The 72,089-nt window shown below is 37.0% G+C and overlaps 1 protein-coding gene and 1 pseudogene across 1 annotated transcript; both read right to left on the bottom strand.

Annotated features, from left to right (window-relative positions):
• LOC122040985 overlaps positions 1-12,712 on the bottom strand; it is a 19,972-nt pseudogene extending 7,260 nt beyond the window's left edge.
• A 4,443-nt stretch (positions 12,713-17,155) lies between these two features.
• LOC122040984 (solute carrier family 35 member F1-like) lies at positions 17,156-26,525 on the bottom strand. Its single transcript, XM_042600498.1, has 12 exons — positions 26,232-26,525; positions 26,011-26,105; positions 25,622-25,679; positions 21,922-22,119; positions 21,124-21,200; positions 19,460-19,542; positions 18,772-18,823; positions 18,090-18,158; positions 17,793-17,879; positions 17,654-17,715; positions 17,420-17,580; positions 17,156-17,318 (listed from the first exon to the last, which is right to left on the bottom strand). Exons 1-11 carry the CDS (start codon positions 26,389-26,391, stop codon positions 17,421-17,423), a joined length of 1,101 nt encoding a protein of 366 aa, XP_042456432.1. The 5' UTR covers positions 26,392-26,525; the 3' UTR covers positions 17,156-17,318; position 17,420.
• Positions 26,526-72,089: the final 45,564 nt, after the last annotated feature.

Raw genomic sequence — 72,089 nt, 5'->3', positions numbered from 1 at the left:
GATAGTATTAGGATTATGTGAACTTAATCTGATTCAAATTGCGACAAGGTTAGGGTATTGAAGGATAATCAATGTGATAACACTAGATATTCCTCTATCTTACTATGGTCTTTTTTTCTAAGCCAATTTTGTAGTAAATATTTCTCCATAAACTTCCATTGACCAAAACCTCTTCAGGTATAGTCCCCATAAAATTTTAAGGACATGTCTACATGAGCGGAATGAACCCCAAGCAGAGGGAAAGAGGGGAAAGGAGGAAGGAGGGAACAATTATGCTTTCCTTTCCTTAATTTTGGTTCCAATTAGAAGGGAAAAGACTACTTCAACCCTGCGGCTCTCAAGAACAACAAAATCAAAGTCTGCTTTTACTTTGCCTTTCATATTCCCTTCTTTTCTCTATTTTCAAGAACAGCACAAGAAAAAGAACTCTCCTTTCCTCCCCTCCCTTCTTTAGTCCTCCTTTCTTTCCTCTTCCTCTCCTCAAGTAAACATGCTCAAAAGGATGGAGCACACAACTTGAAATTTTTTTAATCGATAAAGGATCCACCTAAAAATAATTAAAGAGGATTTGGTAGTTCTTGTGGATCCGAAAAAAAAAAAAAATAGGTCCATCATATAGCAAGAGGTAGTGAAAGGAAGCTGCAGCATGAGGAAAGATATACGGCGACTGATTTTTGCTAGTTCAAGATATGGAAGCCCAAAGAATGGAGATCCTACAAGATCCGGCTACAATTGCTAGTGAGGCGCTAGCACTTGCAAACACACCTAACCTGGAGAAAGGTTGAACATCGAAAGGCATGTTTGCAGGCATGGTAGTCAAGATCACAATAAAAACATTAGGATCTTGTGATCGTATGACCCAAATTAACCTCAATGATCAAGATCCTAGGATGGGTGAGTCAAACTAGGATTTTACAAATCTACGAGTCAATCCTATACTTTATCATTGTTCCTATATAGGATCACAATTCTAACAAATCACTTTCTTAGACATTCTAGAGTTCGATGTTTATTGAGAGTAGATAATCAATTTTGTCATGTGGTTTGAGAAAATTTTTAATTATATAAAATTCTTCTTACTCCTAATTAGAAGTTGTTTGTAATTTCTACCATTGTCTATTATGGACTGTAGGTAAGCCCATATAATAAAAGAGAATTTGGAGTCCATCAAATACGAGAGATACACGCATGATAGATTTAGAAAGAAGGGTGCATTTCAAGAGAATTGTAATTGATTTTTATTTAAGTCGAGTACCTTTTATTTTCAATATTTTAAGTAAGAATAAAACTTTTCTTCTTCACTGTTTGTTTCCTTTCTTTGTCTGGGAGGAATGCCAGTAATTGTATTTAAATGGCTGGAATAATGCAATAAAGATTATGAATGAGTTTACAAAAAGAAATCAAAGCCCCTGGATCAAGAGGTTCTATAATCCCAACCAACCTCAAATTATCTCTACCACCATAGGTTGTCAAGGTTGGAAACTGATCAGTCGGTAAATCATCCCATTATGCAATCCATATCCAAGGGTCATAATAAATTGGTATCACAGCTTGTTGGGGGACTCACAAGCACTTCAACAATGCTTTGATGCTTTTGTCAAAATTTACCACGAGACAAAGCTTGCCAATGAAAAAGCAACTCATCCATGCTCAACTAGAGGAATTGTTCAAAGGCTTCTCTAAGCAGGCAAAAAGAGAAGCAACCATCATAACCCACAAAGCACCGCTTGAAAGGGTACCGCGACCATGAGGGATCCTCATATATACCACGGTATTTGAAACTGGATTTCGAAGGGGAGCCTTGGCGCAACGGTAAAGTTGTTGCTTTGTGACCAAAAAGGTCACGAGTTCGAATCTTGAAAACAGCCTCTTACAAAAAGCAGGGTAAGGCTGCATACAATGGATCCTTCCCCGGAACCCCGCATAGCAGGAGCTTCGTGCATCGGGCTGCCCTTTACAAAAGGAGCCTTGGCGCAACGGTAAAGTTGTTGCTTTGTGACCAAAATGTCATGGATTCAAATCCTGGAAACAACCTCTTGCAAAAAGTAGGATAAGGCTACGTACAATGGATCCTTCCCCGGGACTCCGCATCGCGGGAGCTTCGTGCACCGGGCTGCCTTTTTTTTATTTAAAACGGGATTTCCCACGTTATGATGGTCAGTCGGATCCTTTGGGATGGCTCAATCGATGTGACCAATTTTTTCTCCATCCACACACTCCTGAGGAAGAAAAGGTTGGCCTGGCCTCATTCCATCTGAAGGGAGATGGTCAATTATGGTTTATCAAATTAGAACGTGATCGACCTCATATTCAATCTCAGGAACTTAAAGATCAGTGTAATCTGAGGTTTGGGCCACCTATTAACAACAACAAATTGGGTGAGCTTGCCAAACTTCAACAATCAAGATCCATGAAAGACAACCCGTGAAAGTTCAAACAATTGGCAACACAAGCGAGTTAGGATATTTTTTACACAAAAAAAAGAGATAAAAAAATTATTTCATATATGGGATTATAAAAAATGTTCTAAATTCTTAGAATGCTATTATATATCATTACACATCGATCATTAGTAGAACAATGTACAAATAATACATTATATTTATTAAAATAAGATATTAATGAATAATAAAAAGATACTAAAACTGATGATATTTTTAGTATAAATTATTCGATATCACTAAATTTTTAACATATTTTTCAATAGAAGTGGGGCAAGGCTTGGTTGTTGTTGTTATTGTTATAGGGTATAGATTTAATTACATCTAGAACAGATTTCATTTAAAGGAAAGAAAGCTTCAGATTTGTTGTTCGTTGAGAGATATCACTGTCTTCTCAAGATAACTTGAAGGGTGAACAAGTGATCCTTGAGCACATGATGAATGTCAAGTTGTCACAAAACTAAACAATAACAAAGTCTCTCTACTTATGTAAGTTCTTTAGGAATTTATTAAGGATCAACAAGAAGGCTAGATCAGTTGAGCTTTACAGTCATCTCAATTTGACCAAATTTTAGCTGATTCCATGAATCATTAGTTTTCTAATAAAGTCTAACCAATTTCTAGCTAATTTTTTGAAACACCTAATTTTTCCTAAAATTCTCAATCTTTGTGAGATGCTGATTTCTCAAAAAAAATCAGCTTGACCTTTGTTGATATTGCTTCAACTCGACCGATCCATATCGGTGTCAACCCCTCTTGACAACTATATCGGCTCCTAGTTGTGTCATTCTATGAGATAGAAGATTAAGCAAACTAGGAAGATAGAGGGTTCATATAGTCGTTTACATATCCAACCTCTTCTCCTCCATCAAAACCATCTCCACAAGTAAACAACAATCCCATTCTTTTCTTCTCTCCTTTTCCTATCATTTGTCTCAATCCACACAAGCAAACGTGCTCAGGATTCTAACTTGTGACAAGAAATTCCTTTCATTTGTCTCAATCCACTTAAGCAAACGTGCTCAAGATTCCAACTTGTGACAAGGAGTATGTTATGGTCCTGAGTGCAGGATCGAGTCACAAGTCCGTACTTGGTCATGCAACACGTAAGAGGGAAGGGAGGCAGAAAGACTCGTCCTAGACAGAAATTACTCGGGAGGAAGAGACTCGTCCTAGACAGAGTCCAAATTACTCAATTTTTCTTCCCTTCTTCATTGATAATAACACTCCGCATATAAGGAATCAATTACATGGATTATTCAAGAAAAAAAAGGAAAAGACGAATCGCTAAAGGAAACCATGAATCAAAAATAGAAAGACCTTTTATTTATTTCTACTTATAGCAGTAGCAAATTTGGACAGTAGCAGAATTTGGGCAGTAGCAAATTTATTCCAGTAGCTAATTAGGTAGTAGTAAATTTATTCCAAACTGGCAATTTAGGCAGTAGCAGAATTATTCCAATAGCTAATTAGGTAGTAGCAGATTTATTCCAAGCTGGTAATTTGCTTCCGATTATAGTGGAGTCCAACAAAGGCATCCACCTCAACATCCACATCAGAGTATGATTGAAAAATATACTAACTAAAGGCTGTATCATGCAGAAAAATGAATAAGGTTCTGATGGGATATCCACTGTAGAGAGGGACAATGGTATAGGACAATACTGTCCTCTACATTATAGACGCAACTAGTTGCTAGTGGCAAAAGGCGATATCGCTCGCCCCAGCGCCCCCGCCGCACCACGCCCAAGGTCTTCACGAGGGAGGTAAATCACGGTAGCTGGAGAAGTTAGTGCGCAGTGGGAAGAGGTGCACAGGGACAGGGAATTACGCCCTGACTACCCCGTGGTTCGAACCCACGCTCTCAAGTGGCAAGCTTCTACGCACTAACCGCTCCAGATAACCCCGTGGGGCCACAACTAGTTGCTAGTGCCCTTACAAGGTTTAGGTAATAATATAGACGAAATATAGTTTTCTAGCTTGTGGTTGATGCAAACCTGAGTATAACTCTTCAGATTCCTGAGAGCAGCAGAAGATGTATACTTTGGGAATGATGGAACCTGCCACGTTTTGACTAAATTTAAAATAAGCATACAAAAAACCTTGCACAGAAGTTAAATAAGAGAATTAACTATGTCATTTCTTACAGTATTAAGGAAAGATTTATGTCTACAAAAAAAAGGGCAACCTGTACTACCAAACATTCAGCAAACAATGCAAGAGACTGTTCCAGTTTAGAGAGTCATTTCAAAACCTATATCTAGCACTTTTTTTTGTTCCAGTAATCAATATAGTGTTCAAGATTTTAACAGAATGTTAGATGTTTGCTAAGTATTACAAAATTGCTTTGTAATTCATAAAATACCATAATCTATATACTTCCCAAAGGTTCATCAGGCCAGATGATTACTGTATTGTAATTCAAGAAAACATGATAAGAGGGGTTAAAATGAAATACAGAGCATACCTGTCCATTAAGGATGAGAGAAACCAAAATATACTTTTTGTAAGCTTCAACAGCAATTGCATTCAAAGTGGTCATTGGTGCAGTAACAGCCTGACAAAATGCCCATCGGTCCATAAATAATGGATGATCAATTAGATATCAGATTGCTTATACTATTTACGCACATTGTGAAGGCACTCCAATGCTTTCTCAAATCGCTTTAATCCAATGTTTATCATTCCCCTGTAGTGATAAATTAAAATAATTATAACTTCGATATAACATGTCATACAGCTCCAACCAGAAGAACAGAGAAGACAGAATCAGTATATATGCACCTACCTACAGCCATCCGATGAAATCATTCATTTTAAAAGGCCACCTACTAAGCCGCTTAGGTGACCACATAAGCTTATGCATTAAGCGACTTCATAACATTCAGTTATGACTTCAAAAAGATCGCACAGACTATACCAATTCCTATCTTGCTAAAATCCAAATGTTAAATTTAATATGATTAGATTCCTAATTTTGTAAAATAGGCAAATAAAAAGGAATTTATATTGAATGGCTAGCTTAAAAATTCATTATTTTGTTATGTGAATTGGAAATTTTTTGTTGTATGGATTGTGATGGCTGATTAGCATAAATTTTTATCTGTATTTTGTGCCATAGTGTTATATGCATTGCTTAGATTCATATCCAAAATTTTCCATACAAAATTGGATTAGTTGGCCCGATTGATTTAGTTATAAAGTGATAGATGTAGATATTCTTTACAGTGATTGATTAGGTCAATTAATTTGATGTACTATATAGTAAATGCAAATCGTATACCTGTTTTGACATTGTACATTATTTCAATATAATTAATACTATCTTTAAAAAAAATAGGGATCTCATATGAATTTGGATATAGCATATGTGCTATGTAAGTGGTTAGGCCACAGACCACATATGTGATATGTTTGACCACATAGTTCCTCAATACACTTTTTAAAAACTTCTGACGAATCTAAGCTTTAGTTAGCATCATTCAAATTAATTGGTATCAACAAGCTTTGATTAGCTCTATTCACAGACAAGTTATAGGTAGAAGGGGAAGGGGATGGTAGCGATAGCCACAACCCTAAGTTCTTGGAACAAACAAGAACAGATATATGTGGAAAATATTTCTTAAGTATGTGTACTTGCTCTAAAATCCTTATATTGCTCCCACTACCCCATACCTAAAGCCTAGTAACAAAAAATATTATTAATAAAGTTTTTGGCAATGTGTATCAAGAGGAAAAGGTCATCTATGGTTTTATTAAGATGACCAATTTGCTATTTTGATATAATCCTTGTATAAACAGTTATCTCTATAAACACAAGTTTTGGTTCAGTCTAGAAAATAGAGCACCTAACCACATATCTTCACACACCAAGAACTACAAGAGACATACATATTGTACCACTTGAGCCTTTTCTTTACGTGCTTCCCCTAAGATCTGGAGAATAGGATGTTCCTAAAAGAAAGCAAAACTCTTTGTTTTCCTTTTCCACTAAAATCAAGAGACTGGATCTAGCCTTAAGTAAAATGTTTGATATACTCACTTCTCCCTTTTCGCCTTTATTAAATATTATGTGTATTTGGTCTGAAATCCTTATTTTCCTCCCACCTCTCCACGGTCTGATATTATAAAGTTATCAACATCATCATCATTAAGTTGTGGTTGTCCCAACTATTTGAAATCAATGATACAAATCTTACTCCTCCATCGAGCTTTATGTAAGCTATATTACATCTAAAATTCAAATCAATGCAAGCTATTAGACATTACACCTAATCAAGGTTTAAAATCTTAACCTATACCGAGGTTTCAGTCATTAGGCTGGAGCAATATAGTTTTGGTATTGTATCAGCCAATACAGTTTCGGTATTTTTAAAATTTTAAATATATATGTATATTAATTTTATTAATATTTGATTATTAAATATGCTCTATATTTTGAGATGTTATGTTGAATAATTTATATTTCAATATTTTCTCGTAAGATAAATGTCTATTAAATTTTTATTTTTTTTAAATAAGTAATTCTTAAAATTCAAAACTAAATCTAATATTATAAAATCATTTGAAAGACTAAAAATAATTATAAAATTATTTGAAAATCTTAAATTATTTTTTGAATGTATTTGTAGATTTTAAATTTTTAAAAATTTATTTAAAATGTTTAAGATTATATTTCTAAAAATAGATTATTTTAAATTAATATTTACTTTTAAAATTTTTTAATTATTTTATAAAATATTTATTAATTTTTAAAATTATTTAAAATTTTGAAATAATTTTTAATATTTTATAACTATTATTAATAAGGACTAGATGTTATTTCGATAGATGCATGAAAGTGCCTAGGGAAACAAAGTATTGAATGGCTTATAAAATTATTTAACATGATATTGAAAATGAAAAAAATGTCTGATCAATGGAGGATAAGTATTCTAGTTCTCTTATATAAGAATAAGGGAGACATATAAAATTATACAAACTATAGGAGTATCAAACTAATGAGTCATACTATGAAACTTTGGAAAAAAAATAATAGAAAAAAGATTAAGGAAAGAAACCACAGTAATAGAAAATCAATTTGAGTTCATGCCTGGAAGATCGACAATAAAAGTTATACATCTTCTTAGACAACTAATTGAAAAATATCGAGAGCAAAAACAAAATTTACATATAGTATTCATTGACTTAGAAAAAATTTATGAAAGAGTCCCAAGAAAAATTATATGGAGAATTCTAGAAAAGAGAAGTGTTAGCGTAACATATATTGAACTAATTAAGGATATATACGAGGATGTAATTACCAGAATAAAGACTTCAGGCGAAGTAACTGAAATATTTCTAATAAAGATAGGATTACATCAAGATCATCATTAAGTCCCTATCTTTTTATACTAATTATGGACGAACTCACTACACACATTCAAGACAAAACACTACCTTAACTGGACCGGTTGGCTTCTATTTGGACAAAACACCTAATAGTTATGAGTTGGATTTTAGAATGACAACTCAAGTATTTAATTTTGGCAATTTTCTAGGATTGATCAATTTTTTGATAACATGTGAATACACATAATCAAGAGTGATATTTAAGATGAGTAGATGACTAATCTAGCTGCTGTTGTAATTCTAAAATAATTATGATTTTTAATCAAATGGACAAGATTGTTATTCCCATAACTATTAGGTGCAAGGTTTGAAATGCCGTGCAATCCAAAATGGGTCGTATTTATTGTTCTGGTGTGGGACCAACGTAACGACTCTGAGGGTGCCGTGAGGTCGTAGAGGGTGCTTCGACCCCATGGCGTCCCTCCATGGGGTTGCGTCGGCTTCTGTGGCGGGACGTGCGAGCGCGAAGGACAGGAGTGGCTAGAGTAGTGGGGGGAAAAGAGACGTGGCATTGACGCCGGATGCTCACATGGACTCGGCCAGCTAGGGATGACAATGAGTCGGGTTCGGGTCGGATTCTATATCCTCCGTCCCCATACCCATCGGGTATAGGATCTCCGATGGGTATATCCATACCTATTAAAGGATCGGATATCATCTATAGATATAATTTTTCTTCTTTCTATCCAACTATTATCATTCAACAAAAAATATATTAAAATTAACATCCTATTAAAAATATATATATAATTAAAAAAATAGATTAAACATCTATAGTCTCCTCATCAACAAAAATAGTAAGTTGATTTTGGAAAAATAAATTTGCTTTAATATATATATATATATATATATATATATATATATATATATATATATTATATATATATATATATATATATATATATATATATTGTTTAATCGGGTATTCAGGTCGGGTATCGGGTATTGATAGTCCCTCCATACCCTCCTCCATTCGGGTCGGATATCGGATCCTCCATCAGGTTCGGGTGAAATTGCCATCCCTACGGCCAACGATTGTGCGCACAATGGGTAGATGCGCGAGGAAGAGAACAACAGCGGCGACAGACAACACTAGGTTTTAACAAAGCATTGTTTAATTAGAATAGAATACTTAGGATATATGACTCAATTAACTCCTAAGACTTTCTAAAACCCTAACTAACTGAATTATCCTAATAAAATATATAAAAATTTATTTAAAATTCTAATAAAATTTTATATATTCTTAAATTTTAGTTTTCTTATTTAGTTAATTTTTTATTTTTTAAATATATATTTTTTATAAATAAACTATTATTAATAATACTACAACAACATCAACCAAACCTTATCCCACTAGGTGGGGTCAACTATATGGATCCTTTTACGCCATTGAGCTCTATCTCCTACTATATCATCATTTATACTTAAATAAATTTTATCTTGTTTTATTGTTGCTAACCAAGGCTTTTTTGGTTTTTTCTCTTCCTCGTTTAATATGTGTGTTATAGTTTCACATCACTTGGAGCATTTATTGGTCGTCTAAGTACATATCCGTACCATTTTAAATGTGTATCTCGGAGTTTTCCCTCAATAGATGTAATTCCGACTTTCCCTCTAATGCTCTCATTTCTTATTCTGTCTATCCTTGTATGTCCATACATCCATCTTAACATCCTTATCGCTGCAACTCTTATCTTATGTTTATGTGCTCAAGTCATAGCCCAACATTTAGCTCCATATAATATAACAAGTCTAACTGTGATTTTGTAAAACTTTCTTTTAAGTTTTATAGGTATTTTACGGTCACATAAAACACCTGACGCTTTCTTCCATTTCAACTTATGTAAGATATCTCTCTCAATCCCTCCATCGTTTTGAAAAAATGATCCTAAATATTTAAAGCTCTCGGTTATAGGCAACTCATTATCTTCTATTTTAACAATTGTCTCATTACGTCTAATATTGCTAAACTTAATTTTATACAGTCTGTATTTACTGAGCCTAAAACCTTTCCATTCTAGTGTTTTCAACTAAGATTCTAGTTTAGCATTTACTTTTTCACGTGTTTCATCTACCAAAACAATATTATTTGCAAACAACATGCACCACAGTATTGTGTCTTGAATGTGTGTAGTGAGTTCGTCCATAATTAGTATAAAAAGATAGGGACTTAATGATGATCTTGATGTAATCCTATCTTTATTAGAAATATTTCAGTTACTTCTTAGACAACTAATTGAAAAATATCGAGAGCAAAAACAAAATTTACATATAGTATTCATTGACTTAGAAAAAACTTATGAAAGAGTCCCAAGAAAAATTATATGGAGAATTCTAGAAAAGAGAAGTGTAGCGTAACATATATTGAACTAATTAAGAATATATACGAGGATGTAATTACCAGAATAAAGACTTCAGGCGAAGTAACTGAAATATTTCTAATAAAGATAGGATTACATCAAGATCATCATTAAGTCCCTATCTTTTTATACTAATTATGGACGAACTCACTACACACATTCAAGACAAAACACCTTAGGAATTAAACAGTTATCCTGACCAAATCAACTGTTTAATTCATTCAACCAGAAAAACCACGACCATCAGGTTGACTGGTTCATCCATAGGTTCAAGTTTAAAAACAGGATTAAATGTGACAGCAACTACATATACTTAAACAATTTCCTGCACCTATTTTACCAAACAAACATATTTCTTGAATACAGATAACAATTTCCCATCTGTTCTTTGTCCTTTGCCTCTATTTTACTCTTGTTACAAAGGTTTACTACTGACGTCTATCTTTACAGCTGCTCAGATCTTATCATGTAACATTTTGTATCAGTGAGCACGAGCAAAAGTTATTGTCTGCATGCTGACTGGCATATGAGAAGTTCCAAAAATCTCCGGTAGACAAGCAAAGAGTCTCTGTGAGGACCAAAAATCAAGCAACAGGTGCCCTCTGGAAGGACAGAAATAGAGTGATCATAGCTTCCTTCTCCTCCCCAAGATCCGCGAAGTTGAAGAGAGAACTCCGTCAGGTCCAGAAGCTTCTTGATATTTCCACCAACAACACAAGGTTCGCTTGAAGCTTCCCTCTACTCTCCAAGATCCGTGAGATCCCCCAACACTAGGTCCACCAGCAACACTATGTTCACCCCAAGACTTCCTTCTCCTTCCTTAGATCCACATGGTTGCCATAAGACAGCAAGGGTTCCAATTATTCTCTGCAAATGACACAAGATACACCCAAGCTTCTTTTGATCCACTAATCCTTGCCTTTTCTCGTTTCAATGCTTCCAGGCAGTTCCTACTCATCCTCTCCTTTTCCCTTCTCTTCCCCTTCTAGTCTTTGGCAAACCTATCAGCATTTAGCATGCACGATATGTCTCAAGCCATCTGAGGACCAAAACCGTGGCTTGGCTCAAGATTTCAAACATTGGGTGTAACTGTAATAACAACATGAAGAATGTGTAGAAAGTGGAGAGCTACCACATAAGACAACAAGCACATCCTACATACATCAGCTTACATTGCTCCACACGTTCTAATATTATATTGGTTCAAAATGTAAAGCTAAAGATCATATTCCCTTTTATGTAAATTTCAGGTTCACAATTTGATTGTAGATCAAGAAAAACATGATATAGTTAGTGATATATAAGCTTGGTAAATAGGACATAACTTCCAATATCTACTATAATTCTTGACAAAACAATGACACAGCTAATGAACATGGCAGGATGACTAACCCATAGTAACAATAGAGGAAATGATCTCTCAGGTGATCAACCTCGAAGATGTCATCATCCAGAATACTTAGTCCAGCTTTATAGCACTTTGCTAGAAGGCACAGAAGAAGATAATCTGAATGTAAAGTAGTTAATTGCTCTGTGGAAGTTTGAAGTTTACGGATAGCCATCCGCATGGGAGCTATTCCTTGCGTGGGAACCCCAAGCTGCATAACCTGATCCTTGCAAATCTTACAAACAGAAATGACTGCATAGAAAATACAATTCTTGCATCATAAATAAGATCATACACAGCATAGAAACTAGCAAGTATTTCCAGGCCAAAGCATCATACACTTTTCTGGTGCAAGGCGTATCTGTTCTGTTGAGCATGAGTTGATAAATTCAACAACAGACAAAAGAAAACCAGAAGTCTCCTCCCTTGAAATTGACTCAGATGAATAAGCTTCCCTTCATTACAAGCACATTAAAATCAGGCATGAACCATGAATTTTTTACAAGTTAAAAAAACAAAGTAACAACAGGAATTTATAGAGGCAGAAATTGCCCGAACACAGATGAGCATGCTTAAATGCAATCAAACACTGGCATAACTACAGAGAAGAACTATTTTCTTTTGTCATAGTCTCCATATCCATAATCAGGTATCAGCAAAAATATGATGGCAGACGGATGAATTCCTCAATAATGGTTGAGTCAGCATAATTTTGCGCCAGCAAAAATTTCACGAACGAATTACCGATGTAACAAAGCAAAACCTTGCAAGCACTTTCAGCTTGACCGCTAAGTGAATTAAACATGCACATTTTAAAAAAAAAAACATATAAAGAGAATCTTCTGGCGGAAGAACAAGAGCATAGGTTACGATCAGGACTGGCAGGGTAGTAAATTAACTGAGGGGCAAAAGAGGGGTTGCTTTAACTTACAGTAGGAAAAGGTAGCCTAGGGTGTGGATGGAAGGGTCGATCTGGGAGAGGAAGGGGACGAGTCGGTCTGCATGGGAACGGAGAGCGTCCTCGGACTGCTTGAGAAGGGAGTGCAGTTGCGAAACCTCGTCGGAACTCCTGAACAAGCCCTGGATGTGCGCCACAGCACCTCGACCGACTCCATCGCCGTCTGCTGCCTCTTGCCGATCGCGAACGCGCTTGAAAACCACGCGACGAGGAATGAGAATGCGAGTCGGCCCCAAACGCCGATCGACGGCGTGGGCGAGAAGCCCGAACTGTAAACCCGGCCGGGTCCGAAGTTTGAATTTGTTCAGTTTGTTACCGAGACAACAGGGAAGTTTCGAAATATCGAAATCATGTATTTTAATTTTAAAATTATCAAAAATTATGTATCAAATTTTATTTTAAATAAGCTGAACCGAGCTGAGCCGAAATTTAAGGTGTTCAAACTTATTTAATAAGATAATCAAGTCGAACCGAGCTGAGCTTAAAATAAATCAAACTTTTGAAATGAGTATTCAAACTTGGTTTAGTTTATTTTTTATAAGTTTGAGCTTGTTTGAAGTTTGACTTGAGCTTAGTTCGTTTAAATATTATCAAGCTCTCAATTCAAATTTGACTTGAGTTTGGTTTGTTTAGATGTTATCAAGCTCTCAATTCAAGTTTGACTTGAGCTTGGTTCGAGCTTAGCTTGAGCTTGGCTTAAGTTTTGTTCGAGCTTGGTTCGTTTAAATATTATCAAGCTCTCAATTCAAACTTGTTTAATTGTTTGAAACTTTTAGTTGTTTGATTGGTTATTGAGCTTGATAATTTAAATTTATTTATTTATTGTATTTTATTTTATTTTATTTTATTATTTATTTAACATATTGAAAAGAGTTTTATTAATGAATATAGTTCATGAACATTGTTCTTGAACGTTGTTCACTAACATTGTTCACAAATATTATTCACAAACGTTAACGAGTTGAACACATATGTGTTCAAGCTTGTTTATTTAACTTAACAAGTTGTTCAAGCTTGTTTGTTTAATTAATATTATGTATATTGAACGAATATAAACAAGCTCTTACCAAGCCGAACACCAAGCTTGTTCACGAACGCTTGATTCATTTATAGCCCTAGTTTCCAGTGATTAATTTAAAAAATAATTGATTTATATTTTAAAAAATTAGTGCCCATAATATATTATGTTAAATTTATATTTAAAGATATTTATATAATTAGAAGAACTAGATAAATATATAAAAATTAGTTTCGTGTCATTCTGAACTCTCTAGATTCAATAATTGATTTTAGCCAAAATTAATTGATAAACATAGAGGGCTTGAAATGATGTAAAATTAGGTTTATGAGTTCATCTAGTTCTTATTATTATATTCATGCCGTAAAACATAAATTTGACGTAATACATTGAGAATAGTGATTTTTTAAACACAAATTATATTTGTCAGATATATTTATGTTCAAAAAATCACTGCTCTCAATATAGTGAGTTAAATTGATGTTTGATGATATTTATATAATTAGGAGAACTAGACAAACACATAGGATCTAATTTCACATCATTCCGAACTCTCTATATCCATCAGTTGATTTTGGCTGAAATTCTTTAGGTTTATTCAACCAAAATTGGTTGATGAACCTACATGACTCAGAATGATATGAAACTATATCATATGAATTTATCTAGTTCTTATGATTATATTTATACTCTCAAACATAAATTTGACTCAATTATTGAGAGTAATGATTTTTTTAATACGAATTAGATTTTTCTGACACATTTATATTCAAAAAATTACTATTCTTAATATAGTAGGTCAAATTGATATTTAAGGGCATTTTATATAATCAGGAAAACTAGACAAATGTATAAAATCTAGTTTCATGTTATTCCGAGCTCTTTAAGTCTATTAGCCGATTTTGATTTAAATCTACTAATAGACCTAGAGAGCTCAGAATGATACAAAATTAATTCCTATGTATTTATCTAATTCTTATAATTATATAAATACTCTTAAATGTTAATTTGACCTAATATATTAAGAACAGTTATTTTTTAATATAAATCAATCATTTTTAAAAAAATAATCGATTCAACTGCTACAATTGTAATAGTCGACTGGGAATAATAAGAGGGATAAAAATAGAATTGGATATATGATTTAGTAATTTTTAAAATTAAGGTACATGATTTGAATATTTTAGAAACTTTCCTACCTTGTAAAAAGTTGAATATTGTTTTGGCAAACAAGGGGCAAAATGAAAGGCTCAGGCAAAAGAAATTTTAGGGATTGAATTAGAAAATTTAAAAAACTATGAAAGGCAAAATTTGGGAAAAGGATGAATCCATTAGTATAAAATTGATGTGTAAATTATAAATATGTAAGAGAGAAGAAGAACTAAATTACAAACTTGGGAAAAATAAATAAATTGCATATTAAAAATAAGAAATTGATATACCTCGTGCATTTGTATCGTTCGAAAAGCGAGTCGCACAATCCACGCAGTCTGAATAAGAGGTGTGCCCAGCTCGAATTGAAGGGCTTGATTGGACTTATGCCTAGAGAAGATGACTCGACAACATATCACATAGGATTTCTATCGTATGTTGACTTTAAGAACATCATCGACCAAGAACATCTTGGAAAGATCACATAGGATTGTAATCGTGCACTCACTTTAAAAGCATCTTTAATTGAGAACATCTTAAGAAAAGTCACATGAGACTTCAATAGTGCACCCATTTTAAGAACATCCCCAATCGGAGCATTCCTGGAAAAGATTATGTAGGACTTCAGTCATGCACTTTTTATCAGAACATCTCCGATCAAAAACATCTCCAAAATAAGCTAGGTTATAGGAGCATCCACCATCGGTGTTAAATGTACATCATTAATGTCACACCTCTAATGCCCTATACGACTCTATGCAACTCGATGCTTCTGATGTCGGTAGGTAGATATGGCATCCTCATGCTTCTGTTAGTCCTCAGGTGAACATGGTGGCTCATGTGAACATTGAGGTTCAACAGTGTAAAAGGGTGGTCGATGATGGTTAAAAGTAAGATTTTCTTCACAAGAACAAAATGCTTTAATTCGTACTCTCCCACTCCCCCTCCCTCATTTTTGGGTCACGCTCAGGGGCGAACTCTTATTAATATAGCCTTAAAAATTTAATTAATAAAATTAATTTATTTTATAAAAAAAAAAGCCACAAAATCCTTTTTTCAATCTCTTGCCCTCTTAAAAAAAATCTCCTTCTTTAGCTTGTGATTTGTGATTGTATTACATTTTTCTCTTACTTCCTTTCTCGTTTTGGCCTTTGGATTTTGACATTTTGAAAATATATATAATATTTATTTATTGTTAAAAGTAAAAGTTGATTCGATTAGTCAAATTCTATCCAAGCATTTTTTTTTCTAATATTAACCTTTTGAAACTCACAGATCAACTTCAGATTTTTCATCAATTGATTGTATCTTATCAAATAAAAAAGATATATTTATAAGTAACTTATCAAATGATTATCTCATAATTATTATTAAAAAATAAAAGACAATTAATTATAAGTTATATTTGAATTGATGATAATATTTTAAATTTTCTATTTATCTTTTAATTAATATAAATGATATTTTTATGATTTTATATTAATTATGCCTCTCTTAATTAAAATTTGGAGGTCCACACCTGACCACGCTCATATTGACAATGCAGGCCTAGGCACCGTTCAAGTGCAAGGAGGTAAAAAAATTTTACTCACAAGAGAGTGTGGTCGAGCAACATGCCAGGAATGGATTGAAAAAGCAATGCTACTTTTGAAAAATACTAAACTGTAAATATGAAAGGACTAAATTTTGAAAGACTAAATCAAAAATTATCAATGTTAGTTTGGGAAAAAGGAATGAACTGTGAACAAAAGTAATATAAACTAAATTACAAATATGTAAGAGAATGAGGAAGGATAAAGTTATAAACTTATAAACTAAATTGCAAAAGAAGAACTCAATCGAAAAATACCATGCTGTTTTGGAGAAAGACTCAACTGTAAATGCGGAAAAAAAAGAACTAAAACGAAAATGCTAATAAAAAGGATTCGTTAAGAAGGCGGCCTAGATTTTAATAAACAAAAGAGAGAGAGAACCATACATATGAAATAATTAAGGACTAATGTGTGCATAAGTAGGTATAAAAGGGATTATTTTATAAATTTAGAAAAAAAGACAAATTGTAAAAAAAAAAAAAGGGGGACTGTCGATTCACTGAAATGAATAAACTGTAAATATAAACGATAGAACTATATTGCAAATATGTATACGAAGAAGGATGCATCATAAAATTCGGAAAAAGAATAAATTGTAAACTTAAGAGGACTAAATTCTAAAAGCAAAAAATGACTGAATTGTAAATTGCCTCCCAGGTGTCAACCACATGGATGCCCAGTCCACGCACTTTTTAAGGTTAAATATAAGCTCAAAAATTATTTTTATTAAAGCAATTAAAAAAAAATGAGGAGGAAAAGTATAAAATCACAGTTTTATATGTAGTTTTGTGAGTCTTTTCCCTCCTTCCTCCTGATTTTCCATCAGTAGATCAAGATATATCGCTACTCGATGTAGTCATTTTAATTGCCATTCAAATTATTACTGAAGGGCGATCACACAACTAACGATAGCTAAACGGAACCAGACAACTGATGCAGTTAACACTCTCGCAGATGTTAATGAATGGCATCGGTCGTTCGGATCCGTTCCGTTACATGAGTTGCTTCTCATTCGCCTGCTCCATCAACAAATCACTTAGAACGACCATGCATGAACAACTAATTCTTCGCGTGAATTTGCTCAGTTTCTATGGTGGCATATTGCTAAACCCCCTACCTTACTTCAGCAAACTTGTGATTGATGAAGCTTGTGGTTTGACAGCCTCGACTCCCGAGCATTGGGTCTCGACTGATGCTTGATTAGTATCACGCTCTTCCGCAGCCTCTTCATCCCTTTTGATATTCTCTGCGACCTGAGCACTCTTATCCTTCTTTCTCCTGCAGAAATTGACGAGAAAGATTGTTCATCCTCTATAAGAGAGTGATGATGAACTGGAAACATAACAAATACCATGAATAAACCACTAGTCCGATTGTGACGGCTGCAAAAGCTATGAAGTACATCCAGTCAACCTTCAAGGAACCAAAAAAGATTAATCACTAGCTATTAGCTTTACGATTTGTTTATTCGTCACAGCAAAATGATTAACCTTCTCGTGATAGGCAAAGATACGGATTAGAACAGCCCACATGTCGGAGGTCAGCAGTGAAAGGTTAAGAAGTGTGGCTCCACATATCTGAATGAGATTAAGATGAACAAAATGAACAGACGACCAAGACAAGAAAGCATATTTATAATCATAATTTAAGCATGTTATTAGAACAAGATCATTAATAGTTCTTGCATGTATATCTACGAAACGAATTACTATTTCCCATGGCATTGAACTATCCATTCGACGATACGTAATAAAATTATAAGCTTCTTAAACGCATATTGAGCCTACCTTGAGAATTATAGGGACAGTAGAATAGAATAAGAACATTGCCAATGCAAACCCAAGAAACGGTAGTACCTGAAATCACATATTCAGAAGAAAATTAAATTAGGGATAATCGAAGGAACGTAAAAGTTCATACAGTAATTCAGCCTAAACCTGATTTCAGATATAACAACTCAACTAATCTTTGGAAGGTTACCGAAAAGTTCATACAGTTCATATGACAGAAGAGTTCGAAACTAATGTAAAAGAAACTTTGATGCTGCATCATGTAATTAATCCAAGTTACTGAATTGGGGAAACCGAAGCGAATTAGCTGAAGGTTTTTCCCTTATTTTAGTGGAACATATATGCACATTTTCGGCATCAAAAAGCCATTAATATTGATCTCATAAACATATATATTACGTCAGATATCCAGTAAGAGGCTCTAAAGTCTAAACTATTTATTTTTGCGAGTACACACAAACAAATCTTCTTGATTGACAATCTGAAAGTTAAATATTTATGCATATAGTCCTTTCAGGGTAATTTCAAGATGACGGTACGTATTCCTTTCTTCTTCACACTTAGGTATATAGATTGACCTACAATTTCTACATTGCATGATCTTCTAGATAGTTTACTATAGCAGTATAATTGTATACGGATGCAAAAATGCTTGCACAAACATTAAGACTAGACTTACTGCTCCAGCCGTCCAATTGATACTTCTAAGCTCGTTCCGCTCAAGTATGCTTCTATGAATAGTTTAGGAAAAGAAGAATTAAACAAAACCTCCATGTTCCAAATTGTTAAGAGCATAAAAATGGTTCAATCAAAGATCTAATATATCTCTCCATTTGATTCCCTGAGGAATTCAATTGCAATCTTTCATGAACATCTCAAGGTCCACAAAAAATGTAGACCTGAGAACTGTAGCATATATCTAGAGTTTTGCCACCCATTACCTATGCAACAAGTTGGTGATACTTGAATAGTGTTTTCTTATTTTGCACAGAATCATACACTAAGCCAAAAATTCTATAAGCATATGTAGGAAGATATGTTAATTATTAATAATGAGATCAAATTACCCGTAGAAGATTCAGTTAGAATCCCAAATAGCTTCATCTGCCTTGTTTATTTATGTTCTTAAAAACATTTAATGCAAGTTGGTATCAGAAATAAGAGATCAAATTTCAGTTTTTTCTTCAAGAAAAACACAAGGGAAATGGTTGTGATTGATTGTTCTATGATCTTATAGGAAAGGATGCACAGATTGCTATTGATCAAATTGGAAATCAAGAAAGATAAACATTCTTGCTGTGAACAGTTATCTCTGAATTGATAATATTTAATGAAAAATAAGGGCAGAGCAAAATGAACAAGGATACATTTGAATAGCACTAATAACTGCTCCAAATGCTCCAAGCATTGCCATCAATTCAGTTCTACTTGAGCTCTTGACAATGAATTCCTGAACAATGTAAAAGAAAAAGTAAAAACAATACAGAAAGAATTTCCTTAGTTGAAAATGAATTACATTTTAAAAATATGTTGAAGCAAGAAAGGTTTACAAGACTAGACAGTTTACATAAAAGGAATAAAATTAGTTATGCAGATATGTCGAGAAGAAAATGATATTACTCCATTTTTTTCTTCTAAAAAAAATCATTTGATGATGAACATCTCCAGTTTGCGGGTTCTTTATAAAAAAACACCCCTCCAATAAGTGGGGTAACCTATGTATGGCTACTGAAAACTAACAAGGATGCTTTAGAGTAGCTTCTTGTTCATGATAAATAGACCTTTCAGGAAAGAAAATAAAACTAATGTGAATCAAATTGAAATAAACTAATCTGCAGAAGATGCAGCAGTACTAAGTTCTATAGACAGAAAAAATTAGAAGGGAAAATGAAAAATATGAAGAAATCCTCTTCAGTGACTGGATTATGTCCTTAGGCCGCCTTGATGATTCTTCAGGCAAGAGGTTGTGCTTTCATGATTCATGAACTTCCTCAGATTACTAAACGACAACAAAGAGTTTGTGCAGTTGCTGGAAAGAACAATCTACCAGTCTACACAATTGTACAGAGATTTATCCAATCCTGCTCATATATCAAGACTATATTAATAACAGAAAATGTGAATGCATCTCCCAGTAGTATTCACGAAAAAATAAATAATAATAATACAGAAGAAAAATAAAACAACCATCCCAAACATTCAAGATGTCAGAAAATGGCCTGATCCAGTTTTACATTGTTCATACTCCCCTGAGGATTGGACAGGCAACCTGAATCGAATGAAATAATGACCACAGAAACATCTTGCATGATTTGAGCTTTGAACACTGAACCTTGATTCAAACACAGCTTTGGTTCTAGTCTAGTACCAAACTAAGTTTATTAAGATGACCACTCACCCACAAGCTAAGCTATTAAGAATTGATTCAATTAGTTTTATGATCTCAGACGTAGAAATAATAATCCACGTATTAAACACCACGATCTTATAGATGTGAAAAAGCATAGTAGAACATCTAGAGAAACAGAAGATGAGCGGTTGAGTTCATGATCTTAGCTCCAATTCCATGTTTAATGCCTAAGCTATCAAGAAAAGCCAAATCCAGGTTTTTATATCCTTGACTAAAAGAAAGTGGCAAAACAAGGAGACTCCTTTCAATCTTTCTCCAAAAACCACATGGTTGTACAAACACAGATAGCACGCATTGACATTGATGGGACCATGCTAGAGACTAAGAGCCTAAGATCTGTATTCCTTTCTCCAATTAACCATATTTTATACATCTTTTCTTCCTACATAGGGTAGATCATGTCCCTACCTTGGAAAATCAATAACTAATGACTTACAACAAACAGAAAGTAACTGAATTACAAGAGTTGAATTCAATGAGACATGTTTCATGAAAGAGGGAAATACACTCATTTAACATGTCATTATTTCCTAGAGAATATAAATAGTAACAAAAAATAATTAAGAAGATGCATAATTAGTAGAAAAAAAGGTAGTGGAGGGGATGAGAAGTGAAGCATACCTCACCAACGTTGCTAACTGCATATAATGTAGAACCAACAATGACCAACAAATCACCTTTCAAAGGGTTGGGTCCACCTGTAACAATGAAATAGTGAAAAGAAAAGGGCAAATCAATTAATCAAATGTTGCACAACTCTATTTATATGTTGGATTGTCATGCACGACAAAAGGTGCCTAGTTACTTAATAAATCATGATATTACTTCTAAACCTACAAGTATTTTGTTTCTTAGTGTAAAAGTAAAGATTGATCATATGTTCACTTTGCATGTTCTCAAAGAGTCTGAAAATCCATTAAAATTTAACTCTCTTAATTTTGATGTTTTTGAAGGGAATAGAATGTATGACAACATGATCTAATTCAATGACATTATAAGTGCCCATGGACGAATGGAACATATGATTACTGCTCTAATTCATTGACATGGTGAATGCTCACGAACATGTAATGGACCATAGATTTTCCTTTCAATTCCTAAACTTATTAGTCAACTTGAGAATTTTTTTCTAACTACCCAAGTATGCCTGGAACGTTAGTAAATTTGACTTTAAAAAATGATGATTGGGCATATCATTTAGCTTTCTATCCGCCATCATCAAATTAATTTGGTGGATTGGTAGATTTGTCCACTTTGCAATTTTATTTGGAACAAAAATTGCTTCATGTATCTATTTAAATGAGGTATAGTTTGTGTTATTAAGCCTAATTCAAAGTTAGACAATCCTGGTTGGTGAATTTGTTGAAACAAGAGAAATTAAAAAACAGAATTGTACAATTTCAATATATACCAACTGACCCTGTGCACGATCACTAGCATGAACATCAGAAAATACCACCATAACAAGACCAGATACACAAATACCAACACCAAGAAACTTTCTGAATCCATACTTTGTCTTCAGGAACAACCAAGTGAAAAGTATAACACATGGAATTGACCAACAATCCAGGAGCATGACACTTGTCAAAGATGTGTACTGGTAGGATTTTACAACTACAAAAAAACAAAGTTAATAGGTAATCAATTTTAACAAGGAGAGGTAACACAAATTTTGAGAAGAAATAAATATAGCAAATTGCATAAATGTATCAAGCACAAGTGATAACACTAACAAAAATATGATACTGGAATTTTAATTCAACTAAATGACACGAGATACATCAATTAGTTTGTTCATTAGAGAGGTTGAACAGTACATTTTCAAGTATGGACAAAGCTACTCAGCCTGCATTTACATGTCTAAAATTAGGAAAAAGTTCGATCACAGTGATCCAGTCAAATTCTTTTAATGCCATTACTAGATAAAGAAAATGTTAAAATTGCAGTTGGAAAGGAATATGATATGGACAATTATAGGTGCATTATTGCCACAAGTATGCCAGCTAAATTATGGCAGCATATCCTTGATAGTTACGAAAAAAGAGAGATATCAACTCCATTAAAATAAGGAAGGCATTGAAGTCCAGATACTCAGGTCATTGATTGCAATTGTTCTATCATTAATTTTCTTCTCCATTCATCTACTTCATTGCTATGATGATAGATCAAACCAGAAAATTACTTGTAGACATTAACTAGTACCAAATGTTTTGACTCATGAAGTTTAAAATTTAAATGTTGAGTATAATCATAAGCCTAATGCATCTTTGTTAGATTGGAGCTTGGTGATGCAGAAATGAATAATTAAACTGAGCAAAAATCAAAAGAGCACTCCTGTTTCTTTCAGAATCATCAAAGGGGTGTCATCAAAAGAGTGTCTTAGCTAGGTTGTCCTCCCAAATTTCTCTCAAATTTATGACTCTAAACTCATTGCAACCTCACTCGCCTGCCCAAAAAACCCAACCGGCTACCTCGTAGGTCTTGTTATTGTAAGTGTATCCTAAGTGGTCATGTTCAACTACGGGTTTTGTTGAATTGAGCGTTTTGATGTATTAAGCAAAGCTTGCCTGTGTTTTTGATAAGTACATATAGTTGTGCAAAGACTTAGTAGAGTGCACATAGAGCTTGCGAGGCCTGACTTAAAGTGGCAAGATATAGTCGACTTAATAGCTTTAGGGCCATTGAAGACCAAAGAAGGATGACATTGGGCATCTAAGGGACTGCAAGATGAGGAGCATTGAGATGACATCATTAATGACAGCTGAAGGAGGTAGATTACGTAGGTGAACGAGTAAAGGATGACATGGGGAATGAGTCGAGGGCTTCGTGCATTCAAAGGACTTTCAACCTAATGAGAGATGATTTCGTAAGGAAAATAAAGTTGCAAAGGTGCACTCTTAAGTAAGTTGTGAAAGTTGAGTGTCATTAGTTAGGGTAGTTCTTGACTTAGATAATGACTTGACCACTAAATTGGTTATACTCGAGGATACAATGGACGGGAAGGTGTTCCAATTGACTAGTGTGCTGAGTTGACTAAGAAGTCAACTAAAGTTGGATGGCTTGTGAATTTCTATTCAGAGTTTAGTCGAGAGCTTAGTTGGTTGGGCAGTCGATTGAACAAGTTAAATCGACTAGCCAGTCTACTAAATCACTGACATGAGCTAGAAAGAAGACCATTAATTGGGCAGAGGCAAACTATAGCAGTCAAATTGTGTACGTGATAAAGCAGCTCAGTCAACTGATGCCAAGTGGAATCGACTAAAAGATTTGTTGGCAAACTAAAGGTTGGAGCAATTGTGAACAGTTGACTAGAAATGCACTCACTTGAGTGACCTGTTTGCTACAGAAAAGTGAAACTGAAGATAACAAAGAAGCTATATTAGGAGGCAAATTGTGTTTAACTTCTTACATTTCTGAGTTTTCTCACTGTAATTCAATCTCAGTGTTGTGCTTCTTATTTACTTCTACTTGTTCTCATTCATTATAAGAATACTCCTACATTGTAAGAGATTTTCCATGTAGAATTCGAGAAGGAGAAAACTAGTAGTGATTTGAGAGTGACCCACCGAAGAATCATAACCGTGGAATAGGAACCAACAATTCCAAACCACATAACCAATCATGTTAGTGCTTGTCTTTTCGCGCTCCTTAGTTTCCACTACACTATCCTTATTTGATTTGATTGATCCATTAGCAAGAGTAAGAATCTTGAATGGTAGGTTGAGCGCTATTCAAAGTGATACAAATTCTATAAGTTATTATTTTTCAAAAAATAAGTGAAATGTAAATAAAAAATGTGATATTTTTTGCTAAAATTATGTAACATTTTGGTTAAAGCTATTATGTGGTCAATTTCACCTTAAATTTTGAACTTAAATAGATAACTCCACTGTAGGAGGCTATTGGAATCCACTCATGCTTTCAAACTGGCCACACAACTCAAAAATGGCCATCGGCCAAAACTACCAAATGGTCATTTTTAGTCAAATTTTGCATATATATAGCTAGATGCACTTCAAGAAGCTATTGGAGTCCACTCATATTTTCAAAGTGATCAAATGGCAAAAAATGGTCAAGTAGCAATCTTGGCTAAAAGTGTTGCATGGTCTTTTAGTTAAAAGTTGAATCTAAATAAATAGATGCACTCTAGGATTTTATTGGAGTCCATATATGTTTTTAAAGTGACCATAACTTCAAAAATAGTATATAGAAGTTTTGATCAATCTTGCTACATGTTCATTTTCTACTCAAATTTTGAATTTGAATAGAAAGATACAATTTGGGAATCGTAGGAATCTATTATTTTTTAAAGTGCCGAAACAACTCAAAAATGACCATATAACATTGTTCTTCAAGCTACTACATGAATGTATAGCAATTTTGGCCCAAATTAGATGATTTTAGTTTTGATCATTTTTATCACTATTATTTAAAAAAAAATATACATTTGGTGATATTTATTTAAAATATATAACCTGTTTTAAAAATGTATATTTTTTAGAAGTTATAGTTCATATAGTAATTTTAAAAATTTTAAAGCAAATTTAATTACACTTTTCTCTCTATTACTTTTTGTTTTTGCAAAGTTTAGTATTATTTTAATCTTTTTTTTTTTAAAAAAAATTATAACTCACGTAGTGGTTTTGATCAAAGTTGCTATATAAGTATACTTAAGTGCGCATTAGACCATTTGGCGGCTAGTTTGATTTTTTTAGGTGAGTAGTGATGAATTCTAGGGGCCTTGAGGGAGTCTATGGCATCACAGTTCAAGTAGCTGTCCCTTTGGCGTTTAAAAAAAAAAACAAAAACAAAATTTTAGTTTTTACCCAATCAAAGTCATTGATTTTTTATTCTACTATATTTTCCAGTTTGGGTACTAGTTAGTGTGTTTTTTAAAACATGGTCCATCACCAATTTAATCATCTTTACAAGAAGGCACATTGTGAGTAGATTTTTTTCCACTTAATTGTGATTGCAGTAGTCAATAAATTCTTAACAGTTATAGAAATATAACTGATGATTTCATAAATTTTGATTGGGTACTGTCATCATTAAAAAACCTTATCATGTAGAATCCTATGGCTGTATAGAGTAAATATCACAAAGAAGCACTCACCAATGAAATTGGCTTCCACATCAACAATAGCAAGCATCAGATAATAATACCAACTTATCTGTCCAAAAGACAAAGCAAGTCATAAATTGCAATCCTTCTCTATAAATAGAAGAAAGAATCACTGATGAACTAATATAATTACATCAAGTGACAAAAGCAAGTAAAGTACCTAGCAACAACTTTTCTAAAGGGGAAAAAACAGCTATTCCAAGGAAATATTCTTTCTATGAAGCCACGGTATAAAGTTATTCTTTATTGCTCTTAGCTAATTGGATAATGCACATCATTGCGAGGAGAACAATTCTTGAAAACTCTAACCAGAAATCATTTTAGTTAACAATAGTTAACTTTTGAAGAAACGATGCAAGGGCAGGGAATTAGCACAGCACCTGGAGCGGTTTCCTTTTGAAGATGACAATAGAACCATAAACTATAGCAAGGAGAAGATAATTCAAGAAGGATTGCGAGGTGGGAGCGTTCACGCCTGTAACCATTAAAAGAAGAACAGATTACCCAGTAAAGTAAGAACCCCCAAAATCGCACCTTTATCATCTTTCTAATATCAATCACCGCAACACCAACTAAAACGGAGCAGGAAAAGAGAGCAAACCTCGTCTTGCGAGCTCGGACGAGGAGAATCCGGTGGAGGTGATGAGAAGCGAGACGAATTGCCCGAGCAACAACCCCATGAGAGCTCGCTTCGTCCATATCTTGTTCCACCTCTCGCGAATCGAGTTGCGCGAGGTCTCGGAAAGAAACAGCGGCGCCATGTCTCCTCCTTTTTCTCGCCTGCCGCCTCCTCCTCCTCCTTCTCCGCCCTTCTCCTATAAAAATCGGATTTTTGTCGCACCTTTTAAGAGCGAGCGCTTATATAGGCGTCCACAGTTGGAAGCACGCCCGGAAGCAGGCAAAAGGACAAAAATGGCGAGGCGGCGAGGGCGTGAAGATTGCGTACGACAACATCGGACGGCTGAGGAGGAAGGGGAAGCGTCTTGGCTTAGTGCTGAAACCCACTCGAAGATAAAAAAAAAAAAAAAAAATTTGGGGCACTGGAGATGACGAAACGCCGATTTTGGATGCCAAAAGTCACACCCTTTACTTATTATTATTATTATTATTATTATTCAAAAATTTACTTTTTAAAACTGATATAAAACATTTTCATACGTCATTAAGATAAATTAAAAAGTATAGAGATTCAATTTCTTAGTCATACAAGTATTTCTCATTTTATCTCTTCTGCCATTCATTATATATTACATTTAACGAATAGTATTATTATAATATTGTATTTCAAAAATTAATACTGCTATGACACTAGTTTTAAGAAATTAATATCACATTCATATTGATTTTAGAGTTATATGTAGTATGAAAATGGTATTAATTTTTAAAATATAATATTATTGTGATATTGATTTTTAAACATAAGTACTGATAATTTTTAAAATACATTACCATGATGGTATTATTTGAAATCCAATATTACAGTGGCATTTTTTTAATGCAATACTATAATGAGTGAAAAGTGAAAAGTGAAAAGTGAAAAGCGGAAAGCGTAAAATGAAAATAATTGTCTATTTTGGAAACTCTAAAAGTTAAACGCACCTTATTGAATTATTAAATATCATATTCGTTATTATAATATTTTTCACAAATATTCTTCTCAATCTAAAACCCTATCTAAGTTATCCCTATTTTAAAGATCGGCTTTTAATTGTATTATTAAAATAAAATTACATCCAATATTAATGAAAACATATAAAATATTTATATCATTTAAAATAATATAAGGTAATTATATAAAAATAAATTATTATAGAAAAAAGTAATTATGCTCCTTTGAGATGTTCATTCTAGTCCGTACGTTTATAATTTATCATCAACTGACTAAGAATGGAGGGAGTTTTTTTTTAAAAGAAAATAAAGAGCAAACTAAATGATAGGGTGATGTGTATAAATTGGATATATTATTCAAATTGATTGAGGTCACTTTCCAAATAAATACATAGTTTTTTAAGAGAGTTGACTTAAACAATTTAATTAGAAGACTATTTTATTATTTGTACCTTTTAATAAATATTTAAACAATTTAAATAGAGATGACTTGCGTTGGTTGTCTATATACTCTCATGCATCAATCTACAGTTTGCTACTTATTAGTTTAATTTACCATTGAAAATGATTAGGCTTGAAAAGGATGCATTTCTTAATTTATTATTAAAGGTATGGATATTTGACTAAGCATTAACGTAAAGTTATAGATTACCAATGAAAATGATTAGGCTTGAAAAGGATGCATTTCTTAATTAATTATTAAAGGTATGGATATTTGACTAAGCATCAACGTAAAGTTATAGATTAGTGGTTATACAAATTAATAATATAGGAAAATCTAATTTAAAAATTTGCTCAACGCATCAAAATATCTTGATCGAATATGACTCCTTAAGATACGAGTCTAAAATGATTAAAAGTGAAAATACTAAGAAGGAGATTGATCTAACCCGAAATACTTGACACTATGGGAATCCTTTGATATTTAAGCATGTTTTAGTTCGAGTCATTAAAAAAAATATAAAGAATCAGGTACAAAACTTTAAAGGATGTCTTTTTTTGTTTAATCATCCAAGGGATGTCTTATTTTAACTTTTATCAAGAGAGTATTCCACTCTATTAGATCGTATGATAGAATGATATACTTGTTCTCTACTGTACTATTTTTATTATCATCTCTTCTTTATATTTCTCATTTAAATCTTGAATCGGGGTGTATTGTAGTAGTTATGAAATCATAACTATTATATAGTTGTAGTGACTATGATTTCGTACCTATTACACAGTTGTAACAGTTATTGAAGAATCAAACTCGACACAAGAGAGAGATGAATACTGTTATGAATTTTAAAAATAAGTAGATAATAAATGAAACAGTTGAATTAATCAGAGTAGCACAGTGAAAATAAAATTTACTTAAACTAATTCGATCAAGTAAGATAAGGCTATGGCTAAGTCGGTATGGTATACTGATACCGAATTCCCATATAGTATGTCGTACCAAAAAATTTGGTATAAAAAAAAAATTTAAATCGATACCATACCAAAAATTTGGTATACAGAAATTTCGGATATCAAATTTTCGATATGGTATGAGTTCCATATCAAAAATTTTAGTATACCAAAATTTGGTATGGTATGTTGTAATAGGAAAACTATGTTGTAGCAGTTACTGATTAGTAGCTGCTACAACAGAGAAAATTATGTTGTAGCAATTATTGGTTAGTAGCTGCTACAATATATTTATTAAGTGAAATTTGAGAGGTCATAACTTTTGACTTGGATTGAATCATGAGACACACAGTATATCAAATCAAAGCTCATTCGGAGATCTTCAATTTGATATATTGTGCATTATATGGTTTATCCAGAATCAAAAGTTATGACATCTTAAAATTTACTCGACAAATATATTGTAGCAGCTACTAACTAGTAGTTGTTACAGTATAATTTTCTCCATTGTAGTAGCTACTAATCAGTAGCTGATATAACATAGTTTTTCCTTTGTTGTTATAGCATCTACGAATCAATAGCTACTACAATAGAGAAAATTGTATTGTAGCAACTATTGGTTAGTAGCTGCTATACTGTATTTGCTAAGTTAACTTTAAGAGGTCATAACTTTTGAATCAGATTGAACCATGAGATGCATAATATATCAAATCTAAGCTCATTTAGAGATCTTTGATTTGATATATTATGCATTATATGATTCATCTATAATCAAAAGTTATGATCTTGTAAAATTTACTTGACAAACACATTGTAGCAGCTACTAGTTAGTAGCTTAGCTGCTAGTTAGTAGCTTAGCTGCTACAACATAGTTTTTCCTATGCCATTGTAGCATTTACAAATTAGTAGCTGCTACAATAGAGATAATTGTATTGTAGTAGCTACTGGTTAGTAGTTGTTACAATGTGTTTGCTGAGTGAACTTTAAAATGTCATAACTTTTGATTCAAATTGAACCATAAGACACATAATATATCAAATCGAAGTTCGTTCAGAGATCTTCGATTTGATCTATTGTGCATTATATGATTCATCCAGAATTAAAAGTTATGACTTCTTAAAGTTTACTTGACAAATACATTGTACTAGCTACTAACTAGTAGTTTCTATAATACAATTTTTTCTATTGTAGCAGCTACTAATTAGTAGCTGTTACAACATAATTTTTCTTATACTGTTATAGGCGCTTTGGCATGTGGGTCAATGGAGAGTGGGGTTGCAAAAAGTGAAAATGTAAACAAACTAAAACCTATTAAAGCCCAAAAAACTAATTAAAAATAAATAATTTATTTAGTATTTCGGTATATACCGAAATATAAAAAAATAATAAATTTATACCGATACCAAAAATTTTGGTATAAATGATATATATCGGTATGGTATACCAAAATTTTTGGTATTTTCCCCACCCCTAGATAAGGCAATAAGTATGCAATAGATTTAGCTAACAGTTAAGCATGCAAGTAGTTGATCAATCAAATCAGGAGTAAACACATGCAGCAGTAATAATAATATGATTCTTATTTCTAAATTTCTCCTATAGGTGGAGAAATCTTACAGAAAAAATCTAAAAATTAAGCACAATAATAAAATAAGGCAATATAATAGAAATGAAAATGTACTCAAGGTGTTGTCGATTAGACATGAAGCGCGTGTTGCAGTGTATTATAGCACAGAAGATGAAGGAGCACTTAGAGCATGAGAATAAGAGTGAATTATGTTTAGATGAGTGATTTTAAGTTCTACCTCAAAACTCCTTATATATTGTTGGATCGAGAAGCGCTAGAGGGGGGGGGGGGGGGTTGAATAGCGCTCGTGGCTATTTCGTTCGATTCGTAAAACTATCGGAGTAATTAAGCAGCGGAATAAAACAAAGTAAGCACACAGAGACAAGAGGATTTTTACTTCGTTCGGAGCCTTGATCGACTCCTACTCAAAGGCCCGCGATCCTTGATCGCTTCCGGTGGGCAACAACTATAAGCTCGTTAAAAGATTACAATAATGAGTACAAATAAAAGCTATCAAAAATTATACCGACAACAAGAAATGCTAATTCTGAAGCTTCAGGTCGTCGGGCACTTGTAGTAGAACTTCGGAGCGTCTTTTGGAGCAGCGTGTTGATGAAGGATCACTTAGAATTCGTTGTTTTTTTTTTGAAGCTGCACCTCCTCAACCCTCCTTTTATATGCGGTTCCGGGCGCTTGGATCCCTTCCGGGCGCCTGGAGTGTGACGTGGCCAACCAACCAGGATGCTCCACGTGGCGAAGTTGCGCAGGGGATAAAATTTGGTCCCGGGCGCCCGGACCTGTTCCGGGCGCTCGGACCTCCGGGCGCCCGGATCCATCCCGGGCGCCCGGACAGCCTTTTTCCAGCAGGTTCCTCACCTGCAAACAAAGGTTAGTCCGAGCAAAATACCCTGCAAGACAATGTTAGAATCTGATAAAACACAGTAAGTAATAATTGACAGTCTTCGGACTGTCCGAGTCTGACTTTGGATTTCCAGACGGAAGCCCTAGGTCGACCCGACGCCAACTGTTCCCTCTTCAGGTAACGTGTCCTCATCTACTCCACTCAGGAGATTTACCTGTTGCCAGTCGATCCTCTAGATCGACTGGACTTTTGCTCAGCACTCGATGCTTCCGGACTTTCTGCTGGACATCCGCTTCCCCGGCTAGTCCAGTCTTTCACCTGGTTCGCGACACCAGGACTTTTCACCTAGGGTTACCACCCCCTAGGACTTTTGCCTGAAGCCATCAACCTGCCAAGACTTTACTCATAGGGTTACCACCCCCTATGACCTAGGGTTACCGCCCCCTAGGGTTTTCCCTTTGCCTAACCGCAGCTAGGACTTTCCTGAAACCCTCAAGTAGACTTGTTAGACTAAAAAACATCTTAACTTTGAATTCTTTGCCGTTATCAAAACACGAGTTCGATCGTCGGATGCTTCCCGCACCAACAATCTCCCCCTTTTTGATTATGGCAACACAAATTCGAAGTTAAGTAAACAAGCGAATAGATAGTCATTTTAAACACAGGCAAAATTTGCTAAGTATAGCTGAACAATGTAACTAAAGTAAATTTTGCCCTATATACTCCCCCTTAACTTTGGCTCCCCCTTAACTTTTGCTCCCCCTTAATTTTTAACTTCTTGAATTTTATGTTTACATTTTTGCTACTCTCCCCCTTTGCCATAACTCAAAAAATAGGCAATGTATAAAGAGTTGTACATGATTAAAGTTAGCAATATTCAACAGAGTTTGGAAGTTAAGGTCAATTGGAAATTAAGTTTTTAGGACCAGATTATTCATTTAAGTTCAGTTGATCCTTAAGTCCAAGCACAAGTCATGTTTATATATTAGGTATCAGAGCCATAGTGAACAAAACATTCTTGAAAAAGAAATTGAGTATCTTTTGTCAACTGTCTAACCTTTAGTTACTTGCTGATTGTCTATAGGACAATAGCTTTTACTAGGTTAGTCAAGTTAAGTTATTTAGGTCCAGATAGACTTGACTAGAGCTGGAGAACTTTAACTTGATTAATGTTTATTGCATATTTAATGCCCAGACTCATATTGATGCACAGATATAAGCATTCTTGAGTCCAGGCTATACCCTATGCATCTCACGCCATTCTATATTTTTCAATCACAATCAAGGTAAACCTAGGTGTTTTGTGAGATGCTCTGGCTTAATTCTAGGGGAACATGATATCTAGGGGGGGTCCTAGACTAAACCCAACTTTTGAAAGTCTAGTAAAATTGGAGGTTTGAAAACTGTTTTTCCTAGAATTTGAAAACAAAATAATAGTAAGATATCTATTCTACCCAACACATTCCTATTTGCCTTCTAAGTCCACTGAACTCAAGTTCAGGTAAGGGTTTTGTAAAAATGTCAGCTAGGTTTGATTTGGACTCAACGTGGTTGAGTGCAATTTCACCTTTAGCTACATGATCCCTTACAAAGTGGTGTTTTACCTCTATGCGTTTGGTCCTAGAGTGGTGTATAGGATTTTTGGTCAGATTAATTGAGCTGATATTATCAATAAAGATTTTAGTATTTTTATAGTCTAGTTGATAGTCTTTTAGTGTATGCATCATCCATAACAATTGAGATGCACATTCTCCTAGAGCTATGTATTCAGCTTCTGTAGTGGATAGAGCAACACAATGTTGCTTTCTGCTTGACCAACTTACTAGGCACTAACCTAGAATCTGGCAGCTACCACTTGTACTTTTTCTGTCTAGCTTGCACCCGACATAGTCTGAATCAGAATAGCCATAAAGGTCAAAAGTGCAAGTTCTTGGATACCAAAGTCCTACATTTAGAGTTCCTTTAATATACCTCAGTATTCTTTTAACATATGTTAGGTGTGACTCTTTTGCACAGGATTGGTATCTTGCACACATACCTACTGCAAACAGTATGTCAGGTCGACTTGCAGTTAGATAAAGTAAACTCCCTATGGCACTCCTATAGTATTTTGGATCTACAGATTTTCCTTTAGGGTCAGAGTCAATGTTTATGTTGGTTGCCATTGGAGTATTTATAATTTTTGAGTTTTCCATGCTGAATTTTTTGATTAACTCCTTAGCATATTTAGTTTGATAAATGTAGATTCCATCTTTGGTTTGTTTTATTTGTAAGTCTAAGAAAAAGTTGAGTTCCCCAACCATGCTCATTTCAAATTCACTTTCCATTAACTTAATAAATTCTTTTAGAAATTTTGAGTTAGTTGAGCCAAAAATTATGTCATCAACATAAATTTGGGCTATAAAGATGTCTTTTCCTATAGTTTTCACGAACAAAGTAGGATCAATTTGTCCTTGGTTAAATTCTTTGGATATTAAGTAATTAAATAATCTTTTATACCATGCTCTAGGGGCTTGTTTTAGTCCATATAGTGCTTTTTTTTAATTTAAAAACGTGATTAGGGTAGTCTATGTCTTCAAACCCTGGAGGTTGGCTTACGTAGACTTCTTCCTTGATAAAACCATTTAAAAAAGTTGACGTAACGTCCATTTGGTACAATTTGAATCCTTTATTGGCTGCATAGGCTAATAACATCCTAATGGACTCGAGTCTAGCTACTGGAGCATAGGTTTCATCATAGTCTAGGCCTTCGACTTGACTAAACCCTTTGGCTACTAATCTTGCCTTGTTTCTTACTATAACACCGTGATCATCTAACTTATTCCTAAAAACCCATTTTGTATCTATTATTGATTTATCTATGGGTTTAGGTACAAGGTCCCAGACTTGGTTTCTCTCAAATTGGGCTAATTCTTCCTGTATTGCAATGATCCAGTCTGGATCAGGCAGGGCTTCTTCTATAGTTTTAGGTTCAATTTTAGAAATTAGAGCAATCTGACTAAGGTTTCTATAGGACGATCTAGTTCTGACTCCTAGGTTTGGGTCACCCAAAATTTGGTCAGGTGGGTAAGAGGTGCTTATTCTAGTTGGTCTTATTTGTGAGTCAGAAATGGGTTCTTTAGACTCATTAAGATTAGTTTGGATTTCATCATCATCTACATCTCTTGGATTAGTGTTAATATTTGCATTTATATTAGGTAAGTTGTTTTCTTCATCAAATATTACATTAGTTGTTTCTTCAACTTTCAATGTATTTTGATTATATACTCTAAAGGCTCTACTGGTAGAGGAGTATCCTAGGAATATTCCTTGGTTAGATTTGGGTGTAAATTTTCCTAAGTAATCTTTAGTATTTAAAATGTGAACTTTACAACCAAATACCTTTAAATAATTTAGATTGGGAATTTTATGATAGTAGAGTTCATACGGTGTTTTGTTGTGATATTTGTTTATTAAAATTCTGTTTTGAATATAATTTGTCGTATTTATTACTTCAGCCCAAAATTGGTGACTTAACTCATATTCGTTTAACATTGTCCTAGCGGCTTCTTGTTGTGTTCTATTTTTACGTTCTACTAGTCCATTTTGTTGGGGGGTTCTAGGACATGAAAATTCATGTTGGTATCCATTTATTTTACAAAATTGGGTGAACTTATGATTTTCAAATTCCCCTCCGTGATCACTTCTTATTCTTTTAATTTTAGTATCTTTTTCATTTTCCGTTAAGTTGCAAAAATTACTAAATATTTCATAGGTTTCATCTTTTGATTTTAGAAATTTTACCCAAGTGTACCTGGAGTAGTCATCAATTATTACTAAGCAATATTGGTTCTTGTTTAGTGATTTGGCTCCATGTGAATCAAATAGATCAAGGTGAAGGAGTTCAAGTAAGGTGTTGGATCTTTCTAGGTTAGTTGACTTATGGGTTGACTTGGTTTGTTTTCCTTTTTGACATGCATCACAGATTGAATTTTCAATAAATTTTAATTTGGGTAAACCTCTAACTAGACCATTTTGACTCATTCTTGAAATAAGTCTTGTGTGTGTGTGACCCAGCCTTCTGTGCCACAGTTGGGTTTCCTCTTGTTGTGTCAGGAGACACTTTATAGAGGATATTGATAAATTAATTGTGTAGATGTTATCTTTCCTAAGTCCCTTAAGTTTAATTTCTGGATTTTCAATATTTTTAACTAGACATCCAGATTTATCGAAATTAACTAGATATCCGCTGTCACATAATTGACTTATACTTAGTAAATTAAAGTTAAAATTTTCAACCAATAAAACATTTTGAATAATGAAATCGGAACTAAGTTCAATATTACCTTTTCCGATTACTTTAAGTTTACCGTTGTTGCCGAATGCAACTGATCCTAGACTCTTGTACTTGAGTTTGGTAAACTTCAACTTATCTCCAGTCATATGTCTGGAGCATCCACTATCCAACATCCATTGATCTAATTCCTACACATGAAGTAGTTGAATTGGTTTCTTTTTAATGGATTAAAGATAGCGTGATTGAAGCAGACACTATGTTTATTGTCTCTTTAAATTTTCTATTTCAAGATAATTTAGCAAACACTTATGTTTATTGAGTTTGAGAATAATTTTGAGATTTATTTTGAAAAGATTTGAAATTAAGTTTTTTAAATAATTTTGAAATTAATTTTGAAAAGTTTTTTAAATAATTTTGAAATTGATTTTGAAAAGTTTTTAAAATAATTTTGAAATTGATTTTGAAAAGTTTTTTAAATAATTTTGAAATTAATTTTGAAAAGATTTTTTAATAATTTTGAAATTGATTTTGAAAAGATTTTTTAAATAATTTTGAAATTAATTTTGAAAAGATTTTTAAATAATTTTGAAATTAATTCTGAAAAGATTTTTAAATAATTTTGAAATTGATTTTGAAAAGATTTTTAAAATAATTTTGAAAAGATTTTTAAATAATTTTGAAATTAATTTTGAAAAGATTTTTAAATAATTTTTAAATTAATTTTGAAAAGATTTTTAAATAATTTTGAAATTGATTTTGAAAAGATTTTTTAAATAATTTTGAAATTAATTTTGAAAAAATTTTTAAATAATTTTGAAATTGATTTTGAAAATATTTTAAAATAATTTTGAAGTTAATTTTGGAAAGTTTTTTAAATAATTTTGAAATTGATTTTGAAAAGATTTTTAAATAATTTTGAAGTTAATTTTGAAAAGTTTTTAAAATAATTTTGAAATTAATTTTGAAAAGAATTTTATTTCTTAGTCATCTCACCTGATCTAAATTGTCAATCAGGGAATCCTATAATTGATGTGAGATGATTTATTGTTGAATTCAAGGGTCTGATTTAACTTTGTGTTAGATTCAGGTTTAGCTTTGGGTTCAACAAGTAAGCATTCTTTGGATAAACTTCTGGGCTATGGTGAGTCACAAGGAACTCATTAAAGTAACCATGCCTTCGAGGTCTTCCAAATAGTCCTACCCATTGAACTTAATACTAATCCTTGGTCTAACTAGTTAGGATCCATTTAAGGGTAGCTTCGGTCAGTTTCACTTGGCCAAATGCACCAGGTCGAAGCCATATCTTCCTAGACATGCGATGCCCAAGTTTCCCTAACGTACTATCATCCAAAAATTTCACCAGTACTGTGGTTCAAGTTAAACTTATCCTTTTTAATCTATCCTTAATTACCCTACCGGGTAGTCTACTCTTGTTTTACCCATTCTGGGTAGATTAGGTTCAGTTACCCTATCGGGTAGTTCAGTTAGAGGTGCCAGCTAGTTTGGATCCTCCATCTAGTTTTCAATTTAATTTTGTATTTTTAATTTAAATTCGAATTTAGAATTTAGATTTTGTAATTTAAGTTTTGAATTTGTAATTTAATTAATTTAAATTCAAATTTAGAATTTAGAATTTAGAATTTAGATTTTGTAATTTAAGTTTTGAATTTGTAATTTAATTTTGAATTTTTAATTTAAATTCGAATTTAGAATTTAGATTTTGTAATTTAAGTTTTGAATTTGTAATTTAATTTTGAATTTTAATTTAAATTCGAATTTAGAATTTAGATTTTGTAGATCGTTTTCATATTAGTTTTCCCTGGATCACGGCCTCGATACGGTCTGTCGATGTAATATATTTGATCCTTCGGAACCCAGTATTGGCCAAGTCCAACTTGATTGATCAATTTGGACTTAGGGACCCATGCTTGGACTGATTTGCTATTTTGTTTTATTAATGATAAATAAGATCTATATTTCTTTTTACTTTTATATCCCAGTCCAGTTTTGTTGTAGACGGCTCTTTGTGTCCCAAGAATTAGATCCAAATTCTTGGAGCCCAGAGAGAACTTTTCTAAAGTAATTTTTAAATCTTTTAACTGATTTTTCAGATATGAATTTTCTTTCTCAAGTTGTTGTACTTGAGTTGAGTCTTCAATTTGAACTTGATCAGGTAAAGATTTTGAGTTAGTTACTTCTTTAAGAGTGGTTACTTCTTTTAAAAGTGACTTAATTTTCAAATTTGACTTGGCTAATTTGCGAAGTAAATAATTGACTAAATTATTAAGTCTAGGAATACTTACAGCGGAGTCTGGCCCTTCGGAAATGGATGCAGATTCGTGGCTTTGCTCGGAGTCGGCTTCTGACTCGCTCTCGGATTCGATGATCTGGTCCCGGGCCATCAATGCGAGTAAACTCGTTTGGTCGAGTTCGTCGTCTTCGTCCTCCGAAGAAGATTCGTCCCAGGTTGCCTTTAGTGCCTTCTTTCTTCTTTGCTTCTTGGCTTCCTTTTGATTGGGGCAGTTGGCTTTTATATGCCCCTTCTGGTTGCACCCGTAGCAAGTGACTTCGTACTTTGCCTTTGAGTTCTGTTGAGCCTCCTTTGATTGAACTGCCTTCTTTAGATCTTTCTTGTTGAAGCCCTTCTTCTTCTTGTAGAGCTTCTTTACAAGATTCACAAACTCGCTGGCCAGTTCATCTTCTGAATCTTCTGAATTGGGTTCGTCTTCTGATTCTGATTCAACTTTTCACCGTCCTCTTGATTCCCGTGTTTGACTCGTTCCTGCAATCAAAGCAATACCTTTCTCGGATGGCAGTGTATTAGTTTGATCATGGAGTTCAAATTCGCTAAATAACTCGTCTAATTTTAAGGACGACAAATCCTTAGAGACTTTGTAGGCATCTACCATTGATGCCCACAATGAACTCCTAGGAAATGAGTTAAGTGCATACCTTATTATATCTCTGTTTTCTACCTTCTGCCCGATTCCATGTAGAGAATTCAAGATATCTTGAATTCGGGCGTGCAAAGAGCTTGCCGTCTCACCTTCCTGCATTTTCAAATTGTATAGTTTATTTAGTAACAAATCACGCTTACTTACCTTGGTTTCCGCAGTGCCTTCGTGAAGTTCAATCAGTTTCTCCCATAGTTCCTTTGCGGAGGAGAATGGACCAACTCTGTTGAGCTCTTCTTTGGTAAGACCGCACTGGATTGTGCAGGTGGCTTTGGCGTCGGCTTCCACCTTTTTGATAAATGCTGGCTCCCAGTCCTCACAGGATGTAGGCTTACCGTCTGTACCAGTTGGTAGTTGTAGTTCTGTTTTGACGATCATCCAGGTGTCGAACTGGATCTTTAGATAAATTTCCATTCACCCCTTCCAATATCTGAAATCTTCTCCGGAAAATAATGGGGGACGAACGGTGCTAAATCCTTCTTGTTGGGCCATTTAGATCTACAAAAAAACAGAAACAACAAGATCTATTCCAAGACTAAGTCTTGGATTAGTAGTGTGGGAGGAAGGAAAAAAAATAACAGGCTCAAGTGGTATTGACCAGCTTTGAGCAGAAAATCGATTCGTAAAAAGAAATTAGAATATAGCTATGAGGCTAAATTTTAATTGACTCCGAACAAAACCACAAAAAAATTGTCTCGAATAGTGGTTGCACTGATTCAAGACGACCCCGCTCTGATACCAATTGTTGGATCGAGAAGCGCTAGAGGGGGGGGGGGTGAATAACGCTCGTGGCTATTTCGTTCGATTCGTAAAACTATCGGAGTAATTAAGCAGCGCAATAAAACAAAGTAAGCACACAGAGACAAGAGGATTTTTACTTCATTCGGAGCCTTGATCGACTCCTACTCGAAGGCCCGCGATCCTTGATCGCTTCCGGTGGGCAACAACTATAAGCTCGTTAAAAGATTACAATAATGAGTACAAATAAAAGCTATCAAAAATTATACCGACAACAAGAAATGCTAATTCTGAAGCTTCAGGTCGTCGGGCACTTGTAGTAGAACTTCGGAGCGTCTTTTGGAGCAGCGTGTTGATGAAGGATCACTTAGAATTCGTTGTTTTTTTTTGAAGCTGCACCTCAACCCTCCTTTTATATGCGGTTCCGGGCGCCTGGATCCCTTCCGGGCGCCTGGAGTGTGGCGTGGCCAACCAACCAGGATGCTCCACGTGGCGAAGTCGCGCAGGGGATAAAATTTGGTCCCGGGCGCCCGGACAGCCTTTTTCCAGCAGGTTCCTCACCTGCAAACAAAGGTTAGTCCGAGCAAAATACCCTGCAAGACAATGTTAGAATCTGATAAAACACAGTAAGTAATAATTGACAGTCTTCGGACTGTCCGAGTCTGACTTTGGATTTCCAGACGGAAGCCCTAGGTCGACCCGACGCCAACTGTTCCCTCTTCAGGTAACGTGTCCTCATCTACTCCACTCAGGAGATTTACCTGTTGCCAGTCGATCCTCTAGATCGACTGGACTTTTGCTCAGCACTCTGCTGGACATCCGCTTCCCCGGCTAGTCCAGTCTTTCACCTGGTTCGCGACACCAGGACTTTTCACCTAGGGTTACCACCCCCTAGGACTTTTGCCTGAAGCCATCAACCTGCCAAGACTTTACTCATAGGGTTACCATCCCCTATGACCTAGGGTTACCGCCCCCTAGGGTTTTCCCTTTGCCTAACCGCAGCTAGGACTTTCCTGAAACCCTCAAGTAGACTTGTTAGACTAAAAAACATCTTAACTTTGAATTCTTTGCCGTTATCAAAACACGAGTTCGATCGTCGGATGCTTCCCGCACCAACATATAGGACTCCTCCAGCCGCTTGAAGCTTTCCCAACTGCTTGTATCAGTATTGGCATGGCTACAAATTTTATCCATTTGATAACGTTAATGAATCTATTAGGTTAACTAGATACTTTTTGATTGCTTGGATAGAGGCCAAATCTCTTCTTGACCCGATTTGCTCGAATTGATGGTAATGCCATCTCCTGGTTGCTTGAAAGCTACTCCGGTTGCCTGTATCCTTTGGTCGCCTGGACCTAATATGACTGCTTGGACCCTCTGAAATCCTTTCATCAAGAGTTATCACTAGCTAATTGCCCCCGAACTCTCTTTTGGTTGTCTAGAACTGTTGAATATGCTTCCCTATAGTGGTTACACATAATGAGTAAGATACAAAATGTAAATTTACTCGCACTTACGTTGAATCTAGATGTTGAGCTTCCAACTAACTCATCTAGACTAAGTTGCCAAGCCACAACTCTCTGCTGCTTCCACTTGGACTTGTTTTCCAATCCTTCAGCTCCCAGCTAACTCTACTTGGATTTAATTCACCTATCATCCAGCTAGAAATTTATATGCCAAACCTTAATCATTTGGACTTGATTCCCCTAGTCCCATCTAAGAAATTGTCTGCCAAGCCTTAATCACTTGGACTTGATTCACTTAACCTCCAGCTAAGAATTTATCTGCCAAGTCTTAATCACTTATACTTGATTTAGTAGTGATGTGATTATTTTATATAGGGATTTTGATATGTTTTGACGCATGACCTACTTTGCATACATATATTTCATTATTTCATCTCTTTATGCTTCATTTCAATATATTTTTATTTTAAGATACTTTTTTTTTTGTGTATTTCTTATGTTAGGATGCGAAATGAAGCGAGAATGAAGATTGAAGATCAAGGTAGAAAGCTTCCAAAGCTGAACATGGGTGTCCATGCCTAGTGGCACGGGTTGTGTTCCTTTTGGGTGCATCTACACGGGTGCCTGTGTTGTTGGGCATGGGTCATATTCCATTCGGCCACCAGATCCAAAATGCTAGAGCCCAGCAGCAGGCCATGCTCAAGTTCCAGCACTAAACATGAGCACCCATGACCAGCAGTAAGAGACATGTTCACCCGTGTTTTGAAGCAACCACACCCGACATGGGTGCTCGTGCCGCAGGGCATGCCCCGTGTCAGACTTCCACTCTAATGCCTATTTAAGTTGACCCCTCCATTTTGAAAGGGGATCTCAATTTAGGATCATCCAAGGACCCTTAGGAAGCTTTAGGAAGTGATCTTGGGTGGATTCAATGTTATCTATGCTTTGAAGAGGAATCGAGAATAGTGAGGAGGAAGATTCTATTGGATCGAAAGCGCTAGAGGGGGGGGGGGGTGAATAGCGCTCGTGGCTTTCACAATCGATTTCGGAATCGTAAAAGTAAATGCAGCAGAAAAGAAATAACAAAACACAGAAGACACGAGAAGTTACTTCGTTCGGAGCCTATCTCGACTCCTACTCGAAAGCCCGCGGTCGTTGACCGCTTTCGGTGGACAACAACTATATAGCGCAAATCTTTACAAGTAGATGAGTACAAGTATGAGCTTAAAAAGATTATACTGACAAGATACAATATATTAAGAGTGGTTGTTGATTGTCGGAGCAGGGCATTGTTAAAGCGTACGAAACAGCACGCTAGGGCATAATAGATTTTCTGTTCGAGAGTTGTGTTTTTTAAGCTGCACCTCGAGGTCTCCTTTTATAGCTCTGCAAAGTCTGATCCAGATCCCCAAGCTTCGGGATCAAGTTTGACCCAACGTGGATCGATTGACCGATCCCAAGGTTCGATCGACCGATCAGGCGATCCCTCCTATTTGATTCGCTCGATCTTCTCGCTCCGCTTCGATCTAGTCAAACTCCATCCGCGGTTCAGTCGCCCGATAAAAGGTCTAGTCGACCGATAAGCTCTTCTGACTCAGCCCAGTCAGCCTGATCTAGTCGACACCTAACCTAGGTTCGGTCGACCGATCCCCTGGTCGAGCTCGATCCAACCTCTGGAGATCTGATCTGCTGATTTGTGGGTTCGGTCGACCGATCTCGGTCACTTCTAACTCTGCATAAAAATTGTTAGTTACATGCAAAACAGAGTTAGAACATAATGGAATATATAAACGAATAAACTGACAGCCTTCGGACTGTCCGGGTCTGACTTTGGGTTTCCGACTGGAAACCCTAGGTCGACCTGACGCCTATTGTTCCCTCTGCAGGGAACGCGCCCTCACCTACTCCACTCAGGAGATTTACCTGATGTCAGTCCGATCCTCCAGACCAACTGAACTTTCCGCCTAGGGTTACCACCCCCTAGGACCTAGGGTTGCCACCCTCTAGGGTTTTTCTCCACCTAGGGTTACCACCCCCTAGGACCTAAGGTTACCCCCCCTTAGGATTTTCCTCCATCTAGGGTTATCATCCCCTAGGACCTAAGGTTGCCGCCCCTTAGGGTTTTTCTCCACCTAGGGTTACCACCCCTTAGGACCTAAGGTTGCCGTCCCTTAGGGTTTTTCTTCACCTAGAGTTATCACCCCTTAGGATCTAAGGTTACCCCCCTTAGGCTTTTTCCTTCACCTAGGGTTACCACCCCTAGGACCTAGGGTTACCACCCCCTAGGGGTTTCACCTTGCCTAACCGCAGCTAGGACTTTTGCCTAAGTATCACTTAGGACTTTTCTGCAAGCTCCATGAACCTTGTTAGATAACACCACAGCTTAACTTTGAACCCTTTGCCATAATCAAAACTCAGGTTCGATCATCTGGTGCTCACTGCACCAACAATCTCCCCTTTTTTTTATTATGACAACCTTGGTTCAAAGTTAAGTAAACCATAACATTAAATAAAGGAATAAATAATGGAAATTAACCATGAGCATCAATGCAATTTAAAGTTTATTCTCCCCTTTCATTATGTTTAATTTCATGATTTCTTAATTTTGACTTTTCTCTCCCCCTTTGACATAAATCAAAAAGAGTTAACAAAAGAGAGAAATAGTCTATTTAATTTTAAGCTCCCCCTAAAGGGTAGTATAATTAAGTACTTAGACTTTGATAAAAGAATTTGGTTAAGTACTTAGCTTAATTTATAAGGCTTTTGAAAATAATAGTTTTGTCACATATTTAGTCTTAAAAAGACTTAGCTTTTCAAAAAGAATTGTATTGAAAAACACTTAGCTAAATTTGAAATGCTTAGCTATGTTTTTAGCTTAAAAATGATTGCATTGAGAACATATCTTGCCAAGTAGCTAAGTTTAGAAAATAATTTAATTAAGTTTAGTTAGAGAAAACTTAATTAAGTACTTAGCTTTGAAAACATTTAGCTTTTAGAGGAGTTATAATTTAAAATTCAGGTCATAAATAATTTTAACTTTAAAGCTAAGTTTAAAAATAACCTGAATTTTTGAAGATAAGGAGAAAATAGTTTTTAATTTTTTTTTAAGTCAAGTCAAAGATAATTTTTAAAAACCAAGAAGAAAAAATTTACTTTACTGAAAAACTAACTTGGAAAAACTAACTTTAAGACCAACTCAAAATCACTCCCCCTTAATTAATGCCTTAATAAATTCTTAGGGTCTTAGAGTCCAAGCATGAGAGGTTAAATTGATGTTCAGTTATTCAAATTATTTTGAACAGGTATCAGAGCCCTAAAGTACAAGCATGCTCAATCTTACAATCTCCATTTCCTTCACCAACTGTTTAACCTTTAGCTACTTGCTTATTGCCTAATTTTCCATCTCACCCATTCTAGGTTTTCAAGCATGTGTAGCTTATGAGTGAGTGTGAGATGAAGTTAACTTTGTCAGTGAAACTATTGAAAATATAAGTTTGAATTTCAAATAGTAAATATTAAACTTTGAGACTATAGTAAAAATATTTTAAAATAACTTTGTCAAGATGATTTCCTAATGATTTTCAAATATTTAAAATAAAGTCTATTTTAAATTGATTTTGAATACTTTTTAAAGGATTTTTAAATGAATTTTTAAAATGATCTTCAAATAATTTTTTAAAGGATTTTTCAAATAATTTAAGTTAATTAAGTTTGAAAAAATAATTTAAGTTAATTGAATTTTGAAAAATATTTTAAGTTAATTGAACTTTGAAAAATATTTTAAGTTAATTGAATTTTGATTACGAATTTAATTTTGAAATTGAATTAATTTTAATTATGAATTTAATTTTGAAATTGAATTAATTATAATTACGAATTTAATTTTGAAATTGAATTAATTTTAATTATGAATTTAATTTGAAATTGTGAGTTTGAATTAATTTTTAATTCCTTAGTCATCTCACCCGATCTAAATTTTCAATCAGGTAATCCTACAATTTTTGTGAGATGAATTAGGTTTAATTTTAGGGTTATGTTTAACTTTGTGTTAGATTCAGGTTTAGCTTTGGGTTCAACAAGTAGGCGTTCTTTGGATAAACTTTTGGGCTATGGTGAGTCACAAGGACATCATTAAAGTAACCATGCCTTCGAGGTTTTCCAAATAGTTCTACCCATTGAATTTAGTACAAAACCTTGGTCTAACTAGTTAGGATCCATAAAGGGTAGCTTCGATCAGTTCCACTTAGCCAAATGCACCAGGTCGAAGTCATATCTTCCTAGACATGCGATGACTAAGTTTCCCCAACGTACTATCATCCAACACTTCACCAGTACTGTGGGTCAAGTTAAACCTAGCCCATTTTAATCTATCCTTAATTACCTTGCCGGGTAGTCTACTCTTGGTTACCCTTATCGGGTGGATTAAGTTCGGAGGTGCTAGCTATTCTGGAGTCTTCCTTTGGATTTTAATTTGATTTAATTTGATTTTGTTTTAATTTAATTCGAATTTAACTTAATTTTAATTTAATTTGAATTTTAAGTTTATTTAATTTGATTTTAATTTAATTTTAATTTTAATTTTATTCGAGGTTTATTTAATCTGATTTCCTTTTTAGCTTGTTTCGTAGTGTTTAAGTTTTACTTTAGACTTGTAATCTAAGTCTAGATTTTGTGAGTTGACTAAATTATTAACAATCTTATCTAATTTATCAATTTTATCTTTTAAAATATTATTTTGTATTCCTAATTTTCTTAAAATTAATTTCTTATTTTTACTTAATAATGTTGAGTTATTCTTGTTTATATATAAATCAAATTTAATCATGGTATTATTAGCATGCGTATCTAATTTTGAAGAAAAATCTATACTTGAGCAAGCAAGATTAGTTGAACTACTGCAATCATGTGTTGTAAAAACTGGATTTTCATATAATGTAAATTTATGTACCTTGATTTCTCTCTCTGGATTATTGAGTCTTCTTTCTGGGCATTGTCTTTTGCAGTGACCCATTTGTTTGCATTTTGAGCATTTAATTGATAAACCATATAGGTACATTTTGAGCATTTAATTGATAAAAACGTAGGTTCATATCTAATTGATCACATTTAGGTACATTTTTCAGTCCTAAGCCGGTTATCTATTGCAAGAGAGAACCGACAACCTTCTACAAATATTAGACAATTGAGAAATAAGAATTGATAAACCATATACATTCAAGAGATCTTACAAAGAAACCAAAACTCCTAGAACCTCCCTTTATTATAACTCAAACCCCAAACTCTTGTTTGTTAATCTTTCATTTTAGATTTGTTTTTCATCCTTAGCATTTGAAACCAATTGATAGTTGTTTAGCTAATTCGCTTTGAGATATTTCTAGTGCTTATTCCAGTCTCTGTGGATACGATAATCTTTTATATTACTTGCGACATTTTCGTACACTTGCGGAGAGCGAACAGTAACCCCGTGTTCATACGACTCACATAAGTCAAAATATGCCCTCAATTATTGTTTGGCTATCTTCCCAATGACGGTCCAAACGGGTTGAAGTTTTATTAACATAGTGGTGCTGGTTTTACAAGTATAACGCTACGATGGAGTTGGTTTTCCAAGAACAGTGCCACTCTTTAGCTGGTTTTGGAAAAATAGTGCCATGGCTGCATGTCACTTAGCAAACAATCATATATTCAGGTTGAAGACTCAGAACCAAGTTTGGAAGGCATAAATATATTCTACATACTCTCCTCTTCCTATCAATACTAGGATTTCATAAATCTAAGGTCTTTAGGTCAATTAATGAGTTTCGGTCAAAATGTATTGATGGACTTAGAGGGGTTAGATCGGACACATTCCAATATGTAAGGGTTCATACAACTCACACAAGTCAAAATATACCCTCAATTACTGTTTAAATATCTTCCCAATAATGGTCCAAAAGGGTTAAAGCTTTGTTAATATAGTGATGTTGGTTTTACAAGTACAACACCACAACATAGCTGGTTTTTCAAAGACCAATGCCACATTATAGTTGGTTTTGGAAAAATAGTGTCATGGTCTCGTGCCACTTGGCACACAACTATAAATTTAGGTTGCACACTCAGAACCAGGTTTGGAGGACATAAATAGATTATACACACTCTTCCCTTCCTATCAATACCAGGATTTCATAAATCCAAGGCCTCTAGGTCAATAAATAGGTTTTGTTTAAAACCTATTGATAGCCCTAAAGGAGTCAGATCGAACCCATTCCAAATTATATGGGTTCATACGACTCACACAAGTTAGAATATGCCCTCAATCAATGTTCAACAATCTTCCCAATGCTAGTCCAAATGGGTTGAAGGTTTGTTAACATAGTGGTGCTGGTTTTACAAGTACAGTGTCATGACGTACCTGATTTTTCAAAGACTAACGCTATGTGTAGCTAATTTTGAAAAAACAATGCCATGGTTGCATGCCACTTGACACATGATCATAAATTCAGGTTGGAGTCTCAGAACCAAGTTTGGAGGGCATAAATAGATTCTACACACTCTCTCCTTCCTATCAATACCAGAATTTTAGAAATCCAAGACCTTTAGATCAATCAATGAGTTTTGATCAAAATCTATTGATGGACTTAAAGGGGTCGGATCGGACCCATTCCAAGTTGTAAGAGTCCATATGTCGCATACAAGTCAGAATATGCTCTCAATTACTATTTAGATATCTTCTCAATGTTGGTCCAAACGGGTTGAAGCTTTGTTAATATAGTGGTGTTGGTTTTACAAGTATAGTGCCACGAGGGAGCTGCTTTTCCAAGAATAGCACCACACTATAGCTGGTTTTAGAAAAACAACACCATGGTCGCGTGCTATTTGACATGCAACCATAAATTCAGGTTAGAGTCTTAGAACCAGGTTTGGAGGGCATAAATAGATTTACACACTTACCCCTTTTATCAATACTAGGATTTCAGAAATCCAATGTCTCTAGGTCAATCAATGAGTTTCAATCAAAATCCATTGATGGCCCTAGAAGGGTCGGATCATACCCATTCCAAATTATATAGATTTATACAGCTCACACAAGTCAGAATATGCCCTTAATTATTGTTTAACTATCTTCCCAATGCTGATTCAAACGGGTTAAAGTTTTGTTAATATAGTGGTGCTGGTTTTACTAGTACAATGCCATGGCAGAGCTGGTTTTCCAAGAATAGCACCATGCTGTAGTTGGTTTTGGAAAAATAGCACCATGTTCGTGCGTCACTTGGCATGTGACCATAAATTTAGGTTAGTGTCTCAGAACCAGGTTTGGAGGGCATAAATATATTCTACACACTCTCCCCTTCCTATCAATACTAGGATTTCAGAAATTCAAGGCCTCTAGGTCAATAAATGAGTTTAAGTCAAAATTCATTTATGATCCTAGAGAGGTCGGATTGGACCCATTCTAAATTATATGAGTTCATAAGGCTCACACAAGTCAGAATATGCCCTCAATTACTTTCTAGATATATTCCCAATGATGGTCCAAATGGGTTAAAGCTTTGTTAACATAGTGGTGTTGGTTTTACAAGTACAGCGCCACGTCGAAGCTATTTGTCTAAGATTAGTGACACGTTGGAGCTAGTTTTCCAAGACCAGCGCCACGTTGTAAATGGGTTTGGAGAATTCTACCCAATGTTAGTCCAAACAATTTAACAATCTAGTGGTGATGGTTTTCAAAAATCTTTGTAGACCTTCTTAATAAGCCAATTAATAAATATCAACTTTTTATTTATGAAAAAATTTCTAATCTAATAAATTATTTGGTCGGAATGTCTCTTAAGTCTCTCTTAATCTAATAAGTTAGACCTTCCCAATGTTTTTCCAAATGATTTTCATCTTTTGGTACATTGTGGTGCGTTGGTCTAAGAAGATACCAGCAACATGGTGGTGTTGATAACAAGCCTAAACCCTAATAATAATTTAAAGACCACTTATATAATTTGAAAATTATGAATTTATGAGACTCATTAATTAATTAATGGTAACCTACCTAATATGGTTCATTAATCTATCACTTCCATAGAATGACCACTTATAGTTGTGTCTGTCATCACCCATATGACCACTCATACCTTTTATAAACCATAGCCAGTGAATATTGGCAAAATCAAACTTTATCAAAAGGGAAATTGTGGGCTCATGATACACGTATTCCCCAATTGAATAGTTTTAGCACCTCTGATTTCCTATAAAACAGAGGGAGCCTCCTATCATGACATTCGAAGGTAAAGGAGTAGCATAACTATGGATTGGCGCCATCTTCCCAACACCACCTTAGCCATTCCTTTCATGGCATCCACTGTCTTTGTTCGAAATCTAGTAGTATTTCTTCCTCCCATAGCGGGAATGACAAAGCAGTCATGTTGCCTTCTGTGGTATAGTGTAACCTTTTATATGGCTAGGGGCAGCCTGTTTGGGGTTTAGAAAGGAATAACTTTACTGTGAACCAGCGCCTAGCCCTGATCAACATACGTTAATCAAGTTGGTCTGCTCATGGTTTGTGTGGGATCGATGCATGTTAATAGAGAGGGGGGGGGGGGTGAATATCGACCATCTTTTTCGTACACTTTCTTTTCGCGTTTCATCGTGTTCTTTTCTACAGAGTTAGTTAGTAGCAGCAGAAATAATAAATTAAACAATAAGAAAGAGCACGCAGGATTTACTTGGTTCCCAACCCCCCAAGGTCAATACATCCAAGGCCTAATTACGGGAGGCGCCCGTCCACTAGTGGTCTCCTTTCTGGAGGTGGAGAAACCCGCCATACAGTTTACAATTCAAGCATAAATAATAATAAATTAAATACAACTTGAAATAATCAAACCAAACAAAAGATGACGGTCGATTCGGAAGTCTTGAGTGCAGCATGCCCTTCTTGGAGCTTCCCTAGTCACAAAGCTTCACAACACGTTTGTCTGAGCGTAAAGATGAAGAGTAGGATGAAAGAATTGTTGTATTGAACGTAGAGCCTTCGTCTCCTTTTATAGAGTTGGATCAGATCCTTATTTAGATAAACTCTTATTTGGATGAAGCTATATCTGGATGAAGTCTAATCTCTATCCACATCATCTAGCTTATCCTCATCTTGATCCAAATCATAAAGATGATCTTTTGTTACATCATCTTCTATGTCAATGTTTTTAATATATAACTCAACTATCACGCCTCAGAGGAGTCCTTGTCCGACAAACGAACAACATCTCCCCTGTAATAGTGACAATATAAATCATATATACAATGGCACACAGCTATTCACAAGTTATAATCAATAGCCCACATGACTGGAACATACACAACCATGCAGTTATACACACAACCCACTCGATTGGAATAAAATCATCATAACCACACAGTTATATAATAAACAACTCACACGGTTATACTAAAAACATAACGAAAAATGAAAGTAAAACCCATAAATCAAGAACAATAAACTGCTAGCCAGCTAGGCTTTACATTCAACCACAACAAGACAAATACAAGATACCAACATAGCAAAACTCCAAAATAAAATTGAAGTAATACAATACCAAGCTCACAAATTCGTAAAGTAAGTAAAGTAAGAAGCAAAACCCAAACCATCCTCGGATGTGACGTGGGACCGGCAGACATGATACTCCAAGCGACTCCATAATCATCTACTTGCTACCTGAGGAAAAAGACAACACAGAAATACGGTGGTGAATGCAGGTTACTTAGTGGGTAATAGATAAGATAGTGCATAGTTTAAATAAAACATGGAGATCAAAGTATATAGTCTCATCAGGGAAATAAGAATATGATCATAAACTGACTTAATGAATGTACATACCTAATCTAGATCCAACACATAATATCATGATCATAATATCATAGTAAATGAACCTACTCAATCTGGAACTAATATATAAGGTCAAGATCGTAAATGATATAATAAATGCATATACCCAAACCGATCGAATACACATGGTGTAATAAATAGTAAACTCATCAAAGATCATCAACAAACTTGCTCGTAACACCTGAGCAATATAACCAACAACATATACATGTATAATAAATGACATGTATGCAGCATGACAACTATATGCAACAATCATAGTACAAACAAGTGCAACATATCACAATCACATGTAGCTAGTAACTACAAGATATGTATGTAGATATATCTCTATAGATGTATCACGTATCATATGCAAATGCGCATGCATGCCACATGGTCACCCCGACACCTCTCCAGACACGACGACCCCTGTATGACCGAGAGGTTTGGGTTCGTGACAATTATACTACCCTCCAGATACTACTATAGAGCGACCAAGGTGGACAATTCACTAAGTAGTTATCTAACTACATAGCATCAGGGTCTCTGACTACTCACATTTTTAGCCCCTTGACTACTGTACCCTCCAGATACCACTACTCATGAGTGGCTAAGGTTGATAGAGTATAACACTGAGCGGCCAAGTGAGCACGACAAGACTAGCTCCACTCCTAGCTACCACTCTCCTATAGTGGCTGAATGGATAGCTATAAATGATTGATAACTCGCTCAACTACAAGGAAGATATTTGATTGTTAGCATACAGTGTAAATGATGAGCATGATGTAATAATCATGATACAGACATAGTCATCATCAATGCAACACCTCAATCCATTATAAATACCTCTAGTATAATAATCCATCTAACACCTATATTTATAGGTATGAGTAGATCCAACTGGTGTCCACTAAACAACAAATATAATAAGTAACAACACTAAACACGTATATATCACACACGTACGCATCCTACAATGTAGGTATAATCAACATGATGTTGGATCGCAGCGGCCGACTAGAAAGGGGGTTGAATAGCCCTGCAAAATTAAAAAACACAAACCCTTCCTGAACTTTCAACAAAACACTTGCATAAAATAAAAATAATAAATTAAAATAGAAAGAATGAGGCACAAGATATTTACTTGGTTACAACCGGGAGGTTGTTAATCCAAGGAAAGTGTAACACTAGTATCTCCTTCAGGCGGAGAAGCCTCTTACAACAATGACGTACAAGAAATAGAAGCTCAACTCTAAAAGAAAGCGTGTAAGTGTTGGAATGTTAATGCTTGAGATTATTTGAAGCTTCTGGACCAAGGCTGTATTTATAGCCTTGGTCGGGGCTCCTGGAAGGGGTTCAAGCGCCTGGGAGGGGATAAAATTTTATCCCCTTCACAACGGATCATGTTTGACGCGATCTTGGTCAAAATCCAACTCCGGGCGCCCAGAATGGCTTCGGGCGCCTGGATGGTCCGGGCGCTCGGAATGGATCCAGGTGCCCGGACCACTAAATTCAACCAAGTTAACTTTTGGTTGGGGCCCTCTGCTCCGGTGCTGCTCACCTCAATCCGAGTCTTCCGCTCCGGCTCCGCTCGCTTGGGTGATTTCGGCCAACCGAAATAAGGCTCACCCAAACCTAATTTCGGCCTTCTCGAGCAACCTTCCGCTCTGGCTTCTCGTCCCTCAGAAATGCCATGCGTCTTCTTCTCATCTGCTCGCGTACTTTTCCACAGCGCCTCGTACCTCAGGCACACCAAAGCCTGTCAGCTCCCTCTCGTGCCGTCCTTTTCGCTAGATGCATCTTTTGCTCATCTCTTTGTGCTCCTAAGCTCCTGCACACTTAGACACAAGGTTAAAAACATGACAGGACCTAACTTAACTTGTTGATCATATCAAAACAACCTTGGGGTTTCAACAATCTCCCCCTTTTTGATGTGAGCAATCCAAGTTAAGCTAGGGTAAATAGATATAAAAAGAAATAACTAATATTCTAATAAAGTGCAAAATTTAGAGAAATTTTGGTCTACCTTCCCTTAGACTTATACTTTTTCTTCTCCCCCTTTGATCACATAAAAAAATTAGGGTTTCAAGACAAAATCTAAGGGTTAAGTCTTAGAAAGTTTTGAAAATTATTTCAATGATTTTACTTAAAAATTTGCAATAATTTTTTAACAATGTTTCTAAGTTTCTTAAAATTTCTAAGTTAAACAAAATTCTAAGTTAGATAATTTGCAAAAGAAATATTTTTGAAAGAATTTTTCTAACTTAAATCTTTGAGAATTTTCTAAGTAGAACTCTAGGTAAAAATTTTCTATGTAAAAAGAAATTTAAGTAACAATTTCTAATTTTCAAAAGAAATTTTAGGCAAAAAATAATTTTTAAGAATTTTTCTAAGTAAAAATTTTACGCAAGAAAATATTTTGAAGTATAAAAAGCTTTTTTGCGAAAGATTTCCAAAAAATAATGTTTGAAAAAAAACTTTTTAAATCATTATTAAATTTCAATCTTAATACTTTATTAGAAAGTTTATTAAACATTTTATTTTAATATTTTGGCTTTCAGGCAGTGGCGAGGTACTAAGCCTTCTTGGTTATTGGAGCAACAACCACTTTCTTAGACAAAGCCTTATAAAGAAATTTAATATCTAATTTTCTCGCTGAAAGCTCTAAATCTAATTAATAGTTCAAGTTAAACAGGACTTTGGAACCCAATATAGGTTCCTGCCTACTGGATTAACTAAAAATTTTTAGGGACATACCTTTTGAAATATTCCTAATTTATCCCTTGTGGTATCTAAAATACCAATTTAGATTATTAAATTTTCTAACATTTGTATTAGATGAGCATGCATGGTTTTTTAAATTATTTACTTGTATTTTTAAATTATCATTTTCTAATTTTAATTTGTCTAACTCTTCTAAAGGGCAAGATTTAGCTAGTATTACTTTTAAACTTTTAATTTCTTTTTCTAACTTACAGTAATCCTTAGTTAACAGTTTAATAAACTTAAATAGTTTATCAGGAGGAAGAGATCATACTGTAGGACCTTTGGGCCGGCTAGAAGGGGGGGGGGTTGAATAGCCCTGTAAAAATCAAAACAAAAGCAACCCTTCTCGAACTCTTAAACTAACACTTGTATAAAATTAGCTAAGCAGAAATACAAGAAAGAAACGAGGCACCGTGTTTGACTTGGTTACAACCGGGGAGGTTGTTAATCCAAGGAAAGTGATCGCACTAAAAACTCCTTCGGGCGGAGAAGCCTCTTACACCGGTGAAAGCACAAAAACAGAAGCTAAACTAGAACAGTGAGCGCACAAGTGTTTGGAATGCTAATTACTGAGTTGATTCAAAAGCTTCTGGACCAAGGCTATATTTATAGCCTTGGTCAGGGCGCCTGGAAGGGTTCCGGGCGCCCTGGGGGGGGGGATAAAACTTATCCCCCAACGTTCAGATCGAGATAAATCTCGATCTGGTCAACTATACTGGTCCGGGCGCCCCGGATTGCTCCGGGCGCCCCGGAGCCCAAAGTCAACAGGCGTTGACATTTTCGTCCGAGACCTCTGCTCCGTTTTAGTCCCGCCTCGGTCCGGGTCTTCCGCTTCGGATCTGCTTACTTGGGTGATCTCGGCAATCCAGAAAAGGGCTCACCCGAACCCAACTTCCGGTCTTCTCGAGCGTGCTTCCCTCCGGCTTCTCGTCCCTTGGAATTGCCGCGTGTTTCCTTCTCGTCCACCAGCGTACTCATCCGCAGTCTTCGTCCCTCGGTCGTCGACCTTCTCGCTAGCTGCGTCTCTTGCTCCCCGAGCAATCTTCCGCTCCGGCTTTCGTCCCTCGGAACCACCATGCGCTTCCTTCTCATCCGCCGGTGTACTCTTCCGCAGCGCCTCGTCCCTCGGACGCACAACATGCCGTCCTTCTCGCTAGCTGCGTCTTCCGCTCGACTTCCTGTGCTCCTAAGCTCCTGCACACTTAGACACAAGGTTAGAAACAAACAGGACCTAACTTAACTTGTTGATCACACCAAAACAACCTTGGGGTTCCAACAATCTCCCCCTTTTTGGTGTGATCAACCCAAGTTAAGCTAGGTTTAAAATAGACATTAAATAACATTAAGTAAATTAACTTAATTTTCAATTTAAGTGCAAAAAGATAGAAAAGATAAAATCAAATTAAATCTATCTACCTCCCCTTAGACTTATACTTTCCCTTCTCCCCCTTTGATCACAAAAAAATGGGGTTCCAAAAACAATCTAAGGGTTAAAAATTTAATAAATTTGAAAAATTATTTTAAAAGAAATTCATAAAAACAATTTTAAGTTTTTTTTTGCAAGAATTATTTTGAGAAATATTTCTAAAAAAATTTCTAAGTAAAAAAAATCCGACTTAGAAAAAAATTTTCTAAGTAATTTGAACATAAATTTCTAATTTCAGAAAATCTTTTAACTTAAGAAAGAATGATTTTTGAGAATTTTTTTTTAAGCACATTTTTAAAACAAATGACTTAGTCAATTAAAAATTTCTAAGTAAGTAGATTTCTAAATTGAAATAAAATGTTTTGAATAATCCTTGTTAAAGCACTAATTAATTCTTGTATTAATGCTTCATTAGTAAGTTAATTAAACATTTATTTCAATTATTTTGGCTTCCAGGTCATGGCGAGGCACTATGCCTTCTTGGTTATTGGAGCAACAACCACTTCCTTAGACAAAACCTCATAAAGAAATTCTTTGTTTAATTTTCTCACTTAAAGCGCTAATTTTAATTTTAAAATTAATTTAAGCATGACTTCGAAACCCAATATAGGTTCCAGCCTACTGGATTAACCAAAAAATTTTTAGGGACATATTTTCTTGAAATGTTCTTAATTTGTCCTGAGTGATATTTAAAGTACCAATTTAAATTATTAAATCTTCTAAAATTGGTTTTAGATGAACATACATAGTTTTTCAAGTTATCTACTTGAATTTTCAACTCATTATTTTCAAGTTTCAATTTTTCATTTGCCAGTTTTAATTTATCTAATTCTTCTAAGGGACAAGACTTAGCTAGAATTACTTTTAAATTTTTATTTTCACTTTCTAATTTGCAGCAATCTTTTGTTAAAAGTTTAACGAATTTAAACATTTTATCGGGAGGAAGAGATCGTACCTGACTTACCTTGTCGATCTCGTTGTCCGTTTCTCCCCCTGAGCTGCTGCTTTCTTCTGACGTGTCTCCCCCTTCATCGATGCTCTCGATGCTCATTTCGGAAGAACTTGAATCGCAGTCGTCGTCTTGATGACTCGCCATTAATGCGAGTCCGGAGAATGCTTCGACTTCTGATTCGGACGACGTATCGTCCCACGTCGCCTTCAGGGCCTTTCGTTTCTGGATAGGCTTCTTACCCTTATCCTTGTCTTTGTTCTTCAGCTTGGGGCAGTTGTCCTTGACATGCCCTTCTTCGTCGCAGTGGTAGCAGCGGATTGCCCTTTTCTTTTTCCCTGCAGATGGTTAGTAGATATAGATTTACAAAGTTTCTTGAATCTTCTTACCATCATTACCATTTCCTCGTCGTCGAGAGAGGATTCCGATTCTGGTTCATCTCTTGAGCCTTTGAGGGCGACGTTGTTTTTAGGCTCCTTCATTCCTGCACATCTTGACTCATGCACTTCAAATGTTGAAAAGAATTCTTCTAATGAAATCTTTTCTAAATTTTTAGAAATGTAAAATGCATCTACTAATGATGCCCATTTGGTATTTCTAGGAAAGGAATTTAAAGCGTACCTGAGTGAATCTCGGTTACTTACCTTTTCTCTGAGATTCGAAAGTCCGATGATGATTTCTTTTATTCTCGAGTGCAGATGCGCGACTGACTCGTCTTCCCCAAGTCACAAGCTGGTGAGCTGATTGCGAAGCAGATCTCTTCTGGCGAGCTTGGCTTCGGACGTTCCTTCGTGCAGCTCGAGGAACTTCTCCCAAAGTTCCTTTGCAGAGTTGTATTTACCAATCCTGTTGACTTCTTGAGGCGGAAGAACGCTTAGCAGATGGTACTTTGCTTTGCCGTTTGCCACGAAGTCGGCCCGCTCCTTTTTCGTCCATTTATCTATTTCCTTGTCCTCTGGAGCTTGAAAGCCAAGTTTCATTGTTAAAAATAATTCAATATCTGTTGTAAGAAATACCTGCATATGTTTTTTTCCAAGTGGTGAAATCCCCTTCGAATTTCGGCGGGTGAATGCTTGGTCCGGCCATCTCGTTGCTTCGTTCGGCAGTTAGTCCTCCTGAAGCGCCTCAGCTCTGATACCACTTGTAGGACCTTTGGGCCGGCTAGAAGGGGGGGGGGTTGAATAGCCCTGTAAAAATCAAAACAAAAGCAACCCTTCTCGAACTCTTAAACTAACACTTGTATAAAATTAGCTAAGCAAAAATACAAGAAAGAAACGAGGCACCGTGTTTGACTTGGTTACAACCGGGGAGGTTGTTAATCCAAGGAAAGTGATCGCACTAAAAACTCCTTCGGGCGGAGAAGCCTCTTACACCGGTGAAAGCACAAAAACAGAAGCTAAACTAGAACAGTGAGCGCACAAGTGTTTGGAATGCTAATTACTGAGTTGATTCAAAAGCTTCTGGACCAAGGCTATATTTATAGCCTTGGTCGGGGTGCCTGGAAGGGTTCCGGGCGCCCTGGGGGGATAAAACTTATCCTCCAATATTCAGATCGAGATAAATCTCGATTTGGTCAACTATCCTGGTCCGGGCGCCCGGAAGGGTTCCGGGTGCCCCGGAGGGCTCCGGGTGTCACGCCCCAGAGGAGTCCCTGTCCGAAGAAATTTCGGCAGCACATCCCCTATACGGGTGACAATCTGAAGCATTTCTACAGGCATAATATACATCAGCCACAGGCGGCTGGAATATACACACAACCACGCAGTTATATATATATCATCAGCCCACACGGCTGGAACAAAACCAACACAACGAAAATGACAGAAACCCAATACAAACCAAAGCACAAAAACTGCTAGCCGGCTAGGCTTACACAACCAACAACAAATACAAAATACCACATAACAACATCAACACTCCAAAAACAAAAACCGAAGTACAGAGCTAAACAAACTGATACATAAACAAACAAAACATACGTGAAACCGATAAGTCCTCTGATGTGACGTGGGGACCAGCAGACAGGATACTCCAAGCGACATCATAACAACCTGGTACCTGAAAAATATAGAGTCCACGGGGGTGAGTTCAACAACTCAGCAGATACCTAGTTGACATGTATAGTAAACTATATCAAATAGTAATAACTATGGAGTACAGTCTCCTGAACGAAAGAAGGTAATGCATAATCGAAAAGGCTGAAGAGTACTGCACTCACCAGGGCCACCTATCAGAATAATCAGGTCGTCAGACCGGAAGTGTCATAAATCCTGTATGCATGTCAAACATATGCATCCATCCAAATGCAGTATATAAGTGCAGCAAACACAAGCAGTAAATGCAAAAATGCGTATGATGCCAATGATGCGTCCTGGTCACCCCTGACGCCAGTCAGTCATCTCACCCACAATAGTGAGGCCGAGTGGGTAGGGCTGTGACAACCGTGCACTCTACCATCACTACACCTAATGAGTGAGTGAGTGGACGGGATGCTGTCGGAGTACTCCTGTCCTGTGACCCCAAATCATAAATGGGGGAGCTCAATGCTCTCATCTCCCGGTACACGATGACGGGGAGGCATCTCTGCGGGCTACCACGCGGAGTCACCTGACCAACGGAGCCAAACAGAGTCCACCGTCTGCCGGCTACTACGCTGCTACACTAAATGCCAGCGGAGCCAAACAGAGCGGAACTGTCTGCCGGCTACCACGCTGAGTCCTCAGACCAACGGAGCCAAACAGCAGAACCGCCACACACCTGTCTGATATACCACTAACCCATGAGTGGTGGTGTGTGCAGTACATGTAACTGGCGATGTGCTCAACCATAGTGGAGCCGACAATCGCGCAGCATGCAATCATGATGCATGACACTAAGCATGACAATAAACTGATCAGCATAACCATATCCATATACATAAAATGAGTATCATAATATTGATGGTCAAATACGAAGATCAAAAGTACACAGGTCAGATAGGATATCAAAAACCTAGGTCCTGAACATAACAAGCATGGTATGTCACTACTTCTCTGAGCATATATATATAAATTTATATATAATCATGTGGGTACTAGCATAAAATGCATATCAGGTGAGCAAACAAGCATGTTACAGGTATCCAAAAGTGACATACCGAAACAATGACGAACATAATTATTACTAAAAGCTATGACCTACTAGACATATCAACAAGACATATCAAAAAGATAAGTCAAGGTATCCGCATAAAAAAAAATGGAGATCGTATCCGAAAGATCCCACATCGAGACACTCGTCTTGAATCCAAGTCCTGCAAATCATATATTATACAATTTAGCTAACAGATAAGCAACAAGTGGCTAGACCTAAAGATCCAACCCTCAGGAAAAATAACCCTATTCAAACCGATCATTATTATCCTCAATAAATAATTAGCTTCCATAACTCTTACCCATGAATCCTTAATTACAATCTACTCAGTTCTGCCAACAAGGAACTGTACGAATCCAACCCATGACTATTAATCACAATTATTAATCTAATCTTTTCGATACAACCATATATTCCTCTAAATCAACCAATCACTAGTGAACCAAACCTCAACAGGAAATAAAATCAAATCTCATCTCATATCAACTAATTAATCAAATCCAAACCGATACTTATCCAAATCAAAATAAGTATGACTTAATCAACTCAAATTCTCATTCCAGACCCATATCTCCTCGTCAAATAGTTAATCAATCCAACACAGAAATGAATCAATTTCAAAACTTACCCAATTTAGAATAAACCACCACTAATCCAAGGTCGGAGTTACCATGATCAAACAACCTCCAATAATCAGTCCCGATACATATATTCCCTCGTATGAACTCCAACGACTGCTGTCCACCAAATCCATATCCCTAAATTAACAACAATCTTAGACGAATCATAGCTAGAGCACGATAACAACACGGATAGGACCACAGTGAAGAACCAACTAGAGCACTGACCTTTGCCCTTGGTTGAAACCCAACTCGTGTAGAGGTGGCACCTCGGATCGGGATGACCAGCACTCATCGGCAGTGGACCGAGAGCTAAGGTAGAGGGAAATTCTGGCCTAGACAAAGGAGAGAAATCCAAGGGATAAGGGGAAAGCTCCGGCGTCCAATGGCTAGTGATCGACGACCGGCTGGCTAGGGCATGAGCACAGAGGAGGCGGCTGGTGGCAAACATCTAGGGCATGGTTCCGGATTGGAAGAGGAGAAGAAGGGCCGGTAGAAATCCAGTGACCACAATTAGGGCTCACGGCAGTCGGCGCGTAGAGAACACAATGCTCGGAAGGAAGGAGGGTGCTGGCGCCGGCTGTCGTCGCTAGGGCAGAGGCAAGGGATCGGCGGTGTCACGCGAGCACAAGCACAGAGAGGAGAAGGCGTCGGCTTCTCCTTTGGTCCAAGGCTTATGCACACGTGGGAGAGGAGAATGAACCGCCGCTTGGTGGCGGTTAGGGCAAGCCGTCGGCGCCGGTTAGGAGGAGGAGACGGCGTCGAAGGGCTTAGGGCACGGCACGCGCGGGGAGAGGAAAAGAAACGGAGAGGAAAAGGAAAAATAAAGGAAAAATAAAAAGGAAATATAAAATAAACATTTCCTCGCTTAAATGGGTCGCCTAAACAGGCTTTTCCCCTGGCCCCGTTTTCATCCCCGTTAACTCGTCCATACGAGCTCCGAAAAATTCCCGAAAAATTTCCAAAAATTCCGGAAAATTCCCTTATTAATATTCGCCTATTTTCCGGTATTTTACATTCTCCCCCACTAATAAAAGTTTGGTCCCCAAATTTCGTTATCTACCATCAGCTAGTACTAACAACAGATATATAGTATAAATGCTGAACGGTAAATAAATCATATACCTCAAGTGAAAAGATGGGGATATCGAGCTCGGATCGTATCCTCGAGCTCCCAAGTAGCCTCCTCATCCGAATGATGTTGCCATCCGAATTTAACTAGCCGGACAGTCGTGTTCCACAACTGACGCTCCTTCCGGTCCAAAATCCGTACCGGAATCTCCTCATAAGTAGCATCAGGCTGAAGGGAAACTGGAATATCTGTCAGTACATGTGTCGGGTCATGTACGTATCTCCTCAGCATCGATACGTGGAATACATCGTGTACGCCTGACAGGGACGGTGGTAGTGCTAACCGGTAAGCTACCGCTCCGATCCTCTCCAAGATCTCAAAAGGGCCAATGTACTACGGAGCTAGCTTACCTCTGAGGCCAAATCTCTTCACCCCTTTCGTGGGTGAAACTCGCAGAAATACATGATCGCAAATGGAGAACTCTAAGAGTCTCCGACTCCGGTCAGCATAACTCTTCTGGCAGTCCTGTGCCTCTGACACTCTCCGTCTAATAGTACGGACCAACTCTGCCTTAAGCTGAGCTCTATGAGGTCCCAACAACTGGACCTCCCCCAACCTCATCCCAGAGGATGGGTGTCCGACAAGACCTACCTTATACAACGCCTCAAACGGTGCCACCTGGACAGGCGAATGTAAGCTGTTGTTGTAGGCGAACTCTACCAATGGCAGATGGTCCTCCCAACTGCTTCCAAAATCCAATACATATCACCTCAGCATGCCCTCTAAAGTCTGAATGATCCGCTCTGACTGTCCATCTGTCATCGGATGGAAACTGTACTAAATCAGAGCTAAGTGCCTAAGGCCTGCCACAGACTTTGCCAGAAACGAGACGTGAACCGAGGGTCTCTATTCGAAATAATACTCAATGGGCCACCACGTGATCTAATGATCTCCCGGCAAAACAACTCTACCAATCGATCCAGGAAATCTGTCCTCCGAATAGCTAAAAAGTGTGCGGATTTGGTTAATTGATCAACGATTACCCAAATCGCGTCTTGGTCTCGTCATGTCCTCGACAAACTCACCACAAAGTCCTTAGTAATATGTTCTCATTTCCACTTAGGAATAGAAATCTGCTGAAGTAAGCCGGCAGATCTCTAATGCTCGCCTTCACTTGCTGATAGACAAGACATCTAGCTACAAAATCCGCGATGTCTTCCTTCATGTCGTTCCACCAATAGAAACACCTCAAATCTTGGTACACACGGGTACCGCCTGGGTGGACAGCAAATCATGAGTGATGAGCCTCCGGAAGTAACTCTTATAAGACCGGATGAGACTGAGGTACGCATAATCTGCCTCGGAAGTATATAATACCCTCCTCGTCTCGTGTGAACTCGGTCTGCTACCCGGAAGCTATCTGGCTGCAAATAACCCGCAAATACAGCCTAGGGCTCTCGGATCCTCGTCCTGATCGACGATTGAGCAACCATGGTAACCAGAGTACCCTGCTCTGTCTGTCCTATCCCCTCAAGGCCCAAATCGGAGAAACCTTGAATCAAGTCTGTGACCACAACTCAGTGGCAAGCTAAAGTCCCTCTAGACTTCCGGCTAAGTGCATCGGCAACCACATTAGTTTTCCCCGGGTGGTAGCTAATGGTACAATCATAATCCTTCAGAAACTCTATCCATCTCCTCTATCGGAGATTAAGTTCCCTCTAAGTAAAAAGTTATTTGAGACTCTTATGAACTGTGAGAATCTCCAATGTAATGTCGTATAAATAATGCCGCCAAAGCTTCAAAGCAAAGATGATGACGGCTAGCTCCAGATCATGTACATGACAGTTCTTCTCATGCTTCGTCAACCGACGAAAAGCATAGGAGAATACTCTATCGTGCTGCATCAGAACGGCGTTCAAACCCTGAATAGATGCGTCGAGGTAGAGGACATATCCGTCCTCTCCAGAAGGTAAAACCAAATATCGAAGTCGACACTAGTCTCCACTTCAGCTCCTAGAAGCTGGTCTTGCATTCCACAGTCCAAGTAAACTTCACGCCTTTCATGATCAGGCGTGTAAGTAACATAACAATCCGTGAGAAACCCTCAACGTATCTCCGGAAATATCGAGCCAAACAAAGGAAGTTGCGAGCCTCTTCTATAGACTCCGTCTACTCCCAACGGTAACAACCTCGATCTCCTGTGGAACCACGGTATACTCCTACTGGTGACCGTGTGTCTCAAACATCTCACAGAAGACAACCAAATCAGTACTACAGATAATCACATATACATGTTCTCGTCGAAACATCTTTAGATCTATGCAAAGGTAGTGTACGTGACTCACCTCAGATCCGTAATAAATCACAACATCGTCAACAAAGACAATGGAAACCGATCCAAACATTCTAGGGATACCCCAATCATCGAGTCCATGATAACATCTAGGGCACCACAAACACTAATGGTAAAACCAAGATACATAATGTCCGTATCACAGACATTCCTAACCATAAGATCCTCAACAATAAACAGATCTAATCACCAACGATATATAATCACCAAAGAATAGAACCTCCAGTGTGAGAGCAATGCTCTATCACACGAAATACCACATATGTGGGAGCAACGCTCTACCACAAGAAATCCTCCATATGTGGGAGCAACGCTCCACCACAAATAATCCAAAATATGTATCCACAATAAATATGGGAGCAATGCTCCGCTACAAACAATCCGAAATATGTAGGAGCAACGCTCCACTACAAAACAATCCCTAAATATGTGGGAATCCAGAATATGTGGAAGCTACACTCTACCACAAACGATCCATAACATGTGGGAGTTACGCTCTACCACAACAATACATAAGTGCCCAAAGCACCTAATTATCTAGCTAGAGACTGCACAAGATCTCTCTACCATAGATCACTGTGGGTAGCCTAGGGTATAACCACCCAGTAAGCAAATCAAATCCATAGTCAACTCTATCATCCTCCTAATGGGTCGGTCACCCACTAATGGGAAAATTAGTTGACAGGGTAAAACAACCAATATCATAATGTAGACATTTAATATTCTACATTTAACATAGGTAGAATCATTATGATGCTACCAACCATACATCTGACACACGTGCACACACAACATATGTATGATCGACATAATCCTCCAATTGGTACACACCAAAAATACTCACATCATAGGTATAAATCACCGTGATACCTCCAACAATGTATACCGAACCCGTGTGCATATATCATCGTAGGTAAAATTAACAATACCCCTCAAACAACACTCACATGACAAATATACACATATGCCAAGAGTATAATCAACATATACTTCCAATAAGGCATACTAAACCCAGGTGCACTCACATATCAAACATAAGCAACAAGATACCTCAGATACCACACCAAACACATCTGCACATATCACAACTCAGATTAAATCGATAAGATATCTCCAATAAAATACTCAAACACTTGTGCACATTTCACAACATAGATTTAATCGACAAAATACCTCTAATAAACCAATCATACCACTCGGGTATAATCTACTAGAAACCCACAACAATCATAACTGGAAAAATATGCACCCACTACATGCAATTAGACCGTCCATCAAAAAGCTCCTACATCCCGTAATAATCATATGTACACACTACATAGATATGCAGAATCAGCATATTTAATCCAATCAACTAGATATTCCTTATTCTACCTTCTAGGTTATCAAACTAGGTACATACAGTCAAAAATTAAAGTACCCCAAGGAATAGGATACAACGATCCTCTATAGACTAACCAAGCTGACAATGGTATACGGCTAATTCAGTCCTTTCCACGTCAGTACAAAACATGTACTCAAATGTGCTCTAGATACATAACTAAGCACAGATAACATAAAGGTTCGAACCTCTAGAAATAGAGTATGGCAATCCTCTACTGATCAACCAACAACACTAAATCATTCATCTTTCAACTGATCAAGATTACATTAATCCTCTTCAAGCAACTATGGTAAATCAAACTTCTAATGATCGATCTAACAAGAGTAGATCAATTATCTACTAATAAAATTAATTAAGATAAAATGATATACTACTGGCTAAGTCAAAATGAATATGTAAACACTATCCACTACACAGCTAATAATAACAAATGCTGGTATGTGCCTTGATCTTCTAATCTAATCAACTCATCATAACAGAAGTAAAACTACTGGGGGTATGATATGTAAAATCACCAAAGCCTATAATCCTTAATCTCTATTAAGGTCAATCAAGATCAGTGGCTAACTCATCACATGTAATATACGCTACAACAACCAGACAGGTACTAATAAAGTATGCTAATACAGGTGATAAACTGTAACAGTCAACAGGGTATATACTAACAGAAAGGTAGAATAACAGTATATACCAACATACCTCCTATAGCTTGGAGATGTCCTGCCGCTGCCAGGTCCCAAAAATCACATCAAGAAGACTAAAACACGAAATCCAAAACACGGAATATAAAACTCGTAAGCCGATCTCTGATACCAAATAAATTGGTATCAGATAAATCTCGAAAATCCAGAACACATAGCAAGTATCATATACCTGCTCTGATACCACTAAATTGTCACGCCCCAGAGGAGTCGCTGTCTGAAGAAATTTTGGCAGCACATCCCCTGTACGGGTGACAATCTGAAGCATTTCTACAGGCATAATATACATCAGCCACAGGTAACTGGAATATACACACAACCACGCAGTTATATATATATCATCAGCCCACACGGCTGGAACAAAACCAACACAACGAAAATGACAGAAACCCAATACAAACCAAAGCACAAAAACTGCTAGCCGGCTAGGCTTACACAACCAACAACAAATACAAAATACCACATAACAACATCAACACTCCAAAAACAAAAACCGGAGTACAGAGCTAAACAAACTGATACATAAACAAACAAAACATACGTGAAACCGATAAGTCCTCTGATGTGACATGGGGACATGCAGACAGGATACTCCAAGCGACATCATAACAACCTGGTACCTGAAAAATATAGAGTCCACGGGGGTGAGTTCAACAACTCAGCAGATACCTAGTTGACATGTATAGTAAACTATATCAAATAGTAATAACTATGGAGTACAGTCTCCTGAACGAAAGAAGGTAATGCATAATCGAAAAGGCTGAAGAGTACTGCACTCACCAGGGCCACCTATCAGAATAATCAGGTCGTCAGACCGGAAGTGTCATAAATCCTGTATGCATGTCAAACATATGCATCCATCCAAATGCAGCATATAAGTGCAGCAAACACAAGCAGTAAATGCAAAAATGCGTATGATGCCAATGATGCATCCTGGTCACCCCTGACGCCAGTCAGTCATCTCACCCACAATAGTGAGGCCGAGTGGGTAGGGCTGTGACAACCGTGCACTCTACCATCACTACACCTAATGAGTGAGTGAGTGGACGGGATGCTGTCGGAGTACTCCTGTCCTGTGACCCCAAATCATAAATGGGGGAGCTCAATGCTCTCATCTCCCCGTACACGATGACGGGGAGGTATCTCTGTCGGCTACCACGCTGAGTCACCTGACCAACGGAGCCAAACAGAGTCCACCGTCTGTCGGCTACTACGCTGCTACACTAAATGCCAGCGAGCCAAACAGAGCGGAACTGTCTGCCGGCTACCACGCTGAGTCCTCAGACCAACGGAGCCAAACAGCAGAACCGCCACACACCTGTCTGATATACCACTAACCCATGAGTGGTGGTGTGTGCAGTACATGTAACTGGCGATGTGCTCAACTATAGTGTAGCCGACAATCGCGCAGCATGCAATCATGATGCATGACACTAAGCATGGCAATAAACTGATCAGCATAACCATATCCATATACATAAAATGAGTATCATAATATCGATGGTCAAATACGAAGATCTAAAGTACATAGGTCAGATAGGATATCAAAAACCTAAGTCCTGAACATAACAAGTATGGTATGTCACTACTTCTCTGAGCATATATATATATATATATATATATATATATATATTTATATATAATCATGTGGGTACTAGCATAAAATGCATATCAGGTGAGCAAACAAGCATGTTACAGGTATCCAAAAGTGACATACCGAAACAATGACGAACATAATTATTACTAAAAGCTATGACCTACTAGACATATCAACAAGACATATCAAAAAGATAAGGTAAGGTACCCGCCTAAAAAAAAATGGAGATCGTATCCGAAAGATCCCACATCGAGACACTCGTCTTGAATCTAAGTCCTGCAAATCATATATTATACAATTTAGCGAACAGATAAGCAACAAGTGGCTAAACCTAAAGATCCAACCCTCAGGAAAAATAACCCTATTCAAACCGATCATTATTATCCTCAATAAATAATTAGCTTCCATAACTCTTACCCATGAATCCTTAATTACAATCTACTCAGTTCTGCCAACAAGGAACTGTACGAATCCAACCCATGACTATTAATCACAATTATTAATCTAATGTTTTCGATACAACCATATATTCCTCTAAATCAACCAATCACTAGTGAACCAAACCTCAACAGGAAATAAAATCAAATCTCATCTCATATCAACTAATTAATCAAATCCAAACCGATACTTATCCAAATCAAAATAAGTATGACTTAATCAACTCAAATTCTCATTCCAGACCCATATCTCCTCATCAAATAGTTAATCAATCCAACACAGAAATGAATCAATTTCAAAATTTACCCAATTTAGAATAAACCACCACTAATCCAAGGTCGGAGTTACCATGATCAAACAACCTCCAATAATCAGTCCCGATACATATATTCCCTCGTATGAACTCCAACGGCTGCTGTCCACCAAATCCATATCCCTAAATTAACAACAATCTTAGACGAATCATAGCTAGAGCACGATAACAACACGGATAGGACCACAGTGAAGAACCAACTAGAGCACTGACCTTTGCCCTTGGTTGAAACCCAACTCGTGTAGAGGTGGCACCTCGGATCGGGATGACCAGCACTCATTGGCAGTGGATCGAGAGCTAAGGTAGAGGGAAATTCTGGCCTAGACAAAGGAGAGAAATCCAAGGGATAAGGGGAAAGCTCTGGCGTCCAATGGCTAGTGATCGGCGACCGGCTGGCTAGGGCATGAGCACAGAGGAGGCGGCTGGTGGCAAACATCTAGGGCATGGTTCCGGATTGGAAGAGGAGAAGAAGGGCCGGTAGAAATCCAGTGACCACAATTAGGGCTCACGGCAGTCGGCGCGTAGAGAACACACTGCTCGGAAGGAAGGAGGGTGCTAGCGCCGGCTGTCGTCGCTAGGGCAGAGGAAAGGGACCGGCGGTGTCGTGCGAGCACAAGCACAGAGAGGAGAAGGCGTCGGCTTCTCCTTTGGTCCAAGGCTTATGCACGCGTGGGAGAGGAGAATGAACCGCCGCTTGGTGGCGGTTAGGGCAAGCCGTCGGCGCCGGTTAGGAGGAGGAGACGGCGTCGAAGGGCTTATGGCACGGCACGCGCGGGGAGAGGAAAAGAAACGGAGAGGAAAAGGAAAAATAAAGGAAAAAGAAAAAGGAAATATAAAATAAACATTTCCTCACTTAAATGGGTCGCCTAAACAGGCTTTTCCCCGGGCCCCATTTTCATCCCCGTTAACTCGTCCATACGAGCTCCGAAAAATTCTCGAAAAATTTCCAAAAATTTCAGAAAATTCCCTTATTAATATTCGCCTATTTTCCAGTATTTTACATCGGGCGCCCCGGACCCCAAAGTCAACAGGCGTTGACATTTTCGTCCGGGACCTCTGCTCCGTTTCAGTCCCGCCTCGGTCCGGGTCTTCCGCTCCGGATTCGCTTACTTGGGTGATCTCGGCAATCCAGAAAAGGGCTCACCCGAACCCAACTTTCGATCTTCTCGAGCGTGCTTCCCTCCGGCTTCTCGTCCCTTGGAATTGCCGCGTGTTTCCTTCTCGTCCACCAGCGTACTCATCCGCAGTCTTCGTCCCTCGATCATCGACCTTCTCGCTAGCTGCGTCTCTTGCTCCCCGAGCAATCTTCCGCTCCGGCTTTCGTCCCTCGGAACCACCGTGCGCTTCCTTCTCATCCGCCGGTGTACTCTTCCGCAGCGCCTCATCCCTCGGACGCACAACGTGCCGTCCTTCTCGCTAGCTGCGTCTTCCGCTCGACTGCCTGTGCTCCTAAGCTCCTGCACACTTAGACACAAGGTTAGAAACAAACAGGACCTAACTTAACTTGTTGATCACACCAAAACAACCTTGGGGTTCCAACACATACTTGACTTACCTTGTCGATCTCATTGTCCGTGTCTCCCCCTGAACTGCTGCTATCTTTCGACATAGCTCCCCCTTCATCGATGCTCTCGATGCTCATTTTGGAAGAGCTTGACTCACATGCATCATCTTGATGACTTGCCATTAGTGCAAGTCCGGAGAAGGCCTCGACTTCCGATTCGGACGACGAATCACCCTATGTCGCCTTTAAGACCTTGCGTTTTTGGACAGGCTTCTCACCTTTGTCCTTGTCCTTATTCCTCAGCTTGGGGCAGTTGTCCTTGACGTGCCTTTCTTCGTTGCAGTGATAGCAGCGGATCATCCTTTTCTTTCTTCCCTGTAGATGGTTAGTATTTTTAGATTTACAAAGTTTCTTGAAACGTCTTACCATCATAACCATTTCCTCGTCGTCGAGAGAGGACTCTGACTCAGGTTCGTCTCTCGATGCTTTGAAGGCGACGTTGTGCTTGAGCTCCTTTGTACCTATACATCTTGATTCATGTAGTTCAAATGTCGAGAAGAATTCTTCTAAAGAAATTTTTTTCTAAATCTTTAGAAATATAAAAGGCATCTTCTAGTGATGCCCATTTCGTATTTCTAGGAAAAGAATTTAGTGTGTACCTTAGTGAATCTCGGTTATTTACCTTTTCTCCGAGATTCGAAAGTTCGGTGATAAGCTCTTTGACTCTCGAGTGCAGATGTGTAGTTGTTTCGTCTTCTCCAAGTCGCAGGTTGGTGAGCTGGTTGCGAAGTAGATCCCATCTTGCGAGCTTGGCTTCGGATATCCCTTTGTGCAGCTCAAGGAACTTCTCCCAAAGTTCCTTCATAGAGTCATAGTTGCTGATTCGGTTGACTTCTTGTGGCGAAAGAACGCTCAGCAAATGGTACTCTGCTTTGCCGTTTGCCACGTAGTCAGCCTGCTCCTTTTTCGTCCATTGATATTTTTCTTTGTCTCTGGTGCTACAAAACCAAATTTCATTATATGAAGTAATTCAAAGTCGGTTTGAAAAATACCTGCATTCGCTTTTTCCAGGTAGCAAATTCCCCTTCGAATTTTGGCGGGTAGATGCTTGGTCCGACCATTAGTTCAGTGCTTCGTTCGGCGGTTAGTCCTCTTGAAGTGTCCTCACTCTGATACCACTTGTTGGATCATGGCAGCCGGCTAAAAGGGGGGGTTGAATAGCCCTGCAAAATTAAAAACACAAATCCTTCCCGAACTTTCAACAGAACACTTGCATAAAATAAAAACAATAAATTAAAACAGAAAGAAAGAGGTACAAGATGTGTACTTGGTTACAACCGAGGAGGTTGTTAATCCAAGGAAAGTGTCGCACTGGTATCTCCTTCAGGCGGAGAAGCCTTTTACAGCAATGACGTACAAGAAATAGAAGCTCAACTCTAAAAGAAAGTGTACAAGTGTTGGAATGTTAATGCTTGAGATTATTTGAAGCTTCTGGACCAAGGCTGTATTTATAGCCTTGGTCGGGGCGCCTGGAAGGGGTCCAGGCGCCTGCGAAAGGATAAAATTTTATCCCCTTCGCAACGGATCACGTTTGACGTGATCTTGGTCAAAATCAAACTCCGAGCACCCGGAATGGATCCGGGCGCCCGGACCACTAAAGTCAACCAAGTTGACTTTTGGTTCGGGCCCTCTACTCCGGTGCTGTTGGCCTCAGTCCGGGTCTTCCGCTACAGCTCTGCTCACTTGGGTGATTTCAACCAATCGAAATAAGGATCACCCGAACCCAATTTCGGCCTTCTCGAGCAACCTTCCGCTCCGGCTTTTCGTCCCCCGGAAACGCCGCACGCCTCCTTCTTGTCCGCCCACGTACTTTTCCAAAGAGCCTCGTACCTCAGACGCACCGAGCCCGTCGGCTCCCTCCCGTGCCGTCCTTCTCACTAGCTGTATATTTTTGCTCGACTCCTTGTGCTCCGAAGCTCTTGCACATTTAGACACAAGGTTAAAAACACAGCAGGAGCTAACTTAACTTGTTGATCACATCAAAACAACCTTGGGATTTCAACACATGATACCTCCAATATCACATCAGACACATAAGACCATCAACATATGTATTATTGACATGGTTCCTCCAATAGTACTCCCAAATACGTATGCACTCATCCACATAGGTATAATCAATAAGAAACCTCCAATAACCACACCGGGCATGTGTGCACACACAACATGCAAATAGAAAATCAACCAGGTGACTCCTATAATACATACCAATCATGTGTAACTCAACATCAAATGCATAATCAACATGTTAACTTAGTCAACAAGATATCCCCTACTATATATATTCTACATGTATATACACAACAGAGTATAGATATCCAAAAGCGAAGACTGTATATGAAATATATAGGTCATCTTAAAGGTCAAGCACAAGTATCAAGCAGGATAATAATACGGATAGATTTAAGGTAAAGCAACCTAATCCATCAATCAAACAACCATGCACTAAGTTCAAAGAACTAAAGAGGCCAAGAAAGAAATACCCGTCTTTATCTGTAGATCGTGATAAACCAATCCCACGTTGAGATGCTCGTCTCAAATCAAAGTCCTGCAATTATATGATATACAGATTTAGCTAATTACATATAAATTAAATAGCTAAATCAAATATCCAAACCTATTTAGGGTAACCCTAATCAAGTACGATCATTAATTAACCCCGATTAATGATTAACTTCAATTGCTTTATCCATGAATCCTTTAATCTCTCCAATCATAATTCACAATCCATTAATTAATCCAATACAACTTAATCAATTTTCAATAATCAATTAAGCCACCATTCAATCCACAATCCAAATATACAACTAAATCACATCTCAACAATGTTGGTGCAGGAAGCATCCGACGATCGAACCTAAGTTTTGATAATGGCAAAGGATTCAAAGTTAAGGTGCTTTGTTATCTGACAGCTTTTGCTGAGTGTTTCAGGAAAGTCCTAACTGCGGTTAGGCAAGGTAAAACCCTAGGGGGTGGTAACCCTAGGTCATAGGGGGTGGTAACCCTATGCGGGAAGTCTTGGCAGGTCGATGGCTTCAGGCAAAAGTCCTAGGGGGTGGTAACCCTAGGTGAAAAGTCCTGGTGTCGCGAACCAGGTGAAAGTCTGGATCGGGCCGGGAAGTTCAGCAGAAGTCCGGAAGCATCGAGTGCCGAGCAAAAGTCCGAGGATCGGAGGCATCAAGTATGTTCTCCGAGTGGAGTAGGTGAGGACGCGTTCCCGTAGAGGGAACAGCGTCGGTCGACCTAGGGTTTCCGGTTGGAAACCCGAAGTCGACTCGAACGGAGACTGTTAATACTTCATTTATAATATCTATTGTGTTATGTGCTAACTTTGTGCCGCAGGTAGTGTTCGGGACTAACGTATCTTGCAGTGCAAAGGAGCAACTTAAAGCCTCGGATGAATAAGGCGCCTCCATGGAGCTTGAGGCGCCTCGGACAAGGTCGAGAAGCTG

The sequence above is a fragment of the Zingiber officinale genome, chromosome 2A (genome assembly GCF_018446385.1).
Source record: "Zingiber officinale cultivar Zhangliang chromosome 2A, Zo_v1.1, whole genome shotgun sequence".
NCBI classification, from domain to species: domain Eukaryota; kingdom Viridiplantae; phylum Streptophyta; class Magnoliopsida; order Zingiberales; family Zingiberaceae; genus Zingiber; species Zingiber officinale.
This window is presented reverse-complemented; position numbering and strand designations above follow the sequence as displayed.

Excerpts from the sequence above, each read along its gene's own strand:
- LOC122040984 (XM_042600498.1), bottom strand. The coding sequence starts at position 26,391 with ATGGCGCCGCTGTTTCTTTCCGAGACCTCGCGCAACTCGATTCGCGAG. Across the intron at positions 22,120-25,621 it reads TGTGGAAGCCAATTTCATTG|TTGTAAAATCCTACCAGTAC; the intron begins GTGAGTGCTTCT and ends GTTTTTTTGTAG. Across the intron at positions 18,824-19,459 it reads GTTATTAGTGCTATTCAAAT|AAGCATACTTGAGCGGAACG; the intron begins GTATCCTTGTTC and ends AACTATTCATAG.